This window comes from Diceros bicornis, chromosome 11, assembly GCF_020826845.1.
Source record: "Diceros bicornis minor isolate mBicDic1 chromosome 11, mDicBic1.mat.cur, whole genome shotgun sequence".
In the NCBI taxonomy this organism is placed as follows: Eukaryota; Metazoa; Chordata; class Mammalia; order Perissodactyla; family Rhinocerotidae; genus Diceros; species Diceros bicornis.
Window position 1 is genome coordinate 7136790 of NC_080750.1, and position 72089 is coordinate 7208878.

At 38.4% G+C, this 72089-nt stretch overlaps 1 protein-coding gene and 1 non-coding gene across 2 annotated transcripts; one reads left to right on the forward strand and one right to left on the reverse strand.

Annotated features, from left to right (window-relative positions):
- Positions 1-19177: 19177 nt before the first annotated feature.
- On the forward strand, positions 19178-55003 carry FAM241A (family with sequence similarity 241 member A). The gene is made up of 2 exons (XM_058549913.1): positions 19178-19440; positions 54569-55003. Exons 1-2 carry the CDS (start codon positions 19279-19281, stop codon positions 54812-54814), a joined length of 408 nt encoding a protein of 135 aa, XP_058405896.1. The 5' UTR covers positions 19178-19278; the 3' UTR covers positions 54815-55003.
- On the reverse strand, positions 23581-23641 carry LOC131411636 (U7 small nuclear RNA). Its single transcript, XR_009221618.1, has one exon. It is a non-coding gene; the product is annotated as a U7 small nuclear RNA (small nuclear RNA).
- Positions 55004-72089: the final 17086 nt, after the last annotated feature.

Sequence of the window (72089 nt, forward strand, 5' to 3'; positions counted from 1 at the left end):
GAGTAATAAAACCCAGAGTGAACTTGTCAGTTAGGAGTAAAGGACAGCTGTTTGGGAAAAATAGTACAATTCACTTTGTAAATATCTTTACCCTTGAAATGGAGATCTGAAGCAATCATCTTAAAAATATAAGCTCCCCAATGGCAAAATCAAAAGAAAGCCTTACTGGTCCTTCAAAGCCCATCTCAGATTGCACTCTTTCACTAAGTCTTTCCTGATCCCGTCAACAGACTGTGAGCTCCACATCCTTAGCTCATGTTCAACTCTCTTAAGACATGCTTATATTCTGACTTGCGAATGTTTTTTGTTGTATTAGTGCGGGCCCAATCACACAATGGGTTAAACAGAGGATGTGTAATATAAAGAATCTTAAATAAATAAATAAATGATAATAATAATAATAAATGAGTGTATAGGAACAAGTATAAGGAAACTACATGGTACCTAGGGCTGAGGGAGAGTAGCCAGGGAAGAACAAAGTTTGGAAGGATTCCCCTCCCCAAGACTGGGGTTTAGACTTCATTGGAGAAGGTACAGTTCAGCTCAGTACATAACAAAAAAAATTCACTGGTTTCCCCTAGCCAGAGCTGATCGGGGTCTCTGGGAGAGCAGGAGGTACCCCTCCAGAGTGTGGGCCGAGGATAGCTGATCAGCAACCATAGGCGTAGTGTGCACAGGAGATGGGGCCCCTGGGAGCAGGCAGGCCACAGGAGCTGGAAGAGGGAGTAATGGCTCAGCGAAAACCCTCCAGGCTGCTGGCAATCCACACACAGGCCTGCACAGGGAATTAGGACTCTGGTACACGGCTAGCAAGGTTTCGGGACACCAGTTTTTATGTCAAGGAGGGGGTGCTGTGGGAAGCTTATTGCCAGGCTAGGGTGAAGCTGCAAGGTCACCTAGTGACCACACATTCCGGGCATGTGGCCGAAGCACAGTTCCAACAGATGCCCTGAAACCCCCTCCACCAGCTGGAAACAGCAGGAGACACCCTTCCAACAGCCTCTACTGAGAAAGCTCGGCATCATGCTCTCTATAAGGGGAGGTGCTTAAAAGAATTCTGTCCACTATTGAAGAGCATATATTGAAGAACAAATTTGGAGCTGAGAAGCAATAAGTTGATAATTGACAGTTTTGTGTAATTCTGAGATTCTTGGTTATTTTAAGATTAAAGACTGGTTTTCATCTTTGTAGTCTCTGTGGGGCCTAGTTTTTATAACAAACAAAGCCTTAGTAAATATTGAGAAGTCCCAGCTTTTTTTTTTTTTTTTTGCAGAAATTGACAAACTGATCCTAAAATTCATATGGAAATGTGAAGGACCCAGAATAGTCAAAACACTCCTGAAAAAGAACAAAGTTAGAAGTCTCACACTTCCTGATTTCAAAATTTACTACAAAGCTACAGTGATCAAGACAATGTGGTACTAGCATAAGGATAGAAATATAGACCAATGGAAAAGAATTGAGAGTCCAGAAATAAACCATTAAATTTATGGTCAATTGATTTTTGACATAGGTGCCAAGACCATTCAATGGGGAAAGAATATCCCTTCAATAAATGATACTGGAATAACTGAATATCCAAATGCTAAAGAATGAATTTGGACTCCCACCTCACATGATATACAAAAATTCACTCTAAATGCATTTAGATTTAAATGTAAGAACTAAAGTATAAAACTCTTAGAAGAAAAGATAGGAGTAAATCTCCATGACTTTGGATTAAGCAATGTTTTCTTAGATATGACAACAAAAGCACAAGTGACAAAATAAAAAATAGCTAAATTGGATTTCAACAAAATTCAAAACCTTTGTACCTCAAAGGACATCATCAAGAAAGTAAAAGACAGCCCACAAAATGGGAGAAAATATTTGCAAATCATATATCTGATAAGCAACTTATATCCAGAACACCTAAAGAACTTTTACAAATCAACAACAAAAAACAAATAACCCAATATTAAAACCAGGCAAAGGACTTGAATAGACATTTCTCCAAGGAAGATATACAAATGGCCAACAAGTACATGAAAAAAGGCTCAATATCATTAGTCATTAGGGAAATACATATCAAAACCACAGTGATCTACCACCTCACAACTACTAGGAAGGCAATAATCAAAAAGCACTAAGAAGTATTGGGGAAGACGTGGAGAAATTGGATTGCAGGTGGAGATGTAAAATGGTGCAGTCACTTTGGAAAATAGTCGATAGTTTCTCAAATGTTAAACATAAAGTTACCATACAACCATCAATTCCATTCCTAGGCATATACAACAAGAAAATGAAAACATATACCCACACAAAAACTTGTACGTGAACGTTTATAGCAGAATTATTCACAACAGCCAAAAAGTGGAAACAACTCAAATGTCCATTAACTGATGAATAGCTAAACAAAATATGCTATAGCCATACGATGGAATACTTATGCTGCCATTAGAAGGAATGAAGTAATTCATCTTCTTGGAATGACATTGTATTTTTAGAAGAAAGAAGTTTAAGGAGAATTGATAAAAAGCTAACTCCTAAGTAGAAGTGTTCTTTGGTTTTTAGCAATCCTAGGCAATAAAATGCTCAGTTGATCAATGTCTGAGGAATGTATTAGTCAGTCTAATATGGCTAAATAAAAAAATAAAGAATTTGTAATAAATATGTGAATTCAAAAAAAAAGAGAAGGAATAAAGTATTGATACATGCTAAAACACAGATAAATCTTGAAAACATTATTCTAAGTGAAAGAAGCCACACACAAAGGGCTACATATGATTCCTTTTATATCAAATGTTCAGAATAGGAAATCCATAGAGACAGAGAGTAGATTAATGGTTGTCAGAGGCTGTGGGGAAGGGAGAATGGAAAATGACTGCTAATGGGTATGGGGTTTTGGTGGAGAGAGATGAAAATTTTCTAGAATTAGATGGTAGTAATATATACACCATATAGTGCCCATACCAAAAACCATCGCATTCTACACTTTCAAGTGAACTTTATGGTATGTGAATTATATCTCAATAAATCTGTTATTTATTTTGAGAACTAAGATTTCAATCTTTACTTCCATTTTCTTCTTTCCTTTCCAAGTACAGGATTACATCTGAAGAACCTGTATTGAAAAAATAAAATCTTTCTGTCTTGGAACAAGCAGGATATGTAGAAAATTGGGATGTGACAAGTTTCATATATTCTTATAAGAACGTCTAATTAAAATTATTGGTTGCCATGAATTTTGAAAACTCATGAGAACAAGTGAGATAGTGGAGAGGCTAAGGGGCTAAATAACCAATGGAGGAGAAGACTTGAGCAAGCCACCTAGTCTCTCTCTGGGCTTCCAATTCTTCAGCTGTGAAATAGGAAAGTCGAAATAGATGACCTTCAGCATCTGAACGCTTCCATCATTTGCCCTAGAAAATCAGCTTTAGAATCAAATTTTCAAAGACCTTTCATGTTTATGAATTAAATAAAGAGTAACAAGGATGATTTTCTGACAAAAACTACTTGTTAAATGTGGGTAGAATTACATATTATGCTTTTCTTTTTCTCCTGATGAAGGCTGTGTCTCTTTATCACTAGGCTAAAATATATAATTCTAACCTTCTGTGTTTGTGTGCACATAATACTATATTTGAATTTTTATGTATTCTTTGAAGGAATCTTTACCCACTTGACAACTTAGGCCTTCTAATTCTATACATACTTGTTCATACTCTGATTACATATATTCCATTTTTCTCTGTGTAAAGTTAAAATATAGGCAGCTAAAAAAAGCATGAGCTATTTCTGCCAGCTCTCTCCTGGGATTCTGTTCCCAAGTTAGGCAGTTATTTAAAATTGAGCAATTGTACTGGCTTTTTTTCTAATAGTTATCGTTTTAAAAACTCATGGCCCTTTTTAAAAAAAATAACCGAGAATAAAGCAAACCTCCTTCAACTGGTCAGTGTGCTCCCTTGAAACACAGCAGATCCTCTTCTATCTATCTATATTTGGATTTAAGTATATATTTAGACTCTTTATCCTTGGGAGCTGAGTGCTTTGCACTCTGGAAGCATGTGCTCTTCTGTTAGTCATCTTAAGAAACCATTTTTTTTCCCTTCCCACTTCAAAAAAAAAAAAAATATGAGGCTAAGAAAAACGAAAGCATTTGATAAAGAGCAGGAAGGGAGGATAACCAGTAAGAAAAAACCACGTCAAATCAAGTTCCCTGTGTTTGTTGTGTCCATCCAACTGCCCTCCACAAGAGACCACCGCCTGCTCACCAAGCCCTCCTTGATCACTGCAATCATAATTAACCCTGCCTTTTCTCTCTGCACCCATAGCATGTTACCTGAGACTCTATTGCTTATTTCATTCTGCTATGCGTTATATGAAATGTCTGTCTCCCCCATGAGAATTGTATTTCCTTGAGTATTGTGTCAGACTACTACTAAGTCACATTGAATAAAAACCTAGTCGTTTGCCAACTAAACCCCTCCAAATTCTCCTAAAATAGGGGAAGATGTCTGATATTTACATTCATTGAATAGCTCCTTGTACAATGATTGCATAAAGTGTGTTCTCAACAGAGTTCATTGAATTAAATTCATTTGTCAGATCATTCAGCTAAACCATATGAAATGGCCATTTATTCAAATCAATAAGTGGTAAGAATTCTATTACCCTGGCCCAAATGCATTTCAGAAACCCACTGTTTAGTGTTAGCTTCTTTCCTCCCTGTAAATGGGCTCTCCTAGCAGAGATCACTTCACATTCAAGTGATTTTGTCCACATTTTACATGGTTCAATTTAATAATTTTCACTAAAGAGTTTATAAATTTATTTTAATAAAGTTTATAAAGCTTATTAAATTTATAGAAGCATATTAATTATAAAAACACTATTTTGAATTAATTTCCTCTTGTCTCTTACAGATTTGATATTTAAAAAGTATAACAGGGCAACCAAGGCCAGTGACTTTTGAACAGAACAAAAGGTGGAGCAACGGTTCTTAGTCTTTTGAGGTGTCACAGCATCTTTGAGAATCTGACAGAAAATATGGACATGCTTCCCAGAAAAATGCACAGACACACACACACACACACACACACACCATTTTGCATATAATTCCAGCAGGTTTATTGATCTTTCCATCCCCACCAAGTCATCAATTAATAACTGCTCTTCTAGAGGACTATACTCAGAAGATGAAGAAAGTGTTGAGTAATTGTCTAGTAATGCCAGCCATTTCCCAATTTTAGAAGAAGAAAAAAGTCATCTATTTTGGGATCTATCGAGTCCACAAATTACCAGATGGTTGCTACTCTTTGCCCGTATAAAAACAACTAAACTGGAAGAGCATCTAACATATTGTCCAAACTGAGACACTTCTGGGGGTGAAAGGGGCATTAATAATTACACCAAGACAACAGAACCATGATCTATTAAAAAAGAAAATATCATCATTAAATATCTATAGAATTTATTTTTAAAAATGTATCAGACTTTTATTGTCCAGATGACCATCCTATTTCTCCACTTTCCATAAGGGACTAATATCCACAATCATAAAAAATGGTGACCAATTTCATGGATTTTTCTTCCTTCATATTTCACTTGCAGTAAGTCAGTTAAATTCTATAGGACTCAGTCTCCTCACTAGTAAATCTATAGGTGGAATAGATGCTCTCTATGGTTTTTTAAATTTTTCAAGCTCTAGCATCCTATAAATCCAATATGAAAATACTTTTTATCAGAAAGGTTTCTAAGTAAAAAGTTTCCTAAGCCTCCTGCTTAGGGAAAAAAAAAAAGACTTAAAATCACAGTATATTTGTAAAAGGAAAATAAACTTAATTGATTAAAGTCACTAATAGCTTACAACTAAGCTTCCAATCTACCATACAAATAATCAGTCTGTATTCTGAAGTATAAATTGTTAAATGTATTATTATTGATAACCATACAACTAACATTTATGAGTATTTACTATGTGCCAAGCCCTATGTTGGGTACATTACATATTTTCTCATGTAATTATCACAATGAGGCAGGCACCTCAGTCCCACTCCACAGACGAGGAAAACAGACCTTAGAAACTTGACTGCGGCTAACCTGCTAGTGAATGACAGACTCAAGGTTGAAACCCAGTCTGACTGCAGAGCCCGGGCTCTTCACCGCCAAACTAAAGCTAACAAATTTGCCAGGTAATGTCCCTGCTTTGAACTTAGCTGTCAGTCTACCTGTAGCCCTGACATAAAAAAATACCATATTTCCTAGATGTCATAACAGATATCTCTTGCACAATCACTTAATTGCTTATTATCACAATAAGTGATAATAGTCACTCTTGATTTAGATGATGAAAAAAAGTATATTCAATATTTGTTAGTACTTATTAAAGATATCAAGTCTGTTGAGACCAATTATCTAATGAATAATATGAAATAGCTGCAATTGTGAGGGATATGGCTGCACCTGAAAGAATATTTAAAATGACAACCTAAACCTACACTCTATATTTTTACATGAGGTATTTAAAACCAACTTCTATCAAGGTTTTTAAAAAAAATCTTAAAATATAATTTAAATATATATATATATGCAAAATTGTCAATTGCTTTCAGCATTGAGAAGATACACTAGCACAACCTATGGTTACTACTACTATGACTTTAAAAAACACCACCTTATAGCACCTAAATGCTACCTTGGAGAAAGTCACAGTCTTTTACGGATTTTTTTAAACCTAACTAATGATAAGTTTAAATGTTTGAAACCTAAAATTGTAAGTTAACATGCACGATTATAATGCAGATTTTCCTGGAGATATATGGAAAAATCAAGCAAAATTTGGTAAAGGACATTTCATTAAATAACCAAAGTGAATCACTGCACCGACACAAATAAAAATTGGTGAGGAATGTACCATTTTATATGCTCAAAACTATACAGTAAGCAGTTAACAAACACAATCATAGGGTATCTACTCCCAATTTCCCTCCTGTCCTTACATGAATCAGCCAATTTAGGCCTGGGACAGGGCAGAACAAAGATGTTTTTTTCAGAATAGAAATCTTTGAAGACCCTAGAGATGTTTCATTAACTTATTTTGACATTTTCCCAACTCCAAAACATTTATTCTTAGGTGTGTAAATGCTTTGGGTTCCCTATTAGATTTTAAGCACTCCACACACAGAGGATCTCTTAAGTGAATATATGTTGCTAGCTAGCAAAACAACAGAAGTAGTAGTAATATCAGAAGATATGAATGTTAAATTAGTCTACATTCTTTGTGACCTGAAAGCTATAAACTTTAGAAAATATTTTAGAAAAAACTTAAGTGTTTTGTGCCTTTCATCTAGAATGTAACTTAAGTTCACATAAATCTTAACACTAACATTAACTATAACCAATTCGTTGTCCCCCCACAATTAGGGTGAGAGTAATATAAACTTCCATTGGGAGATCACTGGACTTGTGCCAAATTACATAATTAAAATTAAAATAGTAAATATTCCCACAAAATGTATCTAATAGAAAATCAAAGCTGGAGATAAATTGTCTTATAAAATACATCAAAAAATAGGTCCAAAACCAAGGGCAATCTTTAAACACAGGCCAAAAATCCTATTAAATCAAAGGCAAAACTTCAAGGCTGTTTTAGCACTACTCTCCAGACTCTTAAAACCAGCTGGGGACAGGAAAAACAGAGGGAGGTTTCTTCAAAACCACCCACACAGAGGCTGTCTTCCTGCTCCCAGGTCTGCCCATGGAGACCAGCTTTCTGCTCAAGCACGAGGAGCACACGGTGCTTATGGAAAACTGTGGAGTCAGCCAAATTCCCACCCACATCAGTTCCTCTCCTCAGCAGTGCACTGAAAACTCACAGAAACCAATCAGCTCACTGTGATGGCGAGATGAAAGCCAGGACCTGCTTCTCTTGTAAATGGATATCTTTAGGTACATCACAGAGACTCAACCAAACCACAGAGCAGATGAATGAAATCTCAGGATAAAACTCCTGAAAAGGCACATTTCATTAGAAAGCAAAGTTGAAAAGGCACATTTCATTAGAAAAGGATAGTTGAGGCATGAAGGAATGCAGTTTTCCTAATTATAAATGAAGAAAGGAGCAAAAGATATTAAGAAGAAGTCATACAAAGAAAACTAATATGAGAAGTGAAATCCATTTCAAAGGAGTTAGGAAAGAATGAAAATAAATTGAGTGATATAAATAAAAATTAGAACCTTGTCTCTCCAGAATCATTAGTGAATGAATTATGGTATGCAGAGTTTTCTGGAGAGCTGACAGTATATCCTTTAACTAATACACATTTAACACAAATTTACCCATCTTGAATGCAAATGTTTCTAAAATCTATAATACATTACTTTGACTTCTTAAAGGCTCATGATAAGAAATACTGTGCAATGATTTACAAACTCCAGCCTGAGATGAGTTACTAGGTTGACTCATAAGATTCACCTGGGAAACCTCATAAAAATACAAAGATTCTGATTTACTAGGGCAGGAGTGAAGCCCAGAAATCTGTGCTTTTGAAAACCTTCCTAGGTGATTGTGATCCATAGCCAGTTTCATGAACCAAGAGTATAAGATGAAGAACAGTTGCCTGACCATTAGTATTCAGGTAACTTTATTTCTAATAGCTGTGCATGCATTGAACACACATTGATTGGGCATCTAGTATGACTTAATATTGAGCACCTAATGGGCTTTGGTATACAAAGATGAATAAAACATGGTCTATCAAAGAGTTCACATTCAAATAGGGGAGCCAAATACATAATTATAGTACAATAAGTCAATCCAATAAAAGGTTGCAAGGAAAATATATCACCATACAATGAAAGACCTCCTATTTTAGGCTGGCTTTCCAGGAGAAGATGAGTCCTAAAGGTTGAGATATTAGCCAAGTAAATTCGGAGAGAGAATGAGGAGGGAGACGGGGGCAAGGTGTCAACTCCCCCTGCCCCAAATTATACATATAATATCAGGAGTCGATGGTAGAAAGCAGGAAAGGGCTGGACAGGAATTTGAAATTCATCTTGCAGGCGATGGAAAGCTGTTGCAGCATAAAGTCATGAGTATCACCATCATATTTGCATTTCAGCCAGATGTCTCTGGCTGGATAAGTGGTATATAGATTTAAGAAGGATAAGAAATGAAAGGAGAAAGATGAGGAGGAATCCATGGAAGAATTCCAGGCAAGAGATATTGAAGTTCTGATATAACGCAGTGAAAACTGAGATGCAAAAAGGAATATAAATTTGAGGAAAATGGAGGCAAAATGACAAGGTGATTGATTAGATAGGGATGGCAGGTGGGAAGGATGGAAAAGGTGAGGGAAAGAGGAAAAAAGAGTCAAAGAATGCCCCCGCTACCTCCCTGGAGAATATCTGAGGCAAGTAACTTACCCTTTCTCAATGCCATTAATAAATGTGGAGCCTAGATGGCTTTTAAGTGAACTAATTCTAAAAGTCTATGAATCTTTATACTACTGATTATTGTTTTATTCAATGATGTCCTCATAGCTTCTTAAAGTTGACCTTACATTAAGTGACTCCTGGACATTTTATGTTCACATACCTGTTTTCTAGAATGTTGCTAAATTCTGTCTTGATGTTAACTTATCAGCTGTAATAGCAGCTGCTGATAGTATGTCTGCCTATAGCAGTTCTTCTCTCTTCTAAATTTGCTGTTTCAGATGTATACTGTAGATTTGGAAGTTAGGTAACTAAGTAATCTCCCTCTCTCCTGAGCTACGTAACACTTCTTTTGTAATTCCCCGTGACACTTTTCTCATTCTACACTGCTTTACTCTTAGTTGTGTAAATGCTTTATATGCCTTATTGAGGTTTAAGCACGTGAGGATAAGGGTCACAATACCCCTTGTGCCCTTTGACATAAATCACCCCATACACAATTACCTTGCATGCAGAATTTAAACAATACATACGTGACTTTTTGCATCAAGATTGTTAGAATTGTGAATAGACAGATTGTGAATAAACAGACTCTGAGTGAGGACCCTAGCAGCTTTTTTTTTTCTTGCTGAGTAGAGGAACTATTCTGCTCAGGAGGTTTAACAGTCTTTCAGAGGCCTTTTGCTTAGTACCTTGTTCTTAGTCCTGTGTTCCAGATAGATAAGGTTATTAGAGGCAGAGACACAAAACAGCAAGATACCATTAACACAGGAAAAACTGAAGATAATCAAGCACAATTTGAGAAAAGAGGCAACTATCAAAGAAAATAAATATAAGCAGTCCTCTATTTTTACATATAATGAATTTCTAAAAATCTATATGAGGGTTAAATGTGTACATTCTAGGCTAAAAACTGTTTAAAAAGCCTTAAGGTACATCTTATTGGTACAATTTGAAAATATATGTCTAGCAATTGGCATCAACTCTTTATATTTATCTTCCTTGATAATTGAACCTCACAGATGAACTGAACAAGTTAAAGCTAAATAATGTATTGTTGATGTCAAAATTGTGCCATTAGGGACATGCCTGATGATTTTGACCTTTGCTCAACTGCAACTAAGTTTATGAGGCCTATACCTCTTATACATGTTTCAACAGAACTTTTATAAGTTCTAGCACACTGCCTCTTATAACTGTAAAAGTATTATGTCAAAATTCAACTGAATAGCTAAATTGTCACTATTGTTCAGAAAAAGAAGGCAATGGGGCCAAAACTGAGCTACTGGCATTCTTCTAATGGCTCAGAATAATTCTTCTCCAGCTGCTGAATACAATAGTACACATTTAATTTATAAGTGTCAATTAATGACATGAAAAGTGCAAGTTGAACAAAATATCAGAAATTATGAGTTGACTGCCTATAACTTGAATATTTAAGAAGACAAGGAATCATAGAATTTTGATTTTGTTTTTTAGTTTTTAATAGATACTATGTCTAATGGGTTGCAGAAGCAGAAAGGGGCTTGTTAGTATTTACAGAAGGTCTAAGATTTGCTTCTCTAGGGTCCTCCAAGTCTCTATTAACTACCTGAATTCTGTCCTGCATGAACTCTGAAAAAGGGTTTAGCAATCAGGGGTTTACTGTTCCTTCTCTATAAAGATTAAAGTTTGGCAAACATCTTTTTGCTCTTAGTTTACTTGATATGAGATGGGAATTTTCCAAAGATATTTTTAACAGGAAACTAAACATAGCAGGAGACCTCAAAATAGGCATCAAAATGGGGTGAGTTTTATAGAGTAAGGACTTTCAGCCCAAACCTAATCAAAATAGATATAGCTGAATGAGTTCAAACACTGATTACGTAGCTACTGCATACCTGGCAATTTGTAAACGCTTAGTCCAATTGGAGAAAGGAGCACATAAACAAAGGAGTTACTATAATGTGGTAAATGCGAGGATGGACATATACACATATTATTGGTTTACTCACAGGCTTGATGGAATACTCCATTTCAATCGACTAATTTTTCTCTCTCTTCAGTCTTAACAGTATTTACTAGCCAGTTGCAAGTTCGTTCCCCATACCTGAAACTTGCCTTCTTTCTTTCACATCTAGATCAGAGATGGCAATACATGGCACTTGTGCCATTGCTCATATCCTCCATGCCATGGCAGTCATTCTTTCCCAAAACATTCTCACAAGCTACCTTATACAGGGTACCAGGCAGCCACTAAGATTAAGACTGGCACGTGAGGTGAAACCCATCTGCTTCCCTTATCTAGGTTTACTTCCACTAGTACCATATTGGCAGATTCTGTTTGAAACTTTCAGCATGGGAGCTGTTTTCTTGCCCAGACAAAAATACATATTCTTTAATTTCTGTTTCAGCTTTTTGCATTCCCTTTTGGGCCAACCACTAATCTATTTCCTACGTGAGGAAACTCAAAGTCCAAGCTCATCTGCAGAGCAGAGATAACTACAGTTTCCCATACGCAATGAAAAATCACACACATCTCACGTTATTAGCTCTACTCACATAATGTTAATACTAATTAACATGTTTTGAGTATGAACTTAGGTGCCAATACCCGTATTTTGCAAATATGAAAACTGAGGACTAGAAGGAGTCAGGATTGGAATTCTGGCAAAGTCAAGACTCTGTACCCTGTACCACTTCCACCTCTCCAGATTCTTCTAAATGTTCCCAGGTAAGAGTAGCACTCCTCTGAGAAGTCCTTAGTTTCCTCAATGTATGCTATTTTAAACACACATTGAGAGTAATAGACTTAGACGGGAAAGCAAATATGGCAAAATATTAACAACTGACTAATCTAGGTAAAAGCTCTACCAGTGTTCACTGTACTATTCCTGAAACTTTTTTCAAGGTTTGAAATCTTTCAAAATAAAAAGAGACAAAAGAGTAATAGACCTAATTTTCACTCAGTAAAAGGGGTTATTTTATGACAATCTTAAAGTTATAGATGCCTTAGAATTACCAGAGGACACTGTATATGTTTATTAAAACATTTTAAAAGATTTGGAAGAGGATGGGGAAAATAACCTTAGGCAATTTAAATATGAAGGATAAAGGAAGATGCAGCATAGGAAAATTGCTTCCATCCTTATACTTTTGAGAATTAACCTCTCCAAGAAGAACAACTTGACCAATTGGAATAAATACAAAGGACAGCAGCCAAGACACTGAGGCTAGATCTGGAGATCAAGTCATATAGAAATCATAGGATTTTAAAGCAGGAAGAGGTTTTTTAAATTGTCTAGTTTAACCTGCTCATTTTACTGATGATGAAATTCAGTACCGAGACTTTAAATGAACTGCCCAAATTTCTGTAGTCTGATAGTAGCAGAACTACTCATTCTTTCTGTACCCCATTTTAGAGCCTATATCATTCTAACTCCTTCAGTAAGTGATGAAAAGCCAACCCAAGACGGCTTATAGGAAAAAAGGTGGGGGGGGCGCATTATGCTGATAGATTTATTGGCCAACATAATTGAAAACGGCGTACAGAGAACAACTTCTGGAGTAGCTAGCTAAAAAATTTCATCTCTCAGGGGCCGGCCCTGTGGCCTAGAGGTTAAGTTCAGCGCATTCCGCTTCAGCAGCCTGGGTTCAGTTCCTGAGAGCAGACCTACACCGCTCATCGGTGGCCATGCTGTGGCAGCAACCTATATCCAAAATAGAGGAGGACTGGCACAGATGTTAACTGAGAGAGAATCTTCCTCAGCAAAAAAAAAAAAGTTCATCTCTCAGTCATGTATTCTGCTGGGTTGACTTCATTCTTAAGCCCTATAAAGTGGTTCTCCTGTAGTTCCAAGCTCATATCATCACACATCACCAATCCTGTAGACAAGACTTTGCTTTTCCTATAACACACGCAAAAGTCCCAGAATTGAGTTTTATTGGCCCTGATTGGCTTGACTTGGGTCATGTGCCCATCCTTGAACCAATCACTGTGGCCATGGGAGGTAGGGAGGGTGAAATGCATTTGATTTACTTAGTAAAGGTCATATTCTCCACTCTTGGTCTTAGGAATAGTGTCATCTTCACTGAAACCACAGACTGAGAGTGGGAGAGAGTTGGATCAATAAAAAAAACCTGGGGTACTGTTAACACAAGAAGTAGGTACAGATAACAAATGGCAAAATCCACAAATCTACAACAGCTACCCATAAATAACAGTTGAAAGAATAAAGACTAAGAGAAGACAAAAAAAATGCTTTTAAAAAAAATCCAAAAAACTGGCTTGAGGGAAAAAAAAAGATTAATCTATTTTCTCGTACTTCAGGAAAGAATTAGGACCAATAGGCAGAGGAGACAAGGATACAGATTCAATTCAGTAGATGTAAAGAACTTTCTAACAATTAGAGATATCCAGTAATGGAACAGGTGGCATCATGAAGTAATGAGATTCCCAGGGTTGGAAGCCTTCAAGGAGAAGGAGGGTGACCATCTGTCAGGAATATTATAGAAGGGACTACACTGGGTGGGAGGTTGCTCTAAACTGCCTCTTAGATTCCTTCCAACTCTAAGATTCTAAATTATTGAGAACAGCATGAATAAAAAATCCAAACCCATTCAAGAACTAAATTATTCAACAAAAGTTAATAGAATTTTCAGCTACGAAGTTGAACCCAGACTTTGGGTGCCGGCCACCCATTTTACAAGGAAAAGATGCAAATCCTTAAAAATGACTATTTTTAAATTACAACATTAAAATTAATTTTACAAAAAAACACACCACCCAAAAAAAGTTTTTTAATTTAAAAAATTTCTCTTCCGAATTTGATCAATATGTTCACATAATTTCACTTCTGTCAGACTTATTCCCTAAGTTGAACAAAGCTAAGTTTTGTATGACTCTTTTTACCTTCCCAGCTCCTGGGATACAAGATAGCTGAGTGGCTCCACTACTACCAAGCTATACTTTTTCACTTCACATTATATTAAATATGTTCATCACATTGATACAAAATCTTCATCATTACTGTTTTAAGGCCTTATACATTTAACTCTGTTGGTATACCAAAGTTTACTCAGCCATTTCCCTACTGGAGGGCATTTAGGCTTCTTTCAACTTTTCACTATAGTTCTGCCTAGAATATTTTTATACAAACAGCTTTTTACCTCTTTTGAATTATTTCTTAGGTCTGGGGTTAGTGGGCCAAAGGGTATGGATATTTTTATGGTTCTGAATATGTACTGCCAAAAGAATGTTATCAGTTTGCAGCGCTACCAACACTAACTAGTTTAACCATTTCCCTGAGGCATTGTCCACGTTAGGTTTTATTCAACATTTTAAAAATTGCTAACATATGTTAAGTAGTACTTTATAATTGTTTATATTTCCATTTTATTCTCTAAAAAAATGAGTTAGAAGAGCCTTCTCAACTCTTTTTTTTTAAAGAAAACTCAACTGTTAATCTATACTCCTACTGTAGGGAAAGAACTCAACAGTGCATGTGGATGAAAAAAAGTCACAAGAAAAGGAATAAAAAGAAAGGGAAAAAGAAACAAATAAAACAGTGTTAAAGTAACCAGATTAGGCCCAACATGGAGTCGCTCATGCTAAGCCCCACATCAGCAAACCAAAACTTAACTAAGTTTCTATGCCCAGCTCTCCCAGGAAAGGAAAGCCTAGGTCAACCGATCAGTGCTTGCCTGCCCAGCACAAGGTACCTAACCTGGCTCCAAGACTTCCCTTTGCTCCATATAAGGGAATTAACCCTGCTTTAACCAATCAGCAAATGCCCAGCATAACTTCCCTGTTCCTGCTCACTGTGGTGTAGAAAACCCTCTCAAACTGTACACTTCTTTGGAGCTCCTTTCTATCTGCTAGATTGGATGCTGCTCGATTCATGAATTGCTGAATAAAGCCAATGAGATCCTTAAAATTTACTCGGTTGGATTTTGTGCTTTAACAATAGACAGGATAGAAATTAATTCCAAAAAGGGAAAATTTCTCCTTCTCCCAATCAGAATGGACTCTGGGAAGGCTAGAGAACATCGAGCAAACATTGGTTAAACATGTCTCTGATAGAGCTTCCTGAAACTGAAGGAACGCTAAAGGAAGGGAGGATTCTCCAATAAGTTCTTTTTCCTTCAAATTCACGTCGCCCAAAAACCATACTTTTCCTGGGATTTTGGTTAAAGATTCCAAACATCTCAAAAATAATTCCCTACCAAAGGCTCTGCTAAACAGGAAAGAAGCAGACGAAAAATCATTTGAGAAGCAAAAATTAAAGTACAGGAAGCATTGGGGCCGGCCCGTGGCATAGCGGTTATGTGCGCGCGCTCCGCTGCTGGCGGCCCGGCCCAGGGTTCAGATCCCAGGCGCCCACCAACACACTGCTTCTCAGGCCATGCTGTGGCAGCGTCCCACATAAAGTGGAGGTAGATGGGCACGGATGTTAGCTCAGGGCTAGTCTTCCTCAGCTAAAAGAGGAGGATTGGCATGGATGTTAGCTCAGGGTTGATCTTCCTAACAACAAAAAAATAATAATAATAAAAATAAATAAAGTACAGGAAGCATATAATAAAATATCATAGTTTGTCAAAAATCAAAATGGAAAATGAAGTTTGGCATAGTTTCACAAGTAAAAATAATTTGTTTTTCTAAGATTATATTATTAAATGAGTACAGATCATTCCGATTTGTTCATTTTTTCCTCTGGAAAGATGTACAAATAAGAGTGTAAGAATATTAAAAATAAGATATTAAAGGTGTGAAAGTGAGAGACTAAAACTCCTTGTTCCCACAGCAACTACACAAGACACATTTGCACTACACAGGCCACTCCTTAGACATGCATCTGTTTCTTGCCACTTATTAATTCCTGGGAAAACACAAGGTAAATACACCAATAAAATCACACCTAAACTACACACACTTTGAGACCAACATGTTATAGCTGCCTAGGTAATAACAATCTTATATTTCCCACGGGAAACAGGCAGTAATCATTTTATGTGTATATTATTTATACTGTGCAGTAGAGTGAAAACAGCCCTCCCCTCCCATAAGGTGTGCTTGAAAGTGTGTTCTCTGTGATGTAACCTGAATAATATCTTTTATGTAAAATGCTATTAGATTTTTTTTTAAAGAGGTGGTTTCCTAGATCTCCAGGAAAGACCAAAGCCTCTATGAACAAAAGGATAACAGTTCAAAGAGAAATTCATTCACTAAATGAAAGGTAGACAATACTAAGAAAAAGAAAAGGTTCTGACATCAGTCCTAGGTGGGGATCAGAGGAGTCTGGGCAGCCTTTGGTGCAAGTTCTTGGCTTTTGCCAGGAGAAGCAGACTAGAATTCGAAAGAGAATAAAATGAAAGCTTCTTAAGAGTAGGGACCTAGACCTGGGCCTAATGCCTAGTGGTGTTCAATAAATACTTGCTAAATGACTGAACAAATACACTTCTCAAAGAATCAAGAAGCTTGAATCTCCAAAAGGCCAGACAGTACATTCTAGACTAAAGGACTTCTGTAAGATTTGAACAGAGCTAAGCTCTGTATTTCTCTTTTTGCCTGCCCCGCTATATATATGCTGTGCCTTCTGAGTCCATATGTATACAAGGAGTTTCTGCTCACTCTCTAGCGTGCTTGAAGAGTGCATAGCTGCTTGACTCTAAAAGCTATCAGATACAAGCCAAAAGAGGGAAAATTTCAAAATGTGCCTCAAGCTCCACAGAATTGGCAGTAAAAAGCTGATGTTCTCTGCCACTATACATAACTCTAAAGTTTTATTTTAAAAATATATTAGGTCATTTTTTATAAGAAACACTACTAAAAGCCAAAGCAAAATTTCAAGAATGAAAATGTCGTCATTAGAGGAAAGCAATGAGGCCCGTCAGGGCATGTTTTTGGGTTCCCATGGTGACATTTGTTTCTGATTATCTTCATAATATAAATACTTTCCTCTGGGTTTTTAAAGACTTTTTTAAAAAGGAAATAAACCAGATTCATTTTCTTTCTAATTTGTGATATCCGAAGGCATATTTTCTAGTCCCTACAATCATAACTACCAAAAACAGGACTCGGGTCTTTAAAATAAGCCTTTAAGTTCCAGCCTATTTTAATTCCCCCTCTGGGCTTGAAGACATTTTAACAGAATATAACTCCAATTCATCTCCATACCTAGGCATATTTACTTTCCACTGACAAATATCCTGATATTTTACCTATACAAGTCTATCATTTTCTCAAAGTGCACATAAGTGATACACAAAATTCGGTATTTTATTTAAATACTGGTCAACTTCCCTTTAACAAAATGGGTAGGGTAGTCTGATGTGTTTTCAACACCATGAAGCAATTAACTCAATTCTGACACGACCAGCTGGAGATAAGATCACAGATCCCACAGGTTAAGGGCTTAGTCCCACAAGACTGTGCCCCCCACTTCAGGCGCCAGTCGCAAGTCCAGGTTGCTACCTGTGCTTCTGACCCACTGGCTACATACTGGAGGTTCTGAGGACCCCCTCCTTGGGTTCCATTACTTTGCTCGAGCGGCTCCAGACCTCAGAGAAACATTGACCTACTTTCACCAGTTTATTATCAAGGGTACAGACGAACAGCCCGAGGAAGAGGTCCACAGGCTGCGGTGTGTGGGAAGGGGCCAGAGCTTCCACGCTCTCTCCGGGCGCCCCTCCCCCGCATCTTCACTGTCACCACCCAGCAGCTCTCCGAACCCCTGTCCTTTCGGGGTTCTACGGAGGCTTCCTTACCAGGCGTGACTGATGAACTCTGGCCCCTCTCCCGGCCAGAGCGGTCAGGGGGTGGGACCGCAAGTTCCCACCCTCTAATCACACGGGTAATTCTGGAGACCAGGCCCTGTCCTTAGGTTACCTAGGGACTTTCCAAAGTCACCTGTTAACATAAGAAGAGACACCTTCATCGCTCTCCTCCCTCAGGAAATTCCAAGGTTTTAGGAGCCGTGAGCCAGGAACGGGGATGAAGACCCGATATACCCTTCTTCTTGTACATCACAATATCATAAATTAGTCGTGTCCCCCACTCTCCACTGAGGGAGACACACTCTTACCCAGTTACGGACATCCGCACAGAGGTGACGCCCCACCGAGGGCTCCCACAAGCAGCCCGCACCGCGGCAGCACTGCGCGGAGCCACACGCGGCCCCCCAGAGCGACAGCCCGGACACAGAGGGGCGGGGACAGAGACAGGGGGGCACCGCTCGGGACCCCCGGGGAGCGCGACCGTGTGCGTGCTTCCCCCTCACACACACCCCAGCGCACACGCTCTGCCCCCCTCACAACCCACTCTCCCTCACACAGTCTCTCCCCCACACACAATCCCTCATACAGTCTCTCACAGTCTCACAGAGCCTCTCACACCCGCAATCCCTCTCACAGTCAGTCTCACAGACACACACAATCTCACACACACACACTTCCTCTCACATAGTCTCACACACACACTGTCTCACACAAGCTCACGCACACCCAGCCCCTCTCTCTCTCACACACACAGTCTCTTAAGGCATCATACACACGCACTCCCACAATCTTTCTCACAAACGAGCGCGCTCGGACACACAGCCTCCCCGCCCCCGCCGGTCTCTCACTGCCGCCCCGTGGGCCCCGCCCCGCCTTGGCCCCGCCCCCCGCGCGGCCCCGCCCCGGGCCCGGGGGCGGGGCGAGCCGGTGACAGGAGGCTGCCGGGCCGGCCGGGACTTCTGGCGCCCTGGCCGGCGGGGCGCGCTCCAGAGGCTCCCGAGTGCGGCCAGTGCGGCCGACCCAGGGCGGCCTTCGGGCGGCGACCGCTGCCTCGCGCTTGGCGGCTTGGCCCCCCAGCGGCCGGCCCGGGCGGCGGGAGCTGGCGACGGGATGTGCTCGGCCGGGGAGCTGCTCGGCGGCGGCGGCGGCGGCGGCGGGGAGCGCGACGAGGACGCGGACGCGCGGGCGGAGCGGCCGGCGGCGGGGACCGAGCGGGGGCCCGGGGCGAGCCCGCGGCGGCGCGGGCGGCGGCCGCAGGAGGAGCGCGAGCAGGTGAGCGGGCAGGGCGGCGCGGCCGCGGGTTCCCGAGCCCCACCCGGCGGCGGCGGGGAGGTGGCCCGGCGGGCGGGTGGCGCCGGGGGCCGCGGGTGCGGGGCAGCCGCCCGAGCAGCGGTTGGACGGCGCGCCCGGGCCGGGCCGCGGGGTCGCACGTGGGCGCCGGCAGGTGCGGGCCCGGGTCGCGTGCCCGGCGGGGTCGGCGCGGCCCTGCCCCTGCCGTCGGGGGGATCCTCGGGCCGGCGCCCAGGGCTCTGGGGACGGGCCCCCATCCAAAAGCCTCTCGCGTAGACACTTATGTCTCGACTGCGCGTCCACAGGCCCGGACGCTGTTGTCGGGACAGCTGCCCCCTGCCGCCCTCCATCTTGCCTCTCTGCGCACACCCCTCGTCTCCGCGTGCGGGTGGGTGTGTGTCTCCAGATAAGCCGCCGGCGTCGGACGGCAGTGTGGGAGCGAGGGTGACTAGGGACGTCTCGACAGGGACTCTCCGAGAGCAAGCCGTTCACAGGAACACAGATGAGACCCAAGCTTCATTTTAAAAGTGAAAAAGCAAGAAAATTGCTTTCAGTTGCTGGCAAAGGGAAAGAAGTCTAAGAGGCCAGCTGTCATAAGGGGAAAGAGAAGTTGGGTAGTTTCTGAAATTCTTTAAATTTGCTCTCACTGAATGAAGCATAATAGGCATTATATCACATCAGATATCTTCAAGATTAAGCAAGACATTTTAAAAAGGAAATTGAATTATATGTGGGATGAATTTTCACCAGCAAATACCGTAATTAGACCTTCAGAAATACCCGAGATAAGCCGACCTTCAGAATCACGTTGAGAAGCAGGAATTCAAATGATTTTTTGCCTTTACTACAGCCTACGCTGTTGGGGCAGTCACTTAACCCTGTCTCCTCGGATTTTCCTTCTCTGCCTGTCCTTTGTGTCACATTTCATGATCTCCAATATCATCACTCAATGCATTCATAGGTAAAGTATACGTTTTAGTATTTCAACATTTTATTTAGGAAACAGAAATAACTGTGTGGCACGCACAGAACAGACCTAGCGTTAGGTTTGCTCACCATGTGGAAGTGCAGTTTATCATCCTTATGACGATATAAGGGATGGTGACTGAAGCAGATAACTGGTAGCTGGGAGATCTTCCTGCTTCCCTTCCTGGTGGTTTTCCCCCATTAACTGTGCCATGACTCAGTAGCCAAAGGGCTTAGTTTCCCCTTACTTTACTTGTTCAACTGGAAAAGTGAAGAAAACAGCAACAGAAACTCCCCTGGTGGGGGTGGCAGTGGCACCCCTTTGAGCTGAGGTTCCCAAAGAAGTTTTCAAATGGTTGTAAGGGAGCATGTAAAATACTTCATTTAAGCTTCTGTGGATTTTGGATCATCGGTAGCTCTGGTCTTACCAAAATTGCTTATGGTACGGAGAAAAAGGATGCAACAAAAAAAGAGTGAAATATATGTCCTAGAAAACAGATATCACTTTGCATACCTGCTTCTTTCACTGCATGCCATGGAAATTCATTGTCCTGTACTCCTTTGAAAATGTTACCATTTTATTTTTTATCACATGATTTATTTATGTACTCTAAGCCTACATACACAATAATTGAAAATTACATGTGAGATATGCATTTCCTCCTATATCAAAACCAAAGAGCAACTTCTTATCAAGAAGCCAAAAATAAAAAAATTGGTGCAACCCAACCCATTGGTGTAAGAAACAAGCCTTTTGTGATAAATCATTCTTGGTAATATCACAAAAGCCTTGTTTTCTAGCTTTTTTTCAAGTCTTACAAATGAAATTTAAAATTTTTATGCACTGCCTTGCATTGATGGCAGAGATAACTGCAGGTATAAAGAAATTTGAGAGAGAGGTAAATGTATTTAATGACTATAAAACATTTCCTAAGGAGTTATTTTATTTAGCTTTTCTTTAGGGGATGTTGTGTTTGTTTTGTTGTTTTAAGGACACGTGGACTCCAAATTACAAATGGAATATTTTTGAACACTTAGTTCATAAGCTAGTTATTTAGAACTTACAGTGAACTCTTCCATAGAAACAATGATATACAGAAACAAAACCAAAATTAATTAGCTGGAAATGAGGCAAAGGACATCTTCCTGCTGTCCTGTCTGCTTAGCACACTCACTTGGTGTTCCAGAGTCTTAAGAGCCTCATGGATGTTGAGAGAGAGTTGGCTTCAGCAGCAGCAGCGACAGCGGCGGCTCTTTTCTATCTGGAGCGAGGCTATAGTGGTGTGCTCATGAACACCATGATAGCTCCAAAAGGCACCTGACTTTTGTTCCTCCAGCTCTTTCAATGATTTTTGTCAGCCCGTAATTTTCTTTATTAAATCCCTTTCTATTTCTGTTTCCTTCACAGAGTTTTGCCCTTACCTGATAATTTGATGAAGCAGGTTTCTTCCTTTAGCTGTTCACCAGCTAAAGGCTTCTCCACATACAGTAGTCCCCCCTTATCCACGGGGGGAAATGTTCCAAGATCCCCAGTGGATGCCTGAAACCATGGCCAGTACTGAACCCTATATATACTATATGTTTTCCTATACATACATACCAGTGATAAAGTTTAATTTATAAATTAGGCGGAGTAAGAGATTAACAAGTATAACTAATGATAGAATAACTATAACAACATATTGTAATAAAAGTTACTGTAGATCTTAGTAACCTTGGCATATGATTTTTTTTTCTTTCCTTATTAAGTTGAGAACTTGCACCTTTTCACTTAAAGGAAGCACTTTACGGCTTCTCTTTGGTGTATCCGAATTGCCAGCATCACTAGTCTTGCGCTTTGGGGCCATTATTAAGTAAAATAAGGGTTCCTTGAACACAGCACTGTGACACCTTGACAGGCCATCTGATAACTGAGACGGCTACTGGTGACTAATGGCTACTGGTGACTAACGGGCGGGTGGCCTATACAGCATGGATATGCTGGACAAAGATATGATTCATGTCCAAGGCAGGAAGGAGCCCGATGGAGTGAGATTTCATCACTCACAACTGGGTGCAATTTAAAAATTATGAATTGTTTCTTTCTGGAATTTTCCATTTAATATTTTCGGACCAAAGTTGACTGGAGGGGTAACTGAAACCCCCAAAAGTGAAACCACAGTTAAAGGGGACTACTGTACATCCTTTTTTTCACTGATTTTTCTTTCCACTCCTATCTGAAAGGGTCTTGCCCTTCCCACAACCTGGAAGGCTCTTGCCTCAGCTTTGACTGTAGAAAATCTATCTTTGGCTCGTTGTTATTATGTCAGATCAAAATGTGTATGTATTTTGGTATTTATTTCATCATATTAATATAGGTGTTTTCTATAAATAACTAAGATATTGTTAGCACCTTTTTTTTTAATTTGTCCTTAAATGCTATTTCATTTGAGAGAAAACTAAGGTTCCTCTGCCCTTCTGGCCTGAGTTTTTTCAGGGAGGATGATTGACAAAGGAGGCCTGGTTAAAATCAACTATCCTAGGAAAGGAGGACTTAAAAGAATGGACCAAGTCCTTTAGATGAGGGAACTGTATCAAGTTTGAAGGAGTCAGGCCTCGAAGAGAGATTGGCAAGGGAGAGAGGCAAAATGCCCAAGGAACTGAAGGGACGGGCCTGGCTATCCCACATGTGTGTTGGTAATTGTGTGCATGGGAGATGATCCAGGTATGTTGATGACTATGAATGCCAGGTGGCTTTATGTAAGAGAGTCTTCTGCCCTGCTACGTAGGTGGGAGGCTAAGCATCTCCAGTCCTTTTATTATATGTCTATAATGTGAACAGCATCTGCTTAGATGCGGCAGTTTACAGCCTGAGTAACCAAAGATGGCCCTGCTTACCTAGAGCATAGAGAGGTCCGATTATCCTTAGATTGACTTTAGAATCATTATCTTTAGCTATAAGGTCTTTCTTTATGGTTATAAAAATAATGTGTACTTTGGAGAACGGAGAAATAGATCTAAAGAAGAAAATAAAAGTATTTGAAACCTCATTCCAAATAATATTTTGTTATAAAGTATCGAATGTTTGGTATTACTATATTCATACAACTCTCTCTTTATGTGTGTATATGCATATACACACAGATATAAATATATATATATATATTTTTTTGCAGGGGGGGTCTTCCGGTGAGGACTGGAAAACCTGCTAGAAAATTCTAAAAGAGCTGTAACACTTACACACAGATATTTTTAACATGTTTTAATGTAATATTTGAATTGGCATCTTGTTTTATCTACTTAGCATGATGTGTGATTTTCCCATGTTATCAAAAATTCTTTGTAAAAGTTATTTTTAGGGCTGCCTAATAGTCCATTTCCCTAATATGGCACATTTAAGTTGCTTCAAACTTTCTTTTATAAATAATGCTGTAGTGAAAATCTTTGCTTATAAATCCTCACAGTTCTACCTTGGAATAGATTCCTAGAAGTGGAAGAACTGGCTCAATGAGTCACACTCTTTGAAGCCTCTTGAAACATCCTAAAGAATTGCATTCAAGAAAGGTTGTGCCAATGTACATTTCCAGCATTGGAAGTGTATGTAAGAGTGCTGATTGGAAACCATCCATGCCAGGAATGAACAGTATAATTTATAGATTAATGTTTGCCAATGTAGTAGGCAAAAATTATCTTATTGTTGTAAGATGTTGCTGGAGAGATTTACTAAATCATTCATGTATTTTTTGACTATTTGTATTTCTTTTAAATCATGTTCTTTGACCATTTTCTTTCTTTTGGCATTATTAGAAGATAGATATTAATCCCTTATTTCATGTTGATTATAAATATTTTCCCTGCTTGCTATTTACTTTATAATTTTTTATGATGTTTTTGATTTAGAAATGCTTTAAATTTTTATTAGCTAAAGAAACTTATTTTGGTGATTTCATACATACACACCACCCACTCACACATACACACCCATCCCACACATATATACTTATATCTGTATCTATTTGTTTAGAACCTTCTTTCTGTTCCTACAATCAGTTAAACATCCACCAATATTTTCGTGTGTTTGTGTTTATGGTTTTACTTTTTTTACTCTATGTATTTAAACTCTTTAGAATGACTAAAAAACAGAGCTAATCTGTTTTTTTTTTTTTCCCCTAATCATTGAATAATCTACTTTCTCCCTGGCTTTACAATCCTTTGTAATGGTTATAAATACGAACGTCTATATTAAGCTTTTATATTTTTGTTGGTATTGTGAAAGGGATTTTTTTTTTTTACCACATCATGTTTGTTTTTGCATCTGGTTTCTAGCTATTGGTTTTTATATATTTAGTTTTTAACTGGCTACCTTTCTGAATTCTGTTATTAATTCTAATATAATAAATACTAATATCTCTTAGACTTGATTCTTTTGCATTTTTTAGGTATTTAATCTTCCAGTCTTTAGATAAGGTTGATTTTGCTTTCTTTCAAATGGTAATGCTTCATTTCTTTTTCTTACCTTTTGCAGTACCTTTGGAACTTTGAAATCGATGCTGGTTCGTAGATATTTAAGTAAATAAATGAAGAAACCTTTATAACAGCATTTACCAAAGTATGTTCCACAAGATCATGTGTAAAAAAGAACAAAAAAAATGGCAGTGAGGGGAAGCCTTATGCTTCCTCTATGAACTCTCATTAAAAATAACAGTACACATTCTAGATCTGGAATGCCTAGGTTTGAATCCTCAACTGTCACTTACTAACTGTAACTTTGGGCAAGTTAATTAACCTCTCTGGACTTCAGTTTCTTCATCTGTATAAAGGGAATAATAGTTGTATGAACCTTATAGGATTGTTGGGAGGGTTACATGAGTTAGTAGTATATGTAAAGTGCTTAGAGCAGTCCCTAGCATATAATAAGCAGGTAAGTGTTAGCTTTTGGACCTAATTTTCAACCAGAACCCTAACAGAAAAAAAGTCTGAGAAATGTAGTTTTTAAGTTTTCCAGCCTCTGCAGTTGGCAAGTTGCCCTTTCTAATAATCTAATCTAATAGGAAGGTGGAATAGAACAGCACTCCTCAGCTTAAATGTGCGTATGAATCATCTCTTGTTAAATGCAGATTGTAATTTCCTTGGTCTGGATTGAGGCCTAAGATTTCTCATCTCTAACAAGCTCCCAAGTGATGCTGATGTACCAGACTTTGAGTGGCAAGGAAACAGAGGATAAACAAGCCAATCCTCAGTATTCACCATACTTGCCCTTCAACGGAGTATCAGTAATAGATAGATATAAGAAAGTTATTTAACTGTTTCCCTAGAAAAATGTATTTGAACTCGTGGTAAGGTGTGAGAAGCCAACAGTTGTTCCCAGGCCAAGTGATTTGCTCTAGGTTCTACAGCTAACTAGTACTAGAGCAGACCAGAACCCCAGTCTCCAAACTCCAAAGCCAGGGTTTTTCATATACGCAAAGAGGCCTCTCACATGATGGGAAAACGGTCTCTGACAAAGCTTCTGCCCTCCCTTAGATTGTGTAGTTCAAAACTAGACATTCGTTTGTACCTACAGGCTTTCACGTCTTTTAGAAGCAGTTTGCAGGCAATACTGTAACAAGTGATATGAGTTTGGATGCATTCAACTCTAAACTTAATCTCATCTTATTCGCAAGAGTGTCCAGTCACTAGAGTAACTCAGAATAATTTTGCATATGGTAGGCATCTTTTGTTCATTTTTTATCATTCAGAGTGGAACCCCTAAATCAGTGGTTCTTAACTGGGGACATTTTTGTTCACAGGGGACATTTGGCAATGTCTGGAGACATTTTGATTGTTGAGACTAGGGGGGTGTCACTGGCATCTAATAGGACGAGTCCAGGGATACTGCTGAACATCCTATAATGCACAGAACAGTCTCCTACAACAAAGCATTATCTGGCCCAAATGTCAAGAGTGCCAAAGTTGAGAAATCCTGCTTAAAATGCACCAAGGTTACAGTGGTTTGAGTTGTCAAGAATAATTACTCTGCTAATAGATACCCCAAGGGATAGGTGAAATTTTATTTTCTTGAAGCCTGCATTACAAACAGGTAATCTCCCAACTGATCTTTTCTCGTAGCTCTTCTTTTAGCAACTCCTCATAAGCACCTTTCTCTATTTTGCTGTCTCTCTCTCACGTTCTTTCCTGCAGCCTATCTCCTTTCTGTCTCTCCCTATTGAATGTCTCATTCTCTCGTTGTCTTCTTATTCCTCTCATCTAACTGCATCATAGAACTGTATTTTTAGTACATATAATTTTCATATTTATAAAATAAATATTATTTATTTATTGAATAAAGTGTTAAGATTTCCTAATCTAAAATTCAGATAAGTAAAAAAAAAAAAAAAAAACCCTGCCAACCTAAATTATGTTCCTTTTGTGTAGATCTTCAGTTGTTTTTGTTTTTTCTGTTGTGGGTTACTGATCCTTGATAAGAAAAAGAATACCCACCCTCCTCTGTACAAGTTTTTCTCAATTTCGTATTCAAGAGAAGTGGTAAAGCAAAGTTAACGGGAAAAACTAAAAGTACCATGACATTAGCCTTGCCCTAAGAGGCCAAAGTAGAAACTCTGTGTCTTTATTCCTCCCTTCTTTAAAGCGTTAGCCTCACTATCTTCAGTTTCTGTCTTCTTCTCTGGAGTTACAACCTTATCTTGCAGTAGCAGCCACATATCTTCCAAAACCTAGAGTCCCTAAGGGGGGGGGGGGGGCGTGTGTGTATGTGTGTATGTGTTTAGGGGAAATGATAAGACAATCAGAGAGTAGTTTCATTTGAGCAGAGAGACTGAATTTTTAATTAACATCATGCAAAAGATATTTTCTATCTTCTGATCTAATTTTTTTCCATATCCAGTGTTTTTTTCCATTTAACCTCATTGGCAGCTATGCCTTTTCTTGGCATAGGAAGAGGAAATGGTTGGCTTTGTTTGTTGTTGTTGTTGTTTCCTTATGGGAAAAACTAGTAGAGCTTATCAGAGTTCTGATCAAAGAGAAAGCATGGCGCAGTTTTGAACTTCATGGAAAATGAAGGATAAAACTGTTGTTAATGCTTAATATCTAAACACAGTGTTAAGAAAATTAAATTTCTATTTGTGGTTTTTACTATATTCTCTTTAATATAATTTTTTCTAATGTCTCTGTTTGAGATTTTTTTATTCTCTTTTCCAATTAATCCAAAAAAATGATTTTTGTTTTTTATCCTCTTGATCAAAATTATACTTGGATGTATGCAGACCATCTACAGAGGCAGGGAATTTAAGTTTGATTTCCTGTGACCGGCAAATTTCATCAGTCTGATTGAATTCAGAATTCCTTAGTCCGTGATTTTCAGAAGCATTTACATATGACAGAAGCTGTTGTTACTGCCGTAAGTTGAGAATTGAGAAGGAAAGTCATTTTTAAGGAAAGATGTTTGATTTTGGCTACTTTCAATAGACAAGCTAGGCCGTCCTGTGGTAGCATCTAGCATACTGCCCTGCATATACAAGGTACTCAATAATGTCACCAGATACTTCATTTCTTAAAAATTAAGTAGATTTTAGGAGAGGTACAAAATGTAGAAATTTTTAACCTGCAGCTTGAGTTAATCATATTCTTCACTTCATGGCCTAATATTATCATTAGTTCATGCACAGCCCTTCTCTTATTTAATTTAAATATTTTCTCACTACATAACCATTCTCTTCCACTGTAATAGGCAACTGTTAAAATTTAGATGGATATGGCTGAAGTTGTGTGTATCTTTTTGAATACTTGGTGGTTTCATTTGTCTATGTTTGCAACTGTGATTTAAAATATTGAATTCTATTGGTTAAAATGAAAATGAATACAAATTTGAGTGTTTTTCAGTTTATGATCATTTCAAAGACTAATTCAAGAACTAACATATTCTCATTGATTTTTATCCATCTCCTCAAAATGTTTTTTTTTCCTTTATTGGTTTTATGTAATGTAGTGGGAGATAAGTGTAAATGAATAACTTTGCATTTAATTGAAAATGACAAGTTATGTCATTTAATTAAAAATGATAAAGTTATAAATATAATAGTAACCATGTTATAAATTATCTATAATGCAGATAGGCAAAGCTTTGTATAGTTAGTAAATTTTTATAGTTAACATTATTATTTTTATACATTTTGTAGGAAATGAAAATTGCAACTACATTTAATATCCAATGAGCGGGAAAGCATGTCCAGCCTCACTAGGAATAAATTAAATGCAAATTAAAACTATTAGGAATGATTTTTCACCTATCAAGTTGTTAAAGTTTAAAAAGATGAATGGTGTGGGTTTAGAGAAACAGGGTATGAAATAAGAATACACTAAAGTTAGAAATATAAATTGGTTCAGTCTTTCTGGAAGGAAATCTGGTATCAAACCTCATGAGTGAATACTATTATTGCCCCCCCTTTAAAGATGAAAAAATGCAGCACAGGGAGGTTAAGTAACGTACTGAAAGTATCATAGCTAGTAAGTTGCAGAGTTGAAATTCAAACCCATCTTAAAGCCTGAGGTCCTAACTCCCACCTAGTTTTGGGCCATGAAATCAGTTCAGTGGATTGTGAACAGAATAGGATAGGATAGAAAGTGTTAGAAGGTGTCACATGTGGTATGAGTGTCATTTTGTGGAACTTTAGTTTATACTATGTACTGGGTCAAGATAGAAAATATATTTCCTTTTTTTTTTTTTTTTTTTTTTGATGAGGAATATTCGCCCTGAGCTAACATCTGTGCCAATCTTCCTCTCTTTTGTATGTGGGTCACTGCCACAGCATGGCTGACGAGTGGTGCAGGTCTGTGCTGGGGATCCGAACTCATGAACCTGGGCCACCAAAGCAGACTGCCAAACTTAACCACTACACCACGGGGCCCACCTCCAAAAATATATTTATTATTGTTGATCACAGTCAAGATCACTGCACTGCCCAGCCAGCTCAATTCTGTCTCAGAGCCTCTGCCTGGACTCTCTTCCCTAGGTCTTCATATTATCAGCTTAACTGTTACCTCTCCGAAATCCATGCTCTGCCTACGCTATAGAAAGAACCTCCAACCCACCCCATCTTCCTCTCTTCCACTGCTCTGTTTTATTTTCCTCATAGCTCTTCTCACTATTTGAAGTTATCTGATTAATTTGTTTGTTAACATGTTTATTCTCTGCTGCTTCCCACTTACCCCTTCACAGGCTCACACTAAAACATAAACTCCATGAGAGCAGAGATCACATTATATGGCAAATGCTTCAGACAATTATTTTGGCATCTCTGAGGTAGTAAAGAGTTTGTAAAAACTTCTATCCAAAACGACACTGCTGGTAAAAACTCAATTGATGTTTTTGCTGAAGCAGTGTGGCTTCCCGGGGACAATTATCATGACAAAAATTAGTTTTGAAGAGAAAGGACTTTGTGTTTAACAAGAACATACTTTATTGTCAGAATCAACAGAAAAGAAACTAGTGCTGTTGTGCATTGAGCTAAAGATCCCTGTAAGACACTTGTAAGAACTTAGGCAAAGATTGTGTTCCTTGATGTGCTGTATTTAAAAACCACCAATACAAGAAGGTGAAAGGCTAATGACCATGGGATCTTGGTATTAATTTATGAAATTGGTCTAAATTTCGCAAATTTATTTTTAAATTTTCTTGAACTCAACATAGGAAAGATAGTAAATGAAACTCAGAGCTAACATAAGTTAAAATTCAAAGTAGCCTTTCAATAATGCCAATGTTAAAGGATAGTTTTCAAAAAGAGGTAAAATTATAGTCCTCATTAAATATAAAATGAACACATGTTAAGGAATTTATTTAACTCATCATTAATGAGGGAACCAGGCAAATGTTACAACCGATTCAAAGGAGAAAACAAAGAATCAAAAATGAATATGGAGGGCAGGCCCAGTGGTGTAGTGGTTAAGCTGACGTGCTCTACTTCGGTGGCCCGGGGTTCGCAGGTTTGGATCCTGGCAGGGACCTATGCACTGCTTATCAGCCCATGCTGTGTCAGGTGTCCCACATAGAAAGTAGAGGAAGATGGGCACAGATGTTAGCCCAGGGCCAATCTTCCCCAGCAAAATGAGGAGGATTGACCACACATGTTAGCTCGGGGCTGATCTTCCTCACCAAAAAAAAAAAAAAGTTTATGGAAAAAACGTGTATGTTGAAATGAACTTACAAAAGGACATGAAACTGGCTTTTTCCATAGGCAGGGGGAGGGAAGACAATTGAACCTCCACGTAACAGAATTTGTTTGCATGTCAATAGAAAATAATTATTTTGCATTGCTATCAGTTAGCTGTAATTTGTGGACTTTTAAAATGGCTCAAAAGCCATGAAGGCTAAACAATGCATAGTTTTCCATGGAGACACTCTGTAACTTTTTTTGCTTCTTCTTAATTTCCTTATAGTAATAAAGACATTTCTAAAATTTGCTACACAGAATAAATTAATTTGTGGATAGCAAGGGTACTTGATCTCTCCCTTTACAATGTCTCATGCTGCTAGAAAATATTAGTTCTATTCTAATCTTCTTCCATGGTAATGTATACATACATTCAATGTACACGTGAAAATGTACGATTTATGTGCATGTGAAAAGCAAGGATTGATTGACGTTTGAAGTTGTTTCTATTGCGTTATATAACTAAAACTAACCTGATACTAAGATAACTACTGAGAAACAAATTTTAGTCTACGGCCACACCACCCTGAATTCACCAGATCTCCTCTGAAAAACAAATTTTGATGAGAACAAGATTACCACTCCAAGGATTCCCTATGTATGTCTAATTTTCATCTAGCACGCAAATCCCAATTGCTTGTTCATGTCATCCTAGCATATTTTCTCCATGTGTTGAAAGATTATTGATTTCAGAGACAGCTTTGTCTACTCAGGAGTTTCACAAGAGTGTAGAAGCACATTTAATTTAAGCTTTTTAATTTAAAGAAAGGTAAGAATGAAGTGACTTCTTCATAGAGAATTAACAGTTAGCAAAGCCATCCTTGGTATCAATAAAAATACGTGGTGTATGGCTCCAAATGATTTCTGTACTGTAAAATAAAGCCAAACTCTGGAAAAAAAATGCATGGTATAAAACACTTGAGAATAAATATATAAAGAAAATACCAAACTCTTCCTTCATTATTCAGTATGTATACAAGTTTATATAACAGTAATGTAATGAAAAGGGTATAATGATTCTGCCATTTCTGGATGATAATATTTTCCCTTTGGAGTGTAAATGACAGTCTTCGGACACTGTATTTGGCTACTATTTTAAGACTTCAGTTGCTCTAACAACCTGGCCATATACTGAAGACACTTTCTTTCTCCATTTATATCATGTTGAACATCAGTTGCTCTAACAACTGATTACAGTTTCCTATATTTATTATTTGTGCCTTATTTTTCTGGCTGGTATATACTTTCTTGGTAGTTTTTCATTCATTCATTCTAAAAGTTTATTGAGCTGCTACTATTTTCCAGGCACTGCTCCAGGCACCCAGGATATAAAGAAACAAACAGAAACAGGCCCAAATCTCTCCCCTCATTAATCTGACATTGTAGTAGGGAGAAAGAGACAATGAATAAATGCACAGGTACATCAGTAGGTTATAAGTGCTATAGAAAAGATAAAAGCAGGGAAGGTGGATAGGGAGTGTGGGGATGGGGTGGGGTTGCTATTTTAAATAAAGTGGTTATGGAAGAGCTCACTGAGGTGATGTCTGAGCAGAGACCTAAAGGAAGTGAGAATTACTTACTTGGCTGTGCCCCTCCTTTTGCTTTGACTCCCTAGGAGGGTAGAGCCAAATTTGAGGCTCGGTTTTAGTAATTGTGGTAACATATCTTTCCCCAATCTAGATTCTGAATTCTTTCTCACGCATCCCCCTTTCCAGTTCTCTATATTTAATTACATTTTATTCATATGTTCCTACTAAAAGAAAATTCAAATCCCTTGTAGAAAGATGAGAGGAAAAGTAAATTAATTATGGTCTTACTTCAGTTAGCAAGTTTCATCTTTTAAAAAATGCATTTCTTAAGGAGTATCCTATAATCACACCTTATAATGAATTTGTTTAAATATTTTGCTTTCTTATTTAATACCTGGTTCAGTTCCTTTGCACTAAGGGATTTAGAAATCTGCAGTGCAGTTTATTGGAAAGAGCTCTGAATTTACAGTCAGAATACTCCTGCATTCAAATCCTGGCTTGTTGTCTGATTCTGGGGAAGTTACTTGACCTCTAGAATCTAATAACACCCACCTTATGCCATTTTTGTGAGGAGCAAACACCTGGAATATGTGCGTTTAAGTTTATTAACAAATGGCTAATAAGCAAACAAAAATATGGGAGAAATTCCATTTAAAAATGGGGAGAAAATCAAATTAAAACTCCAGGAATTTTTTTTTCTGAAGAGATTAAAAATATTTCCCTGATAATTTTCTCTTAGCCAAGGTGTGATTTAAAAATGAGAGTCTTCAGCGTAAACTGTATAAGCATTAAACTCATAACAGTACATGAAATCTCCATCAAGAGAGACTGTCGAATAAGAGGAGAAGAGGAGTTCCAACACACACTCAGAGGGAAGGGAGCCAGCAAAAGGAGACCAAGAAGGACAGAGGCAGGAAGACACCCAGAGTGCCTCCAGGCTCTTCTTGCTCTTCTGAGTTGTGCCATTCACTGAGGTGGGGGACCCGGGAGGAAGACCAATTTTAGGGCAGATGGTTCTAAGTTTGGTACAGGGCATGCTGAGTTTGAGGTTCCTATGGGACATCTACGTGGACATGTTGGATATGCAGTTGAGCATACAAGTCCAGAAACCTGAAGAGTTTCCTGGGCTAAGACGTAATGCTTAGAAAGATAAGAAGAAGACTATGAATCTTTTATAAAAGTACAGGTCATTTTAATTAGTAAGGGAGGGTGCAGCAATCTTTTAATATGGTGATTTGAGTATGTATCTTTTCTTATATCATAAGCAGCTTAATAGCAGGCAGCACGGATTATTTGTTTTGTGTCCCGCATGGCACCTACCTTGGTAGGTGTTCAATTATTATTTATTGAATTGGACTAAACTGACTAAAGGGTTTATTTTGCAAGCCAGACTGTTCTGTGAGTCAATGATTGTGAATTATGAGAGTTGGAGTTCAGTAATCAAAGGTTGGTGGTACTCAGGGAGGACGTGACATGCACCAAGAAACAGAGTGTGGTTTCCTGAAAGTTAGCAGCTGTCAGTCTGGCAAATCAGTCAGGTCTGTGCAGGCTTGCTACAAGTAGGGCACAACACATCTTATGTGAAATCCAGGTGCAACACGTGCTGAGGAGAGGATCATAACTTTAGAACATAACTACAGACTTTACTACAGTAGCAGAAAACTTGTAGTCATTTTCAGTATATCACCATTCATCTAAAATTAAAACTAATATACTTCATTATAAAATAAGTTGGCTTTATGTAGATATATTGTTTTTCAAAGAATTTCTTCCACAGGAAATGTCATAAACCCATATACTTTTCTTTATTTACAAGACTAGATTCCTATAGATTCTTTAGTGCCATAATAATGAAAAGCATTTAAACTCTTTCCCCACTTAGTCTAAATGGTTGACTGGTAACTTAATAGACATTTCATTTCATAAGAATTGCACTGCAGTGGTTATTTCAGAACTGTGAAGAAAAATATCAGCTAAGTCACTGCATTTGACAAAAAGTACAGTGTATAATACAAACAAGCTGTTATTGTACAGAACACAATAAACAACTCCCAAACATTGTTATGAGTGGCATTTTCATAGCTTTTTGAAAAGTTGTCAGATTCATAACTACTGTTAACTTTGCTATGAGATAAAAATCTCATCATAGACCTTAGTAAGAAATCAATGATAAAAAGTTAACTTTAAAGACACCTTAATTCTAACAAGGATGGCTTATGTATTTGCGTAGTTCTGTTAGACATACCAGCCATGTTTGTCCTGAACTCTTCAAATATAATATGGAAAAGATATATAATAGCATAACAAGTAGAATTTTTAAGCTTTCATAAAGCTATACGTCCTTTGCCTAGTTACAAACTTAAAAATTTATTCTAAAATTTAATGTAAAAGATAAGTATTTACCAAGTCGTAAATGTTGTTGATTGTTTCAATAGATTATGGTCAAGCAACCAGAACAGCAGCCATCAGTGAGAGACCAGTGCTTGTAAGAATCAGTCCTCATCTAGTTTGTGCTTCAGATTCTGACCAGTGCTTCTGATTTTGTCATGTCTTTGCCTTTCTTGAGTTTGTCATAAAAGGAAATGTGACTTGCCTAATATACTAGGGCTCCAGTTCCAATCCAGATCTCTATTTTGTTTCTTTTTGCTTTAGGAATGTAAAGTTGTATTACAGTACAAAATCCATTTTTGTACTTGGATTTATGTATGGATGGGAGCATTTGGTCTATGAATATAAGTTAACCTTAAAAAGAAATAGTAACACCTCTAGGAAGAAGAAGAAGATAGAAAAGTGGGAAAGATTTGGAACAATAAGTATGAGGAATTGGATGACCAGTTATTGAGAGGTGACTGCAGGGATTTGAGAGTATAGAAGGAATACCAAGAACACTGAGACAACATGATTTTATAATGAGGCATCTGAGCACAATTTTTACCACAACATGTGGCAGCCTAGAAGAAGAAGCAGGGAAATTGGAGGCTGTTGAAAGTCAGGGACTGGGGAGAACATGTGGCTATGAATTCAAAGTTGAAATGGTAGACTGTGGGTTCTGAACTACAAGGAGAAAATAAAAGCCAAAAGGGGTAAATGTGTAACTAGTCAAGAGGCTTTTAAAACTTGTAACTACTTCTTTCTTAATATCCATTTTCATGTATTTGTTTATCACACTATGATATTATGTCTTGTTGGTGTTTTGCAAATGTGAGACTCCTGCCCTTTTAAAGGAAAGGAACAGTATCTGTTTTAAAAAGGGTCTTTTGAGAGGTCGAGTGGGATGGTGGAGTGGATTGAGTGAAACAAAATTCCAATGTTTTGGGAGGAAAGATTTTTCAATCCAAAAATCTCTCTGAAGCTGACCCCTTTGTTTCTGTCATTGTTCATCCTTCTCCATTTTTGTCTCACTATGATTATATTCAATCAAAAGTTATGTTATTTATAAAGGCAGCCTTTCTGTGATCACTGGAGCACTTTCTACTGTGTTGGAAGTTCATTGTTCATACTACTGAGGCAAGAAAATTTCGGGGTGGGGGAGGTGATTATTTTCTGTGCAAATAAGATACATTTTTCTCTCTTAATTGGATATAGTTAGAAAAATGAAACAAACAAAAAAATCTGCATCTGAAGTGTTCTATGCGCTTAGTCTTTATGCCAGTTTATGTTGCTTTGCTTTTCTTCTGGGAGGCAATGGTGGGATTAAGAATTAGAGGTTGGTTTGGTTTTTATCTTTAAAAAGAGAACAATTTTAAATCATAATCAAAGAGTAAGTATCACACTTGAGACCAGGCATTATACTGTGCAGTGAGCCAAAGGTAACACCACAAAACCATTTTTAAATGATTTATTATTTTTGCTGAATATAAGTGAATCAAGACACGTGTAACTTTGAACTGTTATTTAAAAATGATTTAAAACAAATAGAATGTGAACGATTGCAAGATTGAGCTTATATTTCTAAGCAAGCATGTAGTGCAGGGCTTTAGAACATGGGCTCTAGAGCAGAATGCCTGAATGTGCCGTCACTCCACCAGGTATTAGGTGATCTTGACTAACTTCTATTGTCTCTCTGCCTCAGTTTCCTTTATGTTTTGAAGATCAAAGTACTTAAATCACTGCCCAGCGCATAATAAATATTCAATAAATGTTAGAGTTTTTAAATTAATAAATGTTTTGTGAAATCCATTTAAAACTTCATTTAAACATTATTTAGTTGTTATTTTTTGTCTCATATATCAGAGCATCTCTACATAGGGCCAGCCTCTGAAATGAAGACGAATAAAAAGCAAAAAATGAGTCTTTGCAGGTGACTAAATACTGAAGTAAAGATGTTTTTGATAACAACAGAATCAGTTTGTAGTTCATTAGTGGTATTAACATCTATTCTATTATATAACAAGACAAAAGCAGTTAAACATACCATATCATTTTTTTAAAAACATCAGCTAACTAAATATTTGAAAGCATTGCATGAAATGGTGGTGGCTGTTTTTTGTCAACTTTCCTTATTTAATTTTTTGACCAAATTGACCTTTTTTGAACTAAATGCCAAGCATTTTGCAACTCTTAAACACATCATATTTTGCCCTAAAAAATACTTATTTTTACATAAATGTTAACCTCCTTACTAAATTGTTAGCTTCTTGAAGTTAAGAGTATAGTCTTATTTATCTAATACATGATAGGCACCAGGAAAATGTTTGTTGAATAGAATTTGTTCTATAAAGTGTTGATGCAAATAATCTGTAATCAATCTACAAATCAAAATTGGGGTGATTTTAGGGCCAGCGCTGGTGGCCTAGTGGTTAAGTTCAGCGCTTGGCTTCGGCAGCTCAGGTTTGGTTCCCAGTGCGGACCTACACCACTCATCAATGGCCATGCTGTGGCAGTGGCTCACATACAAAATAGAGGAAGATTGGCCACAGATGTTAGCTCAGGGCAAATCTTCCTCAGCAAAAAAAAAAAAAAAAAAAAAAAAATTCGGGTGAGTTTATTATCAGCCAGATCTGAGGACTAGCCCAGGGCCTTCCTTCTCCAAGGAAGGAAGGGCACCAAAGAAGTGGAGGTGTATAGAGTGGTTATATACCGTCAAAAAGCATGCATCACATATGATTAGAATGTCCCTTTTACAATAGTCATGAGATTGCCTTGCTGGCACAGCAATTCGGTGAACACAGAAGGTTGGTGGTCACAAGGTGGGTGGTCACAAGGTGAGCGCAGCAGGTCAGCAATCAATCCTTATTTTAAGGAGAGATGCTTATCCTTAAGGAAATGCCAATGTGGGGGAAGTTACATCCCTATCTTTAAGGGCATCATTCTTGTCTTTGGGACAGTAAATATTTAAAGCAGATGTACAATGCATGCTCAACAGGCCACGTCAGGCCCTTTTGGAAAAACAAGGTCAGGCCAGATTAGTTTTAAACCAAATTGCTTCCTCATATACTCCAGTATATCCTATTGCTTTTCCTTAATTTATCAAAAGTAAAATTGTTTTTATAGCAAAATAATTATAAATTTTATATTGACTAGACATAATAGATTAAGGTAGTTTTATTTGTTCTTATATGTATTAGTATGTTTATTTCTTTGTTTATTTTTTTCTTTCTGGGTTGCCAGGGATTTAATGTGGAGAGTAGAAAGGAGAAGATAATTTCAATGCTCACAGATCATTCATGATTTACTCCTGACATTTCTGCATCTTTGATGAACTTTGCCAGAGGGTTATAAATACTCATAAAAAAATTTTTATTATGCTAAAAATTATTTTAAAAAACAGATCTGGGTGTGACATTTAATGTATTGAAAGCAACTAAACCAAAAAAATGACTATTCTGAGATTTGAATTTCTGGTTAAGTTTCCTTAGGCTTAATAAAAAAATGAGTTAATTACCAACTAAAGCACTTGCTATACTCTGCTGAGCAAAGAAGGAAAATTGCCTCTTTAATGATAGGTGTGAGAGGAAATGAGAAAGGAATGAAAGAAATCCATTGTTTTTTATTCATGTAAACTTTAAATACAAGTAAATATTTAAAGACTTTTTTTTAAGTTTTAGTAGAAGAACCATCTGATTAAATGGATCCTCGGAAGTTGAACTTTTATGCCCAGAATTTGCCCATCACAAGACATGTGAAAGATAATAAACACCCTTCAAAAGCTTAAGGTCCCAAAACTGATTACAGAAAACTAGCTGTCTTGGGCTGGCCCCGTGGCTTAGCGGTTAAGTGCGCGCACTCCGCTGCTGGTGGCCCGGGTTCGGATCCCGGGCGCACCCCGACGCACTGCTTCTCTGGCCATGCTGAGGCCGCGTCCCACGTACATCAACTAGAAGGATGTGCAGCTATGACATACAACTATCTACTGGGGCTTTGCGGGGGGGGGGGGGGGAATAAAATAAATAAAATCTTTAAAAAAAAAAAAGAAAACTAGCTGTCTTGTTTCTGTCTACAGAAAACAAGCTGTCAAAACTAGCTTGCCCATCCAGGATGGTTCACCCTTATAGGAACTGTCTCTCAATTCACCACCAAAAATAATTAATGTCCAGAAATAAGCAAGGTAGGACTTCTAGAACAATGCAGTAAGGAACTCAGAGGACTTTCCCCACAGCAAAACAAGAGTTTAACTGGTGCAAATTATTTGAAAACAATACAATCATTTAAAGTCTTTGGGAATCATCCTAAGGGCCTACAGCAAATTGAAAAACTTTCATTGAAGAAAACCTACTAAATATCAGTAAGAACAGTGGGTATTTGTGGCATTTGAGCCACAACCCAATCTATTACCTCCCCCTCACAGGTGTGTTACAGAAGCTCCAACCCCAGCATGTGTAGCCAGGAAGATGGAGTTCCCTTTTCCCCTAACTCCCAGTCTAGAGCTACAGTTTCACCCTGGAGGGGTGGGCCACCGTTGTTTCTCATCCCTTTCCCCACTTCCAGCCTTATGTTATAGGAACTCTTCCAGGTAGGCATGGCCGAGAGGACTAAGTCTCCCTTCCCCTACCCAGCCCTTAATCTAGGCACAGCAAACTGAGAACACTGCAGCCCAATTACCCTGTCGGTTTTCACCATAGGATAGAGGTTCCACACAAGAGGCAAGCCCAGACTCAGAGCTGCTCTCCACTGCCAGTGCCTATTTGTAGAGCAGGGTTGTCACTCTGGGAAAAGAGGGTCCCAGCCCCCAACTCCAGTGCAGTGGTGCAGGTGTTCTGCCCAGGGATGGAAGGCAGACCATAAGGGGTAAAGAGCTCCATAGATCTGCCTGAGATGACTGACTTTATTTGGAAGAAGGAGTGGAGAACTCCATGCCTAAGGTGGTGAAAACAATACAGATTTTGGTAAAGAGCAATTAAAAGGAGGATGGTAGCTCCATAATACAACAACATAGCAGCCAGAAGTTTTAAAAAAAGAACCAGGGAAAGAGTCAGCCAAGAAGAGCCCTCCTGGGATCATAGTCAACTGTGAGGATCAGGACGGCAGTGTGCATGTGCTAGGCTGCACCCACTCAGGAGCAATCAGAGCAGGATGTGGGGCAGACCTGAAAGCATTCCTCAAGCTGCACACAGCCCCATCAACACAGGGCAGAAATCTCCCAGGAACAAGGGGCTTCTACACAAACTGTGATCAAACACTGATTGAACAATAAGCTACTCTGATCCAGGGGTACTCCTAAGAAGCAAGGCTCAAAAGTAATATCACAATCATCCCTAACAGTCTGGAAAACTGTATACTGGCTCAGGGCTGTGCCCTCCCAGGAGCAGTCAGAGTGGGAACCTCCAAGCTACTAGTCTCTGACTGAATGTGGGGCAAACAAATAAAATCCCTAAACTGTGAAAGCAGTCTCTAAGCTACAGATACAGCCAATGGTAGAGACTAAAAATTGACTGGCTAAGGGGGCCTAAGCACAACCTTTAACCAATAAATGGCTTATACTAACCCAGGGGCAACCCCTAGGTAATGAGGCTAAAAGATGAAAACAAGGGGAAAAAATATGAGAAGGAACATCTGAGTCTGCACACTACAGAGGAAGAGACTTTGCAGAATTAGTTCAGCCAAGTCACTAAACAAATAATCAAGCAAACAGTAACAGCAACCACCCCCAGGGTGGGGGTGGGGGATCAGTAATCTAGTGTTGCTAAAATGTATCTGAAGTGTCCAGTTATCAACAAAAAATTATGAGACATGGAAAGAAACAGGCAAGGATGACCCATAAATAGGGAGGCGGGGGGAGCGAGCAATAGAAAATGCCTTTGACAGGGCCCAGATGATGTACTTAGCAGTCAGAGACTTCAAAGCAGCTATTATAAATATATTCAAAGAACTGAAGGAAACCACGCGTAAAGAATGAAAGGAAAGTATGATGACACTGTCTCATCAAATAGAGAATATTAGTTAAGAGAAATTGGGTTTTTTTAAATAAATGGAAATTCTGGAGTTGAAAAGTACAATAACCCAAATAAAAATTATTTGAGCTGGCAGAAGATAAAAATCAGTGAATTTGAAGATAGATCAGTAGAGGTTATGCAATCTGAAGAACAGAGAGGAAAAAAGAATGGAAAAAAAAATGAACAGAGCCTCAGAGAATTGTGGGATATGATTAAGCATACCAACATACAAATAATGGGAATATCAGTGAAGGAGAGAGAAGAGGACAGAAAAAGTATTCTAAAATATAGTGGCTGAAAATTTTTCTAATTTAATGAAAAGCATTAAGCTACACATCCAAGAAATTTAATGAAATCCAAGTAGGTTAAACACAACGATGTCCACATCCAGACGCATCATATTCAAAATGTTTAAAGAGAAAGAGAAGATCTTGAAAGCAGCAAGGGAAAAACGACTTATCACATGCAAGGGAACCCCATTAAGATTAAGAGTTGACTTCTCATCAGAAATATTGGAGGACAGAAGACAATAGGGCAACACCTTCAAAGTACTGAAGGTGAAAACCTGTCAATGAACAGTCTTATATACAGCAAAACTATCTTTCAAAAATGAAGGTGAAACACATTCCCAGAGAAGCAAAAACTGAGAATTTTTGCCAGCAGACTTGTCTTACAAGAAATATCCTAGGAAGTTATGAGCATGAAAGACACCAGATGAACTGACACCAGACAGTACTTTGAATCCACACCAAAAAAACAGAGCACTGGTAAAAGTAATTATACAGATAATTACAAAAGATAGTACAATTGCATATATCCTCTCTTGATTGATTTAAAGAACAATTGCATCAAACAATATGTATATAATCATATCGTTGAGCCTATAACATTGAAATGTAATATGTTTGACAATATCAGCACAAAAGAGGCAGGAAGAAACAAAGTTGTATTGGAGTAAGCAAATGACACCAAGTAGTAACTAAAATCCACAGGAAGGAATGAAGAGGACCAGAAAGGGAGGTATTGAGAAGACAGATTATATACAGCCGAAGAACAAGAGAGATTAGAAGAACTATAAATGCTTGTTGTTTTATCTTCTTTTGAGACACTTCACAATTGCTTTTGACTAGGAACCAGTATCATTTCCCTGCTCACAAAAGTTCACTTACAAAAACAAAGGGCAGAATTTAGAATGCAAGACAAAGGTGTGTGTGTGGGTATGTGTGGTGGGGAGGGAGCACGTAAGCTAAAATAAGCCTGTTGAACCGTTGCAGTACATAATCTTTCCAAGTGCTATGGTTAATGCAATAAGGAAAACATTATTCTGGGATTTAATTAATTGATAAAGCACTATTATCACATATTGGTTTCCCTGGCAGGCAGTAATTGGGATCTTTACTACTGTTTGTTTGATTACATCTTGCCTGTTTTCAATCCTCATCCATTAATGCCCATGGGGAAGAAGTCTCCTCCATTTAAGAGGCTTTCCTTGCCTTGGTCCAAAAATTTTCTATCTTATCTAAAAAATTAGGTTTTGGCTTTATAAATGCTCAACTTGTACTCTATGACTAAGCTATAAAGAACTTTTTATATACTGAGTTTAAAAATGGGAAAAATATTACCTAACTAGTATAGTGCCATGGTTGTGGAATCAGTCCAAAATTCAGTCTTGGTTCGTCATATACTATCTATATATTATATATCTCTATTTGAGCAGGTAATCTCAGATACATCATAATATACCTATCTCGTAGGGTTATTTTGAATTTTATATAGGATAATATCGGAAACAAGCATAGTAGATGTTTAATGCAACATTTGTTACCTTAAGCCTTACAAATGAGTGGAGAGGATGCAGAGAACAGGGGGATGTGATTAGCATAGAGCTTATTTTAGGGGACAGTTAGAAAGTAGGCTGAATTAATAGGATGGTTACATGGAATACCTTGTAAGACCTTGTAATTTAGGTGACAGTGCCTAAAATATGGCAGGCACTGAGAATATAAAAGTTAAAGGGGAAAAACATGATTTTTGCTTTTTTGCTATTTACAGGCCACTGAGGAAGATAAACATGAATCAGATAATCAAACAAAACACAAAATTCATCTGATAAGGATGTGGTGTGATAAGAGCATTTAATAAGGAGACTTTTCCAGCAGAGAGGTCAGGACAGACTTTCTTGAGATCTGAAGAAGGAATAAGAGTTAGTAGATGAAAATAAGAGGCTAGAATATACCAGGCAGAGGAAATAACTTTTTAAAAAGCTCTGGGTCAAGGAAAGTATGTGAGTATGAGAGAGACAAATTAGGAAAGGGAGGCTAAAGTAGAGAAAGTGAAGGAGGGAACAAAGTGTAAGATGAGGCCGAGTAAGATAGGTAAGTAGAATTATATAGGAAGAATGAGGGAGGTTAGGGAGATATTTAAGATTTAGCTGTTAAAATCAACAGGACCCACTGATAAATTGGATATAGGAAATGAGGAAAAAGAAGATTTTGCAGATCATTCCTGAGTTTCTGGCTTGTAAAATTAAGGACAGATTTCATTCCTGAGAATCTATTCATTGAATGAAGACCAGTTTTTGAGGAGGAAAATCATGGATTTGGCTTTGAATGTGTTGAATATCAAAGTATACTCAAGATATCCAAGTGTAAATGTCAAGAAGGCAGTTGAATATATGGTTCTGGAGTGCAAAAGAAAGGTCTGCACTGGATATAATATTTAAATAACTGATTTATTGGTAGTAACTCAAACTGTTAAGTTTTGGATGAGCTTATTTGGGAAGAGAATATGTAGTGAAAAGATGGTGCGAGCTCAGGACCAGGTAAGGTTCAGACCAGGTTCTCTGAAAATAGAACAAGGAGAATATAATACCATAAAATTCAAGAGAAAAGGAAAAATGGTCATTATGAATGCTGCGTAGGGGTTGAATAAAATGAGAACTTAAAATATCTAATTTATTGATATGGCAGTTTACTGGTAATTTTTTCAAGAGCTGTTTTGGTGGTGTAATGGGGACAGAAGCCACACTGGAGTAGGCTGAGATGTGAAGGGAAAATTGTTGGGAGCAATTCTCCGTGGATCTCTTGAACTAAGAGATTTCATTTGGACTGTTTTTTTAAGGATATTTGTTAAGTGAACAGACTTGGAAGATAGGGATAGGATCTCCCTCTGGAGCAGAGGGCAGATTTGTTTGCTGTCCAGTGTAGTAAAGATAATGTCTCCCTCCGGGACAAAGGTCAGGCAAGTTTGCCTGCAGCCCATAATAAAAGATTAGAGTTCCCTAAGCCCCGGGTTCCTCAGATGTGACGCAAACCCACTGCATGCAGCAGCTACCTGTGGTATTTAGGAGGAAAGGGGAACCACCGTCAACATGAAACTCATGCTGCTTCCTGTGGCCTGAGTAATAAAGTCCTTTGTCTCTGACCCAGGAGTCTTGTGTCTTCTGCCAGCATCCCTGAAACTGTGACAGGCTAACTTGTTAACTTGCAAGTAAGATAAAATGGCAGTCTTGCACAGTTCTTGACAAAGATGAAGAAATGGAAACAAACAGACTGAATTGTTTCAAACAGTCTGGCTATGGAGGAGAAGAAAAGACAGGCAGAACTAGTAGAGGATGTGGCATGGAGGGAAAAGATCCAAGCATGTATAAATATTGATGAGGAGCCAATTGAGAGGGAAAGATTGAATGTGTATGAGACAGAGGATAATGGAAAAGGGATTAACATAAAGTAGGAAAGGATGTGATCCTAAGCATAGGTAAGAGGAACTGGATGTACGAGGAACACTTCCTCATTTCTTTATTTGTAACAAAAGAGAATGCAGGGAAGAGGGACATAAACTTAAGTAGTTGATACATTTAGTATCACAAAGTTAAGGAAGCCCTTTTCTGACTGCTTCTCTTTTTCCTGAGAAGTAGGGGGTCAGATAATTTGCTGGAGAAAGGGGATAGAGAAGAGAGGAGCAAGAGGCAGTTAGAGATTTAAAAAAGAAGAAGAGATTTGAAAGTCTGTGAAGAGAGCAGAAAAAAAGAGTTGAGCAGAGAAATGAAGTAGGAATGTGAGGTATTTGAAGATCTGTTTGGGGTTAATGGTCATAAACTGTTGGTACCAATATACCCTTTGGTGTGACTTTCTCTGGCACCACAGGCGCTCAGGTGCAGGCATAGAAAATAAAGTTCCTCCAAAATTAGGGTTTTGCCCTATGAGACAAAGGAGTTTAAAGTTTTATTGAAATTCTGGGCCATAGAACCCAAGCTGAATGAGGAAGGTGAAGAAAGAAGAGGGCTAGTGGATTGAGAGAAGTTAGAGATCAGTGGACTACAATCCCAGTGAAGCTGAAAAACAGTCAGTGGGAGTAGTTGAATAAACAAGTTGAAAGGAGAAGGGGTTGCAGCCAGATTTAAGAGTTGTTCATTCATTCAGTCATTCAGTAAACCTCAATTCACAGATTAGTATGTGCTATCCAAAAATTGTTTCCCTTTTGCTTGGTATGCATCTTGAGATATTATAGTTATGATTTCCTTGGTCTTGCATTATTGAGGCTGGCTCTGCTTGACAGCTAGGGAAAGCCAACCAAAAGTGGCAAGGAGAAATCAGCATCTTAGTTTTTACTCTATATTCCTTTGTGTTGTCTGAATATTTACAATAACCATTTATCCAAGTATTCTTATATAGTTTTTAAAAACAACTTTTAGAAAGTTATATCTAAAAATTTCCACTTGGATAACTCCCATTAGTTGTTTTTTTAATATTATTAATACATTTGTCACATTAATTATCGTTAGTAACAATAAAACCAAGTTAATGAGGAAATAGTTGAGCACTATAGTTAAGAACATAGACTCTGGAATTAACTAACAATATTTATTGTAAAAAGTGAAGGTTAAATGCCATAATGAATGTAAATATCTAGCATATAGTAAACATTCAGAGTAACTATTATTATTTATCATCATCATCATCATCATCATCATCATCATCTATAGCCAGAACTCTTGGTTTCAAATGATAAAAATTTAACTCCTACTAGATTTTGCAAAATAGGAATTTATTGGCTCATATTATTAAAAGGACCAGAGGTAGATGCACTAGCTGGATTCAAGTTTTCAAACTATATCAACTATATCATTTCTTGGCTTTACTTTATATTGACTTCATTTATAGCAAGCTTTTCCCTCACAGTAATAAGAAGTCCTGTGTCTTAGCAACTAACCAATAGCAGTGAAAAAACAAGTGTCTCTTTTTCAATAGTTGCAGCAAAAGTCTTAGGTGGAGCTTTCGTTGGCCTGTCTTGTGTTACATGCTCATTCCTTAACTAATTATATGTCCAAGGAAATGACATGTTCTGATTGGCCAGGCCTGGAACCGGCGGAATAGGCACATCTTCACCCAAAACACATGGGCTGAAAGTGGGTGGGGGGTGATTTCCCCAAAGTTAAATCGACAGTGCTACTAGCAGAAGAAGGTGGATAAATACCGGGCAGGCAAAAACAGCAGATGTCCAGTACTGCACACATAGTCCTGTGCAGTAATACAGCATGTAACGCTGCAAACAGGAAAACAGTTGAAGGTGAATCTAAATTGTCACCCACTCAGCAAAAGCCTGTTTATAGAATATAGCTGTGCTCTTCTTAAAGTGAATAAATGAAGGCTCTGCCATACAAAGTGCACAGATTGTTCCATAGAAAACAATCTCAACTTCTGTATAATTAAACTGTCATAACACTTGAAGAAAAATACAACTGAATTTAATTATCATGAGAAAGATGATCACCAAGGTATTAATTATCTCAGGCAGCATGGTACAATAGAAAGAGAAGTAAAAATCACAAGACATAAATTCTACCAAAAACATAGTAATAATAATAGTTACCGTATATTGAGTGATTATTGTGTATATTCTAAAAGCTTTTTGTCTATTTCCTCATTTTATTATCACAACTCTGAGCTAGGTATTATTATGTTCCTTTTATACGTGGGGAAACTGAGGGTCAGTGGTTAAGTAATTTGCCCTGTATGCATGACAGAGCATGATTTGAATCTGTCCTGTTTGCTTCTAGAGCCTTGTTTTTTGTTAATAGGCTGTGCGACTTAACCTTTTATTCCTTGTTTCTAAACTAAGGGACTTTGACTTAATTATCTTTAAGCATCCTTCTCTCTTAAAAATCCTATGATTATTTAAGTGTTCACCTTTAATTTCTCATCATTAATTTTGTGTATCTTTTAAGAAGGATTTTGAATTAATTATATCACCCCTTTATTTTTATGTATGTGCTTAATCATGGCCAAAAAAATAATATCACTGTTTTAGTGAGAACACTCTTTAATGTGCCTGTCATCGTGAGTACCATTGTAAGATCATGAAGGAAACTGCATTTAACAAATGTTCTTCGATTGGAACCTCACATACAAAGAAAAAAAATTGTCAAGGACACAACATGATTAATGTTAGAACGGGAGGAAAAGTGCCATCTGCATTTCTGCACTGCGTACTGTTTTATGTGTGAAGTGGGGTTTTTTTTGCCTTATTGCAATTCTGCCAAGTATATCTCTTCATTCTTCCTTGGAGTCTTTTTTTTTCACATTTGAATCTGAATTCTATTTAATACCCAAAGGGCTATGAAAAATGTACTAAACTGTTTCAAATAACTTTACCTTGTTTATATAAGATGAAAATTAAAATTTGAGGAATTTTTATGCTTGATAAACTCACTTTTAAGTATGCTGTAAACTGAGAAAAGATGTCAAGCAATAAAAGATACTGATGTTCATTTCACTGTGTTAAATGTACTCATTCTGTGAAAATTTAAAATGTATACATGGCTTTTCTTTTTTCAGAAATCAAATATGTAAAATTTCTCTGAAAACTGAGCAGCGTTAGACAGATATTAGCTATTAATATAATAATAACTGGAGGAAGTATAATGTAGGCGTTAATAGTGTGGTGGAGTAAGAATGTCTGGGTTCATATCACACCAACTTCAATTACTGAGTATAAGTCAATGGCCAGACATTGAACTCCTCTGACACTTAGTCCGTATCTGCAGATGAGGGAAAGTAACAGTGCCTCCTCCCAGCTTGTTGGAAAGATCACACAAGGTGACGCTTGTAAAGTGCAGTGCCTGGCGCATGGTGGGCTCCCAGTGGTAGCTTTTCTACTCTGCCATAACAACACTACCACTACTACTGTCACTCTGAGAATTACAGACATCTGAGAGAGAGTCAAGGACTCAAGAATTCATCTGTTCGTATTAGTCTCTGCTCTTAAAATACAATGGTTTAGAAGTTGATTTGAGCATGAAAATTTTAGCTAGCAGCTAAATCTTGTAATCTGGTCTAGAATTTATTTATAAATACTTGAACAAATTCACCACAGTACTCATGGGAGAAGAAAATGATGTTACATGTAAGTTTTGTATGTTTTTATTTTGTGTGTGTGTGTGTTTGCCTAATATGTTGTTACTGTAGAATATTTCTGTTGTTAATTCAACAGATATTTATTATGAGCCTATAATGGGTAAGGCACAGTGCAATATACTAATTACTAATGTTAAAATTTATAAGACATGGTTCTTGCCCTTAATGACCTTGCCCTTCTTATCAAAGCTAGTCAGGGAAATAGATATATAAAGAAATCATTTTTAATAAAATATTGTGGTAGCCAGAATAATGGTTCCCCCCACCCCCCAAGATGTCCACATCTTAATCCTTAGAATCTGTGAATATGATACGTTACTTGGCAAAAGAGATTTTGCAGGTGTGATTAAATTTAAGGACCTTGAGATGAAGAGATTATCCTGGATTATCCAGGTGGGCTAGACCTCATCACATGGGTCCTTAGAAGCAGAGAACCTTTCGCTGTGGTGGTCAGAGGAAATAATTAACTACCGAAGAATAGTCAGAGCTGCAACACTGCTGGCTTTGAAGATGGAGGAAGGGGGCCAGGAGCCAAGGAATATGGACAGCCTCTAGCAGCTAGAAAAGGTAGGGAAATAGGGTCTCTCCTAGAACCTCCAGAAAGAAATGCAATCCTCTTGGCATGACTTCTAACCTACAAAAACTATAAGATGATAAATTTGTGATGTTTTAAGCCACTAAGTTTGTAGTAATTTCTTATGGCAGCAATAGAAAACTAATACAAATACAATAAATTCTCTTTACCTAAGGACTATACGTGGAGAAACAGATGAAGGATCATTTTCCAAATTTGTCAGAAGAGCTAGGAAGAGTGTTCCCAGAAGACCCACAAAAGTCAATGTTCCAAAGTGGATCACATGCCCTTTCCAAAGCCAGCTTCTGGTAAAAGGAAGGAGATTCCTCTTAAACCTGTCATCTCTGGAGCTGGAGGTGGGATCTGCCTCACCTGAGGAATGTGGGCTGGATTAAGGTTCTAGTAGGAAAGAGGAAAGAGGGAATGGATGTTTAATACATCCACAACAGAAACACTGCTAATCCCGTAAACATTTATACATTGTTTTGAGATTACTGTAATAAATGATACTTTAGAAAGTAAAGATCATCTTTTGTTTGGCAAGAAGTCACCAAGGTAGAAAATCTATCAAGATATTGCTCTGATGCTTGCCAGACATTCTCTCCATTTATTCAACAAATATTTATTGAGCCGTTTCTGTGTGCTGTTATTCCCAAGACAGTACATTGATACCAGAGGATGTCAGTGGTCAGCAAAAATAGATATTGCCCTAAGTGGTGTAGCTTACAGTGCAGTGAGAGAGAAAGACATTCATCAAACAATCATACACATATTTGCATTGCAAGAGCATTATATAGTGCTATGACAGTGGGTTGAGGCTTAAACTGAGACTAAATGAAGAGCGGGCATTAACTAAGAAACAGCAGGAGGAAGGAGTGTGCTGGGCAGAGAAAACAGCTTGTGTGAATCTGTGGCAGGCAAAAACATGGCCTATTCAAGAAGTTAAAGAAGACCAGTGTGGCTGAAACAGAGAAAGGAAGGAGGCTGATGACAGGATGAGGCCAGACACCCAGAAAGAAGCCAGACTGAGCAGGGCCTCATAGACCATGTTAAAGATTTTGGCCTTGATCCTAAAAGCAGGGTGGAGGTGGAGTGATTGAAAGGATCGCTGTGGCTGAGGTGTGGTAAATAGTTTATGGGGGAGCTAAGCGATGTTTGCAAGAGCATTTAGGAAACTGTCGGAATAGTCAAGAGACGTTAGTAGATTGTTTTAGGATGACAGTAGTAGACGGAATAGAGTACACACATTAAGGAAATATTTAGAAGGTAAAATAAAGAGGAAATGGTGATGAGCTGGATGTGGGAGGTGGGGAAGCGGGAGGGGTCAAGAATGCCTCAGGTTTCTGGCCTTTGGATCTGGCATATGGATGGCAGTGCCATACCATTCACGGAGCTAGGGAGCACTGAAAGAGCACCACTTCCTCACAAATCAGGCAGCTTAAATTTTATTGTAAATAAGAACTTACATATTGAATTGGATGCACTTTTGATATCTGCATGAAACAGACCAGAAAAAGCAAAATGCTGTTAACTTGTGGTGGTATTATAGCATTCCATGTATTGCATTCTATCTAACCATATCCACTACTCAAGTCATAATATATTTCTTTCTTAATACAATTTTCCTAATTTCAATATATTATATCAGTCATCACACTGCAGGTCTTTATCTCAACTAGTGTCCCTACAATGGAGTGCAGGTGCTGGCTCCTACCAGACGTAAGAGCCAATTGTTAAATTTCAGGAACCGTGCCAGCTGGTTATAAGTAGCTTGAAACTGGCCACAGAAATTGGAAAACAGTGCAGAATTGGCAAATGGTACAAATCAGAGATCCACCATCCCCACCCCACCCCCCAAAGCCTGTTGTTAAACATTTACCAGCACACTGCTGTTTGTACCTTTTAGAATTGTGGTTTTGGGGGGATATCCTGGATACAGAAAATACTGTAATGAGATTGACTGCAATCTCACTGATTTAAGAATACTACCTCTCCTTTTGCTTGTTCTTAAGTGTCTGACCTTTAGAATTGTTTGAACCTCCATCCACTTCATTGCTGGACATCTTTGATGTTTCCACAGAACTTCATTTATGAAGATATGCCACTTTTAGGCATCCTAGTGATTACACTTTTTCCTCTCCTTTAGATTGCCCAGATTAAGAAGTACTCCAGTAAGGTGGCAAAATTTTAGTAATTACTGAATCTGATTGATAGGTATATAGGGGTTCATTGTACTGTTCTCTAATTTTGTGTGTGCTTGAAAATTTTTCATATTGAAAAAAGAAGCAGGGGCTGGCCGGGTGGCGCAAGCGGTTAAGTGCGCGCGCTCCGCTGCGGCGGCCCGGGGTTTGCCGGTTCGGATCCCGGGCGCGCACCGACGCATTGCTTGGCAAGCCACGCTGTGGTGGCGTCCCATATAAAGTGGAGGAAGATGGGCACGGATGTTAGCCCAGGGCCAGTCTTCCTCAGCAAAACAAAGGAGGATTGGCAGATGTTAGCTCAGGGCTGATCTCCTCACAAAGAGAAAAGAAAAAAGAAACAAGCAGCAGCAGCCTGCCGCAGCCACAGCTTGCCCAGACCAGTCCTTACTGGGTCTTCCACTTCCCATCGCAGTCCCACCAGCTGTTCCCAGGATCTGAGGTGTGATCATTGCTGCCTCCTCACTTGGCCTCTAGGAGTTAACTGATTCCCGGTTTTGACTTACATGTTGCAACACCTACTTCTTCCCCTGAAAAACCCACGAGCAGTTTGTACAAGAATTGAAAGTAAATCTTCATAGAGAACCATATCAGATTAGGCTGCTTTCTTTGTACTAAAACCACAAAAATACTGAAAAAAAAGTCTTAAAAAGCTTCAGTAACAACAGAAAACCTCCAAGTACAATGAGTGTATAGATTAAAAGAAATTGGAAAGAGTAAAAAAAAAAAAAACTGTAATAAAAAATTGAAAAAAAAGAGGCCAGAAATGACATTAACAATGCTAGAGGCTGAAGGAGTAGAGAGGGTTGAGGGACCAGAGGAATTCTGAACTAAATCAAGGACTCTCAAGTTCTGTCCTAAAGAAAAGAAAAGGCTTAGTCTCAGGGAAGAACAAGCTTTTGTGTTTTTCTTTTCTAATGTAGTATATTATCATGGAACACATAAAAAGATCACAGCACATCAGTGAAGGAAAAAATAATTTAGAAATTAAAATGCAAAAAAATAAGGAAAGGTTAACAAGTAAGTTATCATTCAAGAGGATATTATCAGCATCAAAAAGGGATCATATAAATCCATTTTGTGGATTAGGAACTGAAGCTCAGGAAAGGGAAGTAGTTTGGTCAAGGTCACTGAGTTCAAGTGTTGGAGCCCGGATTTGAACTCCCTAGATATCTCTACAGCATTTTGTTTTTCCCACTGTTTTTATATAGAAATGAAAATCCAAAAGTAATAAAAAAATTATAAATATAACTCCAATAATTCTGGTTTAACTTAAAATATAGACTTAACAATGATGCCCCACTGAGTCTCATTTTTCCACTACTTCATCAGTGACATTCTGCTCTACATAAATTACCATTAGGTGAGAAAAGGCCACCTTAGAAGTCATATTGATAATCATTTTGTCTGACTATTGCAAATAAAAATTAGATTTTTTTCACTGTCTTCCCTTAAATATGTTTTAAACTGTATATGTAGAATAGAAAATAAGGCGGTTTTTAAATGAAAAAATATTTTTAGTTATTTAATGATTGATGACTGAAATCATCAAGCTTTGGTTTCTACTAAAGGAATCGAAGTTTGATTCATGTGTTTGAAGAGTGACTGAAAACTCCCTCAAACTCATTGGCTCTTTTCGGCAGGTGATTTTTGTCTTTTTAAGCTAATTAACTTTCCTTTGGCCTAGACAGCACCCATAATGGTATTTAATACTTACTTTTTATTATGTGAAACCCTATATCTAAAGCCTTTTTTTTTTTTTCATATGAGTAATTTTCCATCTTGCACCTACTATGAGCAGGTAGATGTTCAATAAGTAATTACTGATTTGAGTCATGACTTCTAAAAGAAATGAAGTTTAGTAAATTATAATTACAATTATGTCATCTATATGACACAGTGTTTTTGTGTGTATGTGACTGTATTAGGGTCTAGTGAGGAGAGAGAAACTATACTAATTAACAAAGATAATTTAATATAATGAATTGTTAAGTAGGCATTGAGGAATAGGAAAGGCAGAAAGAGAACACCAAGGCAGTGATTTTTCAAATGATGGTCACCAGACTAGCCTCATAGCATCACCTGGAAACTTATTGGAAATGCAAATTCTCAGACTCCAAGCCCCACCCCCCAGTTTACTGAATCTGAAACCCTGGCAGTGGGCCCAGCAATCTGTGCTTTAACAAGCCCTCCAGGGGATTCTGACTTACACTCAAGTTTAAAAACCACAGCACTGAAGTAGGCTAAAGTATCACAGATAGCAACAGCCAGAAGCAGCCACCACTCTTAGGCCTGGGGCAGACAAGCAATGAGGTGGAATTACTAAAACTGAGATTAGAGAAAGGCCCCATGGAGCTGAAACTCAGACTTCCAAGAACAGATCGCTGCTCACCTGGTGCTGTGTCTCTGAGCTCAAAGGAGGGAAGACACAGACCTGGGAACCAGCTATCTGAGGAAGACGCCCCCACAAGTTGGATCTGTGTCTCAAGAAGGCACATTGAGATGGGTTCTGCAAGTATTAGGAAGCCGCCAAATTGAAATCAGTGGCTGCTGCTAGAGGGAACTACTACTGCCAGAGTGAAGAACTGTTGCTAGAGTGAGGCTGACAGGTTCAAGAAACCATCAGAAGCCAGCAAGAAAGAGCAAGTCCCTTCTTTCTTTTCTAGCTGTGGACTGTCTCTCTAGTCCCTCGGTTGGCAGAGCCTAACTGGGAGCCAGAAATATTTGCAGAATTCTAAAGGGTGGGTTTGAAGCTGAGCGACAGTAGCTTAATAACTGGCATGAAAGCCTTAATTATAATAAGACTGAGAGGTAATATAATAGTAAATGCTTTTTGGTATGTATAATTGAGTGCACGTGGCATTTTCTGGGGAACTGACTTCTAGGTGGACTTTGGGCGTATTGTACAGAATTCTTCCTATTTGGAAACTGTGTTTCTCCTGATGAGATTAATAAGAAGCATTTAGGACATTTGTAGAATTTGGACAGGAAACTATGCAGAGGCCTACACTGAAGTCTCCTTAGCTGGGGCTAAGATTGAAAGATCACAGCAGTAATGACTGAGTATTGCTCAGTAGTAGCAGCAAGAGGCTCCAGTCAGCTAAGGCTAGGTTCCTTTAAATCTTAGTGTCAAATGAATGGACTACAAAGAAGCTTACTTACCAGGACAGAGCAATCTGGGGCACTGCCTCAAAGCAGGAGATTGGTAGAAAATGGTTGTCCTAAAATCATGGTCACTGCATATAAATGTGATGATTTAAGCAGCTGTCTGTGTGCAATTCCAGGAAACTAGAAAATGAATGGAAATGAATCAGTTCCTTCCTTCATCTTGTAAATCAGTGTTCTGGTAGTTGAGGGTCCAGTCAATGTTGATTCCACAGAAATCAATAAATCAGTGCTTTCCATATTCTTGAAAGGTGGGCACAGACGCAGTTGTTTTATTGTCAATCAAAAAGGAACATTCTCTGGGGCCAGCCCCATGGCCTAGTGGTTAAGTTCAGTGTGCTCTGCTTTGGCGGCCTGGGTTCACAGGTTCGGATCCCCAGGCTCGGACCTACACCACTTATCAGCCATGCTGTGGTCGAGACCCACATACAAAATAGACCAAGACTGGCACAGATGTTAGCTCAGGGCTAATCTTCCTCAAGCCAAAATGAAGAGGAAGATTAGTAACAGACGTTGGGCTCAGGGCGAAACTTCTTCAGCAAAAAAAAAAAATGGAACATTCTCAAGTATTGGATGATTATCAGAAATATGCTCAGTGCTTTGGCAGATAATGAAGAACTGTGAAATAGTCATTATTCTTGAAGACCTTCACCTATTTCTCATTTTATGTTTATGTTTTTTTTGTCTTGTTTTGTTTTTTTTTAAAGGATATTGAAGAATCACAAAACCACACTGGTGAGCCTGTTGGAGATGACTACAAAAAGCTGGGAACGCTTTTTGGTGAACTGAACAAAAGCCTCCTCAACATGGGCTTCACAAGGATGTATTTTGGCGAAAGAATTGTGGAACCAGTAATCGTCATCTTCTTTTGGGTCATGCTGTGGTTCCTTGGCCTGCAAGCCCTGGGACTGGTTGCTGTTCTTTGCCTCGTCATTATTTATGTGCAGCAGTAAAATATGGTCGAATGAGCTGTCGTTTGATGTTTGGTAGCCATATACGTCATTGGTGAAGTTATATATTTCACTACATGAAAGCTGAAAGGTTTGCTTTGTTTCAAATTGTGTGCTGTTTTGTAACTAAATTTATGAGTGGATGTTGTTTAAAATTAAACTCAACTCTTGATTATAACAGGGTTGAATATACATTTTGTAGCTTATTCAAAATTCTTGTTTTACTACTGTGATCTGTGCCCACTCTTAAACACCCTATTCCCGTGCCAAAACTTAAATTACACCACCAAAAAGTGAGCAGGGAAAATAACAGGATATGGAATTCAAATTGGGCAATATAGGTCTTGTAAAGAGCTCCAATAAAACATTTTAGGAGAAGAAGGATGAAACAAGGAACTAAAAGTAAGTTTTAATTGGAGAATTACTCCCCACCCACCCCCACCAAATAACTCCATATTATTTAGGAAATAATTTGGATTTCTATTGTCCCTGCTTAGCTCAGACCAATGTAAATGATAATTACTATACACTACCTTAATATTTTTATGAAAACCAGTAAAGCTAGCACATTTTCTAAAGATTGAAAAGAATATATTTATTATTGCTGAGGAAACTTCCCGAGTTAAATGTAACTTTTTTATAATGTAACACTTGGCCTAGAATCATTTCAGTATATCATTTGAAGTTTTAGACAATTTTGGTGCTAATTACTCTTTGTGAATTTTTAAGGTCTCAGAAGCCAGGTCCGTAGTTGGCTGCACCCCATGGTAATGCTGTATTTTCTTGTATCTAACAAATTGCATATTTTTTTTCTAGAGAGACGTTTTCAGTGTATTTTTTTCCAGAAATTTACATTTTATAGTTCTTTTATAGCAATTATTCTAAGATTTTAAAAATCTATTTCCTATCTTGGCATGGATATTTTTCCCCCCAAAATTGACTTCTGTTATGGCTGATTACTATTCTTCTAAGGAAAAAAATAAGCTCATTTTCTTTCATATCTGTAGTGGAAAGTACAGTATTACAGTATAAAATCAAATGCTTAAGTTAAGAACTTAACAGCCACTTGTAATAATATTTTTCTGAGGCTAAAGCCAAGTCAGTAATTGGCCAGCCATGTTATTAATGTGTCTTAATTCAGCACTTTGGGGTTTTATATTGAAATAAGCATTTCTTTAAATACGCTTTGAAAATGGAAAATGGCTTAATGATATCTTGGATTTTGTTAGAGAACCTAATATCTTTACACGTTTGTCTCAAAGACTTTCTATATAGATAAAGGAGAGGTAATTAAAATAATTATCTAGAAATTCAAGCTAAATAAGAGGAAAATGGGACAATGAGGCATTTTTATCTTTGGCAGGGCAATAACTAAAGCATGTAAAGTGTATACTATTCCACTTTGCAAAGTTTTTACCCAATCCTGTTTTAAAAATTTATTTTGTAAGTTCTCAGTGTCTTCCATTCTGAAGCAGAAAATTGATGAAAAATGTTCAACTTAGATTTCTAAAGTCAAATAATCTGAAACAAAAGTACCATTCAGAGGGCACTGAAAAGTATTGTGCATTTGTATAAATACAGACCTTTGAAAGTTTGACTTTAAAAAAAAGCTTTGTACTATATCGTGTTTTTGAGTTTGCAATATTTTTATAGTAACCTTTATGAACTAAGCATAAGTGCAAGTTATTTGAAAAGGTGTCTTCATTTGTGCACAGTAGGATTTCGAGGTTTTTAATAGAAGTCATGAGATTTTGTATATCTGCATTAAATATTAAAAGTGCGTTCTTTTCTAATGCTACCGGGAATTTTAATTTCCCTTTGGAATGTAAAAAAGATAGAGTGTGCATAATAATAGCTCTGGTTCCACCAGTGCCTAATGTTGAAAATAGTTTAAAAGTAAGTTTTAATAGTAATTATTTAGAATACTGTCAATACTATGCATCTGCACACTGCTGTTAATAGGGTATAAATTAAATTATATAAAGAAATAAGATATTTTGCTGCTATTTTTTTCTGCACATATTGTTGGTTAGAGCAGTATACCATCAGACTGTTTGCTTTGATGGGGAAAAAACAAACTGTTTATTTGATGGAAATAAAATATTTTCTTTTATGAAATATATTAGAATGCAGATTATACTGTTATCCTAAAATAAAAAGAAACTGGTAATTTCTTTGATTCACGGTATAAGGAATTAGATTGAAAATGATTCTCAATCATTTCAATCTCAGCTACAAGCCAGTTTTAGAAACTGTTATTGCTATGAATAGAGATATAGAAGTTACAAAAATAAGTTATTAGATAATTAGTTTATACATCACTCATACCACCAGTCCTCAATTCAAAGGAAAAAGGTTAAGATCTACAAATAAACTGATTATAGATGAATAAATCAATTTTCCTTAAAGTAAAAATTCAGTATTTTGTAGAATTCAGGCCTCTCATATCTTAAGCTGTCATATGAAGGTATTTTCCCACTCCTGGACACCATCAGATCATTCTTGGTTCAGTCGTAGGCTGGAGCCAGCTTGCAGTGTCTTGCAAGAGCCAATTGTGTACATTTTTTCCCTACTCTGCCTTTGGTAACATCAAGTGGGTAGTTTGAAACTGTCTATGGGGGGCGTATTTACAGTATAAAAATTGGCAAACACATCAAATTAGGGCTCTTTTTCCTGGCGAGCCAGTTGTTAAACATGTGTCAGCATACCACTATTAGCCACTCTAGAGGCCACATTCTCATTTCTACTCCTATAGATATAAAAGGAAACATATTGAGGCAAATCCCCATTGACCCATCCCAAACTGTATTTGGATCTTTTCCATGTGGGAATTAGGGACCATGGGCGTCTTCTGACCAACATATCTCTATTTAATCACATGTTTTGATCAGAGATCTCTCTGGGCTGTCACTGCAGATCCATTAAAGACTATCCAGATGATCAGGAAATAAGAAACAGTTACAGAACTGATGGAGGGCAAATTACAGCGTAAGTAAAGGTCTGTTGTAAAGCAGAAAGCCCAAAATAGTCAAAGCTAGGTATTGAGCAATCAAGGGCTATTTGTTTGGTTTGTAGATTACATTTTAAGTTATTTTATAAATGTTTATTGATTTCAGGTTATTTAAAATGTTTTCATTGCGGATTCATGGCTTTACGAGGTGAAAGAAGAGAAATCAAATAAGACTTTCGTACCCATTAGTACTTCTAGTAATAGACTTGGCCAAGGAGAATATAAACTAATGTATAAATTATGGCTTGAGGATTATTTATTGCTGAACTTAAGGTATTTTGTAACTTCTATTTCTCTGCCAATTTTTGGTGTCCTTTGGGGTTCCTTCCAACAGCTGCTCTTTCATCACTGTACACATTGCCTTAGACAATGTCACCACTCCCATGGCTTCAGTCACCATTTCGTACTAACAACTCTCCAGTTCAGAGCGCTGTACAGAATATCAGATCCATTCAGTCAAGTGCTTGCCCAACATTTGTGCTTGCTTATCCCTTAGTACCTCCAATTCAGTGTGTCGAAATAAGGAACTCAGCATCCTTCTCCCAAACCTTTTCTTCTTCCTGTGTTTCCAGTCTCAGCAAATGATAAAATTCTCTCCTACACTGCCCACATATAACCAATCACCAAGTCCTATCTATTTTAAACTTCTACTTCCTAAAAATGTCTTGAATCTTTCCACTTCTTTACCTTCCCAGTATCACTAATTTAGTCCATACCACCATCATCTCACCTAGATTGCTATCTCAGAATCCTAATTGGTCTCCCTGCCTTCATTTTTCCACTTTATAGTCAGAATGATCTTTCTAAAACATGACTTGAATCTCCTTGGCCTAAATCTTTTCAATGGCTTCCTGTTACCATTATGAGCAAGTCCTTACTCCTTAGTATGTTTTACAAGGCCCTCCATGAACTGTTTCTCGCATACCTCATCTCCCTATACTACCACCCTCCCTTTCCAAGACTCAGCTATACTGAATTTGTTTTTCAGTTCCTTGTGAGAAACATGCTTTCTCACTTCCAGAACTCTGTACATGCTTTACCTTCTTTCTTCAACTCCTCCCCACCAAACTGACCAACACATCCACAGCTTTAAGGCCTCAATTTAGACATCATTTCCCCCAGGAAAATTTCTCTGACTCTTTTAAATTCAGTTTTGGTACCTCATGTGCTTTCAGAAAACCCTGTACTTCCCCTGTCAGCACTTGTCATGCTTTATTGTAATAGCTTATGTGTGAGCTTCTTCATTAGACAATAGGCTTCACAAAGGCAGAAAACATGTCTATCTTGTTCATAATTGCATTGCCTAACACAATGCTTGCTCACAACACCTAATACGTCCTCAGAATGTTTGTCAAATGAATAAATCAACTTCATTTATTCACGCTCTCCCTATAGTGATTAACAAAGAAGATCTAAAGTTGGTTGTACTTCAGGGTTCTTTCACTCCAAAAATATGCTTACTGTGCATGAAGAGAGTGGATTGATGTGTATGTTGTCATTTATAAAGTTTATTCACTTTCGATGGAAGACTATTGCTGTTATTTGCATATATATACAGTGTTGCTACTACACACTCACATTTTTTAGGAGAAAATGTATTTTCAGTGTTGTGCTTGATGGAATCACTATTTCGCCAGAAAGGATATTTTAGAGTGCATATGGTCACTGATGCTACCTAAATTTCATATTTTTCCAGTATTTTTCAGTAGACCTTTATCTACTAAATTTTAATGTTTTAAAAAACACAAAAGTTGTGAGCAGGAATTCTCAAGTAACTAAGCTTGATATTTTAGGCTCCAGAATAAATTTACTCCTAGAATGTCCTAGTAACCCAGATCATGTATGTCAGTAACATGTATATAAAGTACTTTGTTATTCTTTCTAATAAATAATATTCTTTCACAACCCTGCATTCTGAGTCTCTCTTCTGACTCCCTATATCATGTTCTACTTATCAGTTAATTGCTGCCATATCAAGTTTGGAAATTGCGAAAGCAACAACACACCTGAGAGTGAATAGAGCCTGTATATTTTCCACATCCCTGTTGCTGGAGCAACCTGCCTTCGTGGCCTGGTGGTTAAGATCCGATGCTCTCACCACCCCAGCATAAGTTGTTTCCTGGCCAGGGAACCACATCACCAGTCTGTCTGTCAGTTGTCATACTGTGATGGGCTGCACGTTGCTGTGATGCTGAAAGCTATGGCCCTGGGATTTCAAATACCAGCAGGGCACCCGTGGTGGACAGGTCTCAGTGTAGCTTCTAGACTAAGACAGGCTAGGAAGAAGGACCTGGCCACCTACTTCTGAAAAAATTGGGCATAAAAATCCTATGAATAGCAGCAGAGCATTGTCTGATATAGCACTGGAAGGTGAGAAGATGGGGCAAAAAGACCAGGCAGGGTTCCCTCTGCTATACACAGTGTCACTAGGAGACCAGATTAGCTGGAAGGCACTAAACAAATTGCTGGAGCAGAAAGCCAAGGCCTGATATGCACGTGGCTTCCCAGGTAATAGACTAGTAGGAAAACCCAGATCAAGATCAACCTCTGCATCCAAGCTGTGTTTCTTCTTTCTGTTGCCTTGACTATTGTGTAAGTTCAAATTACTGAATGAGCTCTGCAGGAGCCTGCCAGGATCCAGAACTTAGTCACTTATATGCTTATTAAATTTGAGTTGTTATCTTTTCAGCAGTTAAAGTTTTATCATTAACCTTTCCACAACTTAATTAGTTGGGAATTTCCTTGCTAGTTTTCCAAAGCACCACAGAATACAGTGACTTTTATTAGAAAACCATGGATCTTTTTTGTTACTGGTTTACCCCTGCATTACAAGAGGCTAGTTGATGGTATATTTTTCAATGTGAGTTTTTTTTAAACAGAAGAATTAAAATTCTATGTACAGTATACTTATTAATACCATAGTTGGTTTAAGACAAAATCTTAGAATTATTTTTCGGGGAGCGGGAATGGGATATGTAAAGACTATATCAATATTTGAGAATATGTGCCATCTACTGAATGCCCATCCCTGATGTCGTGATTGCTTCTGTTACATATTTTCCTGGTTTTACATATGTAATAAAAATATTCATGATTTTATTATTAATGTGTTTTCAGGTTTAAAAGGCACAAGAGTATATGTGTAAATGCAACATACAAGTAAATGCTAAGAAGAAACAATTACAAAAGGAAAACACACTCCTTAGATGTTGGTTTGGAAAGACTAATTTAAAGAAATTGGTCTTGCACAAAACCATAATGATGATTTTTCTTATAAGGTGAACCATTTGTTTAATTGTAAGACCAGTGGCTTTCAAAGGTTTTCAGTTTGGTTTGCTTAAAGTGAAATCTTACATGAATATCCAATATATATAAATGATAAAAGCAGAGCTGCTATAATTGATTTTGCTGTAGGTCGAATTCCCTGGAAGCAGACTCAGAAGAAATTAGCATGCAGGAAGTTTATTAGGGAGTGCGCTGGGATCAGCACCTGTGAAGGAAGGAAAAGGAGCAGGATTGGGCAGAGAGAAGTATGCAATACAATCACAGCAGGGCTTCCGCGCCTCTATGGGGTGCTCTCAAACAGGATGACCCTTAAGGATTGACCTGTGTTGGGACAAGGGAGCTCTCTTAAGGCTGCCGGCCGGGGTTGCCATCTACCAGCACTCCCGGCAGCCAGCCGAGTCAGTCCTTTGGAGATAGGATCTGAGCAGCACGACACAGCATCCACTATAGACCCTATTCTTTCCTTACCTCACCCTCATGATAACTGAGTCACTTCCAAAAACCTCACTCTTCAGACTACAGTATAAAGATGACTAATTTAAATCACAAATTCATTGGTCAAGATGGATAAAAAAAATTAGGGGTACAGCCTTTAGTCTGTTTTGCCGGTTTCTATTATGAGATTCAGGTCTTCAGTTATCATAAAGCTTTAGTTGACTAAACGGTTTGCCCAGGGTTCAAAAAAAGCTTGAAGGTATCAGGAATAGGTGAACAAATGATTGACAGAAAAGCCCATTACTTAAAACTAAGAGTAGGAAATCCATGAGATTTTGTATATGTAAACTACTTAGACCAACATTTATGGTACTAAGTCCCTCCGGGCCTCACGAGACATCAGGACAAACCATGGTCAGGGCGTGTCTTGGGAGCTGGTAGTTCGAGCCTAGATGTAGGTGCATCTGCTTTGTGTTTTCTGGCCCCTTCCCCAAGTTCCAAGCAGTTTTAATCCTCAAACTTTTGGAGCATGTTTAAAATAAGGTTTTCAATGGCAGAGCAGAACTCGCTTGTAAAGAAACCATCTCCCCCCTGCCCCCAACACACTATTGCAACTGATTTGGCCCTAGTCATGACTTTCCTATTTATTTGTAGCACGAAAGATCTCAGCAGCCAGATTTGGTAATTCAGTAGACACTTGAAAAGAGCTTTCTCCAGTCTTGGCCCAGAATATTTTGGGGGCCCCTAAGAGTAATTTTAGCTGCTATTTTTATCCCTGGAATCTTAGTGGGCAGGATCAAGCAAGACAGTGGCCCCAAGCTAGTTACACATCAAAACTACAGCAGTGTTTAGGCATGATTTCCCCCTTTGGCTATAGGAAAATATTAGAAAAATGTACAAGCAAACTTTCAGAGAAAAGGATCTCTTTACATGAGACTAAATATAAGACTCACTTCTGCCATTTCCTAACTGTACAATTTGTCAGTCATACCCACATCTCTTTAAACTCTGAGACCCTCATCTGTAAAATGGGGTAATTGATATGACTGAATATGTCAGTGAATATGGCCTTACACATAGCAAGCTTTTAATAAATGCTAGTCATTATTATTAAATATGAACATTCACACATAGGACAGGACATTCTTCACTATCCATGGAAAGTTCATACGTTGAGAGCTATAAAAGGTCTGATTATTTTATTGTTGCCAAAAGATAGATAAATACAAAGGAGTTCTATTATAATACTGTGCTCCATATGCTCTATAATATTGAAATCTTTGTGAGTTCTCTTATTAATTACAACTATTAGTGCTTCATGAATCAAAATGATCACAAAGATAAGGAATGAAGAACCCAAAGAGTTGAGGAACAGACATGAAATGTGCTCTGTGAGGCCACACCTTCTTCAATGAGATGCTATGTTTTCTTTCAATGCCTAGTTACCACGATGCCGTGCATTTTCTGTTGCTCCGTTGCCTTAGTAAACTTAGGTAAGGAGTCACACCAATGAATACACAATTCTGCTGTGGATTTGAACAACTGACAAACTGAAATCAATTCTGAAAATACTTTTCTAAGTTTTACTCCATTGCATACGCCAAGAGTTTTATGTTATGTTTATGGAATCACAAATAGTATCTTGCTTTGATTCCAAAGTGAAATTTCAGACTAATCTGTTGGTCTATGTTTTGTTATGTTTTCCATACACACTAAAAATGTTTCACCATGATAAATATAATTGTACACTAGTATTCTCACATAAAAAATCCAGTGCATGCCAATACACATGGATACATTCTGTATACAGGTAGATAGTGTAAGCCAGTAAAAATTATTAATATGTAGTGATTCAAAGAGTATTATTATTATGCTCATAAAGTCTTATCTTTTTAGTCTCTGAAAACATACTAAAAGTATATTATGATCTTAATTAATCTTTATTTTAGCAAGTCTTCAATTACATTGTTCCATCCCGGGTTCCTCTTTCATATTTCCTTTCCTTTCAAGTAATTCTGCCGATCTAAAAAGCGAAAGTTTCTCAAATCAGATGTTTATGGATATGAATGTTATATAATAAGCTATGGCATATCTTTAGTGCCATCTCCTAGTGCATTTCAAAACTGGTTCTCCCACATTTTCCTTAACTGTCAGTTTATGCTTTCAGATATTTTTATAAGATGCTCAGATAGAGCTGATGTTGGCCAAATACAGCTCTCCTCAGGCATTTCTCCCTTTTTCAAGCTGTAAGAAACGTTTCTTGACAGCTCCGGGCCTGATCATCACCCTCGCCTCCCTCTGTAATGGAAACACACTGTGCTCTTCCCTCCCTCACCATATCACCAACACCCAAGTCGAAGACACAGCTTTTTTTCCACTAACCTGGCTTGCAAAAGCCCTAGGCTAACAAAGAAGACATTATTTTTGTAATGCAGAAAGATTCAGACACAAAAAGACCTGAACGTTAACACTTGTTTGAAATTACAGGTGCTTCCCTGATACCATTTCCGCACTAGTGCTGGTGCTACTGCGCCAGCTCTGCCTCAGCACGAAGGACAGACCACTACTGACACTACCTCTTTCCTGGAGAAGTCTTTCTCTTCATCAGCGACTTTCAGACATGTTTATACCAAGAAAATGGTACTAGTGAATCCTCAAAGTCTACCCAGACTTCATAATTCATATCTCCGTTGCCATCTAGTCAAAGAGCAAGATTCTTGCTCTACCTGCCCGACTCTTCTGCTTCCCCTCGTGTTTGCTGCTCTCTCAGTTCTCTGCAGGGCTTTGTTTCTGGTAGAACCATGTTTTTCAATGTGATCTAATCTTCTGAGGAAGCCTGGAGAATGGAGAATGGTTTTCTGAGTAGGTTTGGCACACATAATCGTAGCAAGACTGAAATGAAATTTGCTGTAAGACACCGTCTGCTGCCAACTTTGTTCTTTAAATACAGAGCAAGGAACATCAGCATGAACTCATGTTCAGCTTAATATAGATACAGATAAATAAGTAGAGATGGTATACAAGGGGTTAGGATTGAGGGAGTGAGGGACACGCCACCCCAAATATACCGCTTTGATACATTGATGATTTTGAGCTGAAGGCACTTGTAAAACAGAGAATGTGGGGAGAAGCTTTCTCTGAACTTCCCTTATCTTCCTCCAAAAAGAACTCAGTTGTCATAATCCCCTCGCCAGGAGTCTCATCAACCAAGGAATGTTGACTCATCACAGGAGAGGACACTGGAAGTTGACACCACACCAAACTTTGTCACAAACCATCATACCTCACGTCTATTCTTCTAAGAGCCCATTCATCTTTCCTAAAAATCAGGTACTGTCCCCTAAGTTGCCTATATCCCTTCTCCCCTTCCCCTGTTAAGATGGTATAGAAGTTTTCAAATCTCATGTATTTTGGGGAGTAGTCACTTTTTTTTCCTGTGACGCTCCTGTGCATGTAATATTAAAAAATAATTAATTTATATACTTTTTTCAGGCCCGCCCTGTGGCTTAGCAGTTAAGTGCACGCTCTCGGCTGCTAGCAGCCCGGGTTCAGATCCCGGGCATGCACTGACGCACCACTTCTCCAGCCATGCTGAGGCCGCGTCCCCCATACAGCAACTAGAAGGATATGCAACTATGACATACAACTATCTACTGGGGCTTTGGGGGAAAAATAAATAAACAAATAAAATTATATACTTTTTTCATGTTAATCTGCCTGTTGTCAATTTATTTCATAAACCCAGCTATGGAACCTAGGAGGGTAGAGGGAAAGTCTTTCCTCCCCTACAGTATACATTCATGTATTTCCAAGCTGAGAGCAGCTAGAAGTCAAAACACCCCAGTAGTAAACAGCACGTCAGTACTAGGCCTTTGTTTTCTTATACCATTCTCTAATAACAGGACCCCAGGCTCTCTAGAGAAATGGCCGATTCCAGGACTGGGCAGGGAATATACAAGATGAGCCTGGGATATCCTGTAGTGCCAGAAAGTAAGGAAGTGCTAAAATCACACACACAGATGGGGTGTAAGAGCCGATTGAAAGAGCTCCCAGTGACCAAAGCTGGGATAATTTGAGCAAGAAAATATATAAAGTAGTATTGGATTGTAACCCAAAGTATAAAATAAATATCCATGAGTTCATCCTGATATAAGTGAATGATTACATTAATAAATTAAGGGGGGAGAATGGACAAATCTCCCATACAGAAGAATTCCAAATAACTTATGTAGATACTGTTCCTTCCAAAAGGTGGAGCATAACTCCTCCCCCCCTTAAATGTGGGATTTATTTTCGAAAGAGCACAGTATGGAAGGGAGTAGGGAGGTAACTTTACAGTGGAGAAGCTTGACAGACATCTCCTCAGCCAGGCCATCAAGCTTAATATCATCGGTAATAAGTCATGTTGACAGCATGGCCCCTTGACAGGATATGACAGGATATGAGAATGTTACTTTACATCTGTGGTCTTCCTCTCAAGAAACCATAACTCCAGGCTAATCACAAGAAAAACATCTGAAAAACCCAAACTGAGAATCATTCTACAAAACATCTGACTGGTACCCTTCAAAACTGTCAAGGTCATCAAAATCAAGGAAAGTCTGAGAAACTGTCCCAGACAAGTGGAGGCTAAGGAGACATGATGATTAAATGTAATGTGATATCCTGGAAAGGATTCTGGAACAGAAAAAGGACGTTCGGGAAAACTGACGAATTCTGAATAAAATATGGATTTTAATTAATAATAATGTATCAATATTGGTTCATTAGTTGTGTCAAATGTACATACTGTAAGTGTAAATGAAAGATGTTAACAATAGGAGAAATTGGATGCTGGATATACAGAAACCCTATGTACAATCTTTGCAACTTTTCCATAAATCTAAAACCATTCTAAAATTAAGTTTATTTAACAAATTCCACCTGAACCCTTAGGCAAGTCAGTAACTATGTATTATCCCCTTTACTATAAATGTAATTTGTGTTATCAGACAACATGAATTTCTAATGGTTTCTGCTTTTTTCACCCTCTTCTTTTTATACATTATTTTATAGCAATATAAAATTCACATTAACTCACTCTCCTTTGAAAATTTATTGATCTGTAACTTTCCATGTGAGTATTTCACTAATGTTTAATAATTTTCCAGGGGAGGGGGAAAGAATAGGAATCTAAATGTCCTAATACAAAGCAATTAGCTCACACCCAAGAGAGTCTTTGAGTTTGACATGTACTCCCATACTTCTGGACGTTCCTGTTGGGTGTGGAGTATGCCTCCAGAACACCCTGGAAGTGGACAGGCTGTGACAGCGACAGAGAGTCTGCAGGCTCAAAGGTCCTGAAGAGCCTCACCACTGTTGAGTATTCTGATCTGCTCAGGACAGACCAAACCAGAACACCATCTCCTTCCCCCACTGACACGCAAAGAACAGTCACGCAACAGACTTGGAGCCAGTCTACCCATAAGAGAGCTCCTAGGCTGGAAATATCTTAAAAAGTCTTTCCAGGGCAGCTTTCCAGGTTGATATCAATACGGCCCTGTGGCCTTAGAGGACCCTGAAGAGGAGGCATGATGAGGGGTGGGTCCTGTAGCCTGGCAACCTCTGTTTGCCCTCATGCCTAGCCATGGGGGCATCCTCAATATATCTGCACGTCACTAAGAGGCCCTCTCAGGGGAAAAGAACAGGTGCTGGATGCTCTCTGGAGTGTAAGGCTTTACAAGGTTTGATAACTGCTTCTGACAGCAGCACCTGTTTCCTTCTCATTAAGAGATCTTCAGGCCTATGAGAACTTGAAAACATTTCTGCCTGAATATCTCTAGTATACTCTCTCTGGCTTTTTGAAGGTCAGCTACTCTAACTACCCAATGGTGATTATGAAGAATATCTGTTCATTGAACAGGTGACAAAACAGAGAAAAAGGAATGGCACTTGCAATCTGTTCCTAACTCCTGCCCTCTAGGAATCAGGCTGTGCCTTGATTTTCCTGTTTGTAAAATGCCAATTTAATAACACTCAAAAAGGCAAAACATTATCAGATAGGGTTTAAAAACATCTTGACTTTGGTTAAAGATTAAATTTAAATTAATTTGGTTATATTTCTATGTTAAATTTATATATACATTTATTATGAATATTTATTATATTTATTTAATTTTTGTATACATTTTCCAGGAGACATACTAAGGTGTTAACAGTGGTGATCTCTGAGTGGTGGGCATTGTTTTTATTTAATCATTTTGCTTTATTTATTTTCTACAATGCAGTACATGTACACTAATAATAAAAGGTTTGTTTTTAATCTATGCTAATTTATACATTCAGTGCATCACATTTCTCTACCTTGTACCTGTTCCCTGCCTGGCAGAAAAGCGGTTTTTAAAGGATAATCTATGTAATGAAATAGTAAAGCTGCAAAAATACATACTAAGATTGTTAATAAATAAAATGCTTCTCAAAGTTTTCCATGAGGTGTTGGCCTTCAGGATGGAAATTTCCTAACTCTTTTCACTTGCTACAATAAAAATTGCATGAGTGCTCAGGCCTGAACACAGATAGGAAAACACGATGATGCCTGGATGACAAAAAGGATAATAAGGCCTAGACGGCGAGCTGTTTTCTGTACACCGCACCTGGTCCACGGGGCCGAAGTGCTCCAAAGGCGATGTCATAATCAGTTGTTGGGAAAACGAGCTTCATGTCACGGAGAGGTCAGTCATAACACGGAAAACTCTTTGAACTGAGAACCTCTTATCACTGCCAGTTACTTTGAACCTAATTTTTATACAGTTATTTGTTCAACTGTTCGCATTCGAGGTCAGTAATGAAAGTTTAAATTCTGGAATCCCTGAAAATATTTTTAAGAAAGTTCCCTACCTCTGCTGCTATTCCCCTTCCGCCATAACAGCACGGCAGGCAGGAGAGGAATACCTCCAAACCAAGGCCAGGACAAGTTCCTTCTGAAGCCCTCTCAGGTCATCTGCTGCCCTGTTTTTTTCCCTCAAGTGGGCAATAATGCCTATTTTAATCTAACTAATCAAATAAATATCAGGTCCAAAATTCTTATTTCTTAAATCTTAATTCTTCCCTCTGGGAAAACTCAAAGTTCCTGGCAGACCTGCTCAACCAGACTTTCCCACATTCTGGGTAGCCAGGGAGTTAGGTGTGCTAGCCGAAACTAAATAATTTGGCCCTGCTCTCCAATGATTTGCTAAGTCTAAGGACAACGGTCTATCCACCAAACCCTATCACTGCGTTCCTCATGTCTTTTCATGTAAACTTGTGTAGAACTTAAAACTGCAAAAATGAAAAAACAAGTTTAAATACAGATTTTTAGTAGTTTATATTGTTTTTCAATACTTTTTCAAAAGTTTCAAAGTAAAATTTTCTCACCTACATGTTATCCAGACATTTGCACAGGGAAGATAACTCTTTGGCAAGCAGTTTGTGACCTCGGTTGGCATTTGCTTTCTGTAGTGAGATTTTTGTTTTGTTTTGTTTTGGTTTGATTTTTTGGCAAGATTTTGGAGATCTGGTTTTTCTGTTGAATCACTCAATCCACAAACACTTATTAAACACTTATGATTTGCAAAGCAATGCAGGCATTGCATGCGATAAGAAATGTAAATTATAAGGCCTAGTACTTATTATTACAGTTTATAGTCTAGCTAAAGAAATAAAAAATAAACGTGAAAATTTTAATAGCAACAGCAAGAGATAAAAATAGGTTATAAATCCAATTCTCCGGTTGAATATGATAAAGTTAGAATACTACAGGGCTGGTCCCCTGGCATAGTGGTTAAGCACACCCTATGATGTTCACACAATGATGAACTTGGCTAATGACACTTCTCAGAAGATACCACATCCTTAAGCAACGCACGTATTAGATGGGGGAATGACGTCAGCAAAATGGTGTCAGGAATTTCTACTGCTTGTCCCCCCCAGAAACATCCATTTGAACAATTTTCCGTGCACAAAAATACCTTCACAAGAGCCAAGGATTCCAGGTGAGGGATTACAGCACCTGGGTGAAGCACAGAAATAAGAGAAGAGGCACTGAGGAGGCAGGAAAGATAGATTCACATTATGCCATCTCGCCTTCCCCAAGCCGGGGCTCCTGAGCGCGGAGCGAGACACCCTGCCCGCGGGAGCAGAGTGAAGTGAGCGCCCGACTTGACCGCAGTCCAGAGCCAGCCCGCCCCGGCGTCAGGCCGGCTCCCGGCGGGCTCCTGCGAAGCCAAGGCCCCGCCTCCCCCCGGCACCCCGGCTCCAGCGGCCCCGGGACTCCTGAGGCCCAGGCAGCTCCTGCAGCACCAGGTCCCGCTCCCTCCAGTGCCGGCCAGCGCTCCCCGCCCCAGCCGGCTCCTGCGGCCCCACGGGCTCTCAGTCAGCACCTGCGAACTAAGGCTCCCAGCTGGGCCCAGCGCCAGGCCAACCACCACAGACCCAGGCTTTCAACCTACCTTGCTACCAGGCCGGCTCCCGCGCCCCACGCCCCAGCCCACTCCGGCACCAGGCTAGACTCGGCAGACCCAGACTCCAGACTGGCTGCCTCCGCTAGGAATTGCTCTTTACCCTTCCTTGGAGACACTAACCTTAGTTTCCTCCCCTACTATTAGAACTTAGAGTTTTAGCTGCTCCCCTATGCACTTCTGGAACCAAGAACCGTTGCTCCACTCATTTGGAATGAAGACACAGGGGACATCTACATCCGTTTTCTTGTGAGCCCAGAACCACTCACATTCATAAAGCTGCATAAATCAGGGTAGAGCACAGACTCTCCAACAAAATAAACCTGTCTAAATCTCAGCTTCCCTAGCTCCTAATTTCTGCTCTCTCCATTTTCTCTGTTATATCTTGTTGAGATGTTCTGAGGACTACGGATAATGAGCCTGGCTTCTTATAATTGCCCCATAACAGATGGTTGTTATTTTCTCAGTCCTTGACTTCTTTGCTTATGCCTGTATTACCTGAACTCCACTAGATGCGATGTTCGCCACCTCCTACGGCTCACTGGGCCCCAGTCTTGACTCCCTACCAACCAGTCCTGAACTGAGTCTGTCAGGGAGTGAGATTAAGAGCAGATCCTTCACCTCAGAGTCACAGACAGACAGAAACGGAGTGGTGCACCGTTACTGAGCTACATGCTTCTGAGCCAACAAAGGTAGGCAAAGAAATATGACCAGCTAGAATCTGTCTTCAGTGCTTGTCTGCCAGCCCCCTTCTTTAGTCTTTTGCTTCATTTGTCATTAGTTATCGTCTCTCTCCCCCCAGGGATCTTTCCTTCTCATTCTATCAATCTTGCTGCACTAAAATCATGGCTTTACAAGTTGAGAGGGACATTGGAGACTATCTAGTTCAGCTGTGTCATTTTAGAAGTGAGAAAACTTTGGCTCAGATTACTAAAATAACTTGCCCAAGTGAACCCAGCTTCTTTGTTCCAGACGTGGGATTACCACCCTGTTCTCAAGGTTCCTGGTCACATGCTGGTTCCATGCCTCCTCTGTGCCTTCATATCACAACTGTAGAAAAATCACAAAATAAAAATGTCTACAACTCAATGATATGCTTTGGGAGTGCATTCAAAATTTTTATTTCTTAGTATACATGATAAAGTTTAAGGATGCATTAAATATGATTGTCTTTATGCATTTTAATTAAGATAAAATTTTTAAATTGCAAGAAATATTTTTTTTTAATTTTTTATTTTTTTTCCCCAAAGCCCCAGTAGATAGTTGTATGTCATAGCTGCACATCCTTCTAGTTGCTGTATGTGGGACGCGGCCTCAGCATAGCCCGACAAGCAGTGCGTCAGTGCGTGGCTGGGATCCGAACCCGGGCTGCCAGTAGCGGAGCGCACGCACTTACTCGCTAAGCCACGAGGCCGGCCCAACAAGAAATATTTAGATGATCTTTTTTTTAATCCAGAGAGTGAACATCTAATAATTTAGTCAAGAAATTTCATTTTCTCTGACATCATCACAGATGATCAAATATTACAGAACTACAGGTAAGGGAAATGGTACAATGAGAAAATTAATTTTGTGGGTAAAAATCCTCCTATTGTGAAAGGATGAAATAGTTAACAGTGAAAGGAAGGAAGAAAGGAAGGGAGGGAGGGAGGAGTAGAAAATGCTTACTTATTTCAGTAGTGGTTTAACTCTACTTCAGAAAGATTTCATAGTAAAGTATCAGCAACAAATTCCAGAAAGCCAAGTTTATTACCAATTCAAAGAAACAGGAATATTCCCAATTTTTTTTGTGTATTTGTAGGTACATGATATTTAGAGTGAAATAGTTAAACCTTATGCCCCTAGAAAGTGTTAATAGTATTTCACTGTCAGGATAATGATGCTCATGTTTCTGCCCAATGGAGAAATCCATGATTAGCTAAGGCTCCATCAAGAAATTACTCTTTCTGCCAAAAGGAACAAAATTTAAAACACCTTGTTCAGTCCCTACAGAGGTCTAAATTAGAACACTCAGAGCAAGTTCAAGGGGACCGTGAAAGGTAAAACTTTCCCTTGTGGAGTGACTATCGATCTT

Coding starts and splice junctions, on each gene's coding strand:
- FAM241A (XM_058549913.1), top strand. CDS start 19,279: ATGTGCTCGGCCGGGGAGCTGCTCGGCGGCGGCGGCGGCGGCGGCGGG. Junction 19,441..54,568: donor CGCAGGAGGAGCGCGAGCAG/GTGAGCGGGCAG, acceptor TTTTTTTTAAAG/GATATTGAAGAATCACAAAA.